The sequence below is a fragment of the Odontesthes bonariensis genome, chromosome 24 (genome assembly GCF_027942865.1).
Source record: "Odontesthes bonariensis isolate fOdoBon6 chromosome 24, fOdoBon6.hap1, whole genome shotgun sequence".
NCBI classification, from domain to species: Eukaryota; Metazoa; Chordata; class Actinopteri; order Atheriniformes; family Atherinopsidae; genus Odontesthes; species Odontesthes bonariensis.
This window is the reverse complement of record NC_134529.1, coordinates 18,150,994-18,223,082: the sequence shown is the minus strand read 5'-3', so window position 1 is coordinate 18,223,082 and position 72,089 is coordinate 18,150,994. Positions and strand designations below refer to the sequence as shown.

Genomic DNA, 72,089 nt, shown 5'->3' with positions numbered 1-72,089 from the left:
TCTTCTTTCTTTTCCCCTCCTTTTTTTGCTGATTTTCAAAAGATCGCTTCAGATTTGTGAAGCAAGGGATTAGAAACCCATCTACTCTCCAACCAACAATGGAACTAAGGCACAGAAGTTGTGCTGATAAGTTTATGTGCTTGAGCTTTGACCATCTGCTCAAAAGTCTACGACAGAGTACGGATCCCGGAAAAGTTTGAGCTTTTCCAAACATTGCAGAATCAAACTTCTGCAATGTCCGATTAATGGTTAGCCACACTGCTTCAGCACCAGTCTCCTTGTATACAACCTCACCCATCCAAACACACTGAGATTCAGACTGACAGAATTAACTGCCTGAGATAATTATGTTCTGAAACTTGTCAAAAGTGCAGGAGGATTGGAGTTTGAATGAAGAAACTAAGTCTCGAATGCTGAGAAACAGGAGATGCTGCAAATGACAGCTGCGGGGGATGAGCCAGGTGTGTTGTTAAAGATAACTTCAGTAGCAAGTGTGTGTGGGTTACCGGGGCATTATTCAAAGTGTTACTGTTTCCATTTCATGTTGCCTGCATCCTGCTGTAGTTTCCATCCAGTCTGCAGAGGCTGTAACAAAAGTTCCGCTGAACTGTTTGTCTTAAATTCATTAATTTACTTTACTTTAATGTCACAGTCATCTGGTAGGTGTAATAAATAGAAAGAAAGTGTCTCAAGCATTTAATGCCTGGGCTGGAAAAATCAAATGACTGTATTTGACAGTTAAAAGAAAAGGATAGTTTAGTTTGCTACCACACACCGACAGGGACCACGCACTACACCAGTATTTCACTAGTATTTCTTATTAGACTGTGTGTACTGCAAAAAAAATAAACGCACTAAAGGACTTGTATTTTCTCAGTTTGGGAGCATATTGTCAAAAACCTGACCCATAGAAGTCTTTCTTGCTTGATACATGACAAATGCTCCTGCTTAACATGCCCAAAATGGTGCTATTCAGTCATAAAAGCAATTAATACCATATTTACCCTGCAGCGTATTAGTGCTTTAGGCTGTTTTTGATCAACCTTGATTCTAGCCTACCTCTGCCACTGTAACAAGTCAAAGCCCATTTAACTTCAGCGAAAGACCCGTTTGAATGTTTCAGCAGACGAAATATCCTTTTAATCCCAAAACGTTACAAGCCAGCTCTGGTGCATCTCTTACCATGGCGTGAAAAAGCTTTGGTTTTGTTAAGGCAATTACAAGACTGAACCTCGTCTTTCTTTAATCACCATGAGAACGGGCCTTTGAAGGGAGTTCCTGAGAACCAGTATCTGTCACCAGGCACCCACAGCATGTAGCTTTGAGTCATCCATTTTACAACATTTTATACGCAACCTGCCTCTCTTTGTCCTAAGGACGATGGTGTTTGAATTTCATAGACAGCCGGGACTCCGCTTGGAGCATAAATGTTTATTAAGCAGACAACCCTGAACACACAACAGCCAGTACAGAGGGGGGAAGAGATTAGTTTTCACTTCTGCTGAAACACGAACGGATGCGCTTTTGCCGCTGGCAACAGATTTAAATGAGTGTTTGTGTTGTTCTTGTCTGTGCTTGTAAGAATGATAATAAGTGTTATTTAAAACATGAATAATAGAAAAATGTTTCAGTCTGTGTGTACCCTTATGGCACCTTTAAACTTACAAAGGAAGAAAATTTATTGCATATAACTGGGAGCAGATTCTACAAATCTATTCTTTATTCACCCTCAGATGACCCATTTGGCAACACTTCACTGTTCATAAGTTCTTTGCTAATAATTCAAAATTGAGTGCTTGGTAGATCTACATTTAAGAACTGACTGGAAAATACTATATTCTAGTGTGATTAGTATTTGTGATTAGTTCTTCATAGTCTATAAATCAATCAAACTGCCACATTCTTCACGAGTAATTCCTGATTCAATTTTAATTAAATACTGAGATGCGTTAATGTAATCTCAAGTGAAATAAAGTGTCATATTCAGCAGTTATTCGGCAGTTTCTCACTTCATAAATACTTAATCACTTACAGTTTCAGTATCAAATAAATGAAAGAGAATGTTCTTCATTACGTTTGAAACGATTTCCTTGACTCAATCAAAGGATGTTTTTTAAATAACCGTTTTCATCTAATACATATCAAAATTTACCCTCAGGTCACTTTCTGCAACATTTGTGAGACGTATGCCTCATAAAATGTTATAAACATGTATGTCAGGATGCTGGAAAAAATTACAACTTGAATAAAGAGTTCAAGAGTTCAAATGGAGTTAATATCTGTTTCATACTTAAAAATAAATGATATGGCAAACAAACAACTTTAATAAAGTGTGTGAATATTTACATGTTAACAAGATGTTTTACCCTCACATCTTATTGTGAAACAAAGGGAGGCGCATAAGATTTATACACAGGGGCCTGGACTAGAATCAGGACTCGTGGCTTTGCAAGACTACTTCCGGTTCAGCTCTGGACTTTGAGTTATCATAAAGCTAATTTAGTTCTCACCAAGTTGTTTCACCATGGTGACTTACTCTGGAAACCTGACCTGCTCTGGGGCTGCTTAGGTTTAGAGATAAAAGATCAACACAAGTAAGAGCACCGCCTCCAGACCAATCACTTCCCTTAGTAAATGAAAAAATTAAATGGACGTTGGTGCGTTAACAGTCACAGTGTCTCTGTCTAAGGAATTAAAGCTCGATTACGCTGTTAGACTTTGACTCACAAGCATCTTTGTTAGAGATGTGTCAGCCAAAGGGAATATTTATTAAGCCTAAAACAGGGATTGATTACTCCAAAAACTTGTGCTTGCTGACTTTTACAGATTTGAATCTAACATGTCTTTATTAATCGAAATTCTAACTGAAATATTCTGTGTCTTTTTCCCATTCATTATGTGAGCGTGCAGTGTATCAAATTCACAAAATGGCATCAGTTGATGTCTGTATGTTCATATTCATGTCCGCGTGCATCTTTTAAAGTGTTTCAAAAATCAATTCAAATCATTGGTAATTAAAAACCCTTTTGCTCTGCATTTTACAGCCTGGAAAATGTACTTTCAGTAATAAATCTGACAGAATAAGAATGAAACTTTCTCATATAAACGATACATCTGTATTACATTCATTTAGAAAAATACAAATCATTGCTAATCATTTAGGTCTACTCCTGCTTTAATGATGTAGCGGTGATAGTGATTGGTCAACTGATGCCAACACCACCCGTTGTACATGGACTTATGAATATCCAGAGTCACAAAACCTGGGTTGATATGGAGTTGATAACCTGCATCGAAGTACTGCTCAGCGAGATCTCCTCAAGATACCCTGGAAATGTTGAACGTGCTCCACAGTATAGGCCCCAGGAGAGATGGACAGAGAAATGCTATCAACTTGTCAAATCAACTTGTTAATCTGAGAATAATACCATTTAATGCACACTTAGTGGTTACTGTGCTACTTCCATGGAGGCATCCCTAGGATAACTGCTGTTAGCAGAAAAGCTCAGTCATTCAGCTCGACTTAACTCACAAGTTGTTGTTGGTTATCATCAAGACTGAAGAAGAAATCTGAACCCAAAATATCTCAATTTCTTCATCTGGTGACCCCGGATAAAATCTGAGAGGACTTACACATGTTAAAGACACCACAGCCTTTTGACTCAAGTGAACAATGTTCTGTAAAAACTTCAGTTTAAAGGAAAAGAAATAGAAAAAAATAAACTTACCTGGGCTCCAGTGAACCAATATGGTAACTTCTCAAGTCTCCCTCTACACATCCCGGTTTGTGACAAACTTAGTTCATGGAAGTGCAGATGGACAACAGTTGGATGTTGGACATTGAAACCGGAAAAAGAATGAAGATGGAGCAATAGATTAAAAACAATATTGGGTGTACAAAAAAAAGAGGGGTTATTATGGTGTTATCTGTTAGATTCACTCCAGATCATTTTGCTGATGGATCTTCTGAAAACAATTATGTAATTAAGTATATATTAGGTCTCAATTATGCATATTGTTCAACATAATGAAATGTATTTGTGTGAAAAAATGCACAAGGCTAACCTTAGCCTAACAGCACGACACTAATAACACAAGACGCGTGGTAAGTTAAAAGAGGTTGGTCTACCTGGTGGCGCTTTCTGTTCAAGACATTGTCAAAAGACAAATGAATGACTAAAAACATGCTCCTGGTATGTTACACATCAGCTTCTCAATATTTGTTGAGATACAACGAGGAGTTTTTCATTTGAAAACTTATGGATTTGTTTGACTGTCAAGCTGTTTGCTGATATGCGTGTCCCGCTTCCTGGCATACAATGCAGTTTCACTCAAAATTCACAGCAAAAGTTACAGTTTTTCACCAACAACAGAGTTTCACACGCCTATCACAGATAGCAGATGGCAGGATTCCCTTAGGATTGAATGGACTTCCAGTTGACTCGCAGACAAACACACATGGATGTGGACATAAGATGTAACAGTATTTGAAGTCACAAGATGGTTGCTTGCACATTATGCTCATCTTACTATCCATATGGCCATAAAGTCAACACTTGAAGGACAAGATGATCCACCATTCTTTGATCCCGAAAAAGAAAAGGGATACCTTGCCTCACTAAAACAGAGGGGTAGGGCAAAGTGGTTCGGGCATAGGGGAGGAATTAGGATTGGGCCTTAAATTCTCTCCAGCACAAATAATTTCAAATCAACAATGTTATCTCTGCAAAATGGAGGCGTAGGGCCAAGATGGTATATTCAAGATGGGGCTTGGGCAGGAGCGTAAGACTTTTATTCGTTATGGATAACTCACCACCAGTGTAGTGGATTGGATTGCTTTTGGTTGGATGAGCTGCCATTGTGCACAGGCTGTAAAATCACTTGTTATCCAACTTATCCAGAATTTAGAATGAGAATGTCTGCCCAATAATACATCAGCAGCACCCTCAAAAAGCCTCATGTATTACCGTGTTAGTTTGTGCAAGTATAAAAAGAAGTTAGAGTTTGAGCTGTAGTTTTCAGCTGAAAGATTTGGCACATCTGAACAACGCAATAATGATGTTTCTTCTGTTTCCAGTTATGAGGCTAAGCTTATGCATCTACTGTCTTCCTGTAGCCTTATGAAGATAATGCACGTTTCTCCAAATTTTGAAATAAACCAAATCAGGCTTCGCAAATCATTCATTCCAACATTTTGTGTCATACAAGTAGAATTAATTTGTTATTCGTGGTGATAACTGTGCTCTTTACTTTATCTTGCAGCATCTTACAAAAGAAAGGTTCTCCTCCTGCAGCTGCTGCCTCCACCACTTTTAAAAAGCTGGATGTAACCTGTATTTCTCCATATCTGACTCCGCTTCCCTTGCTTGTGTTTGCGTTTATAAATAAATCTCTACGGGGATATCTGGCTCTCCCTTGGCAGCTTCAAAATCCATAAAATTGGTTTCATCTCGCCCGCTTTCTTTCACTTGCTCACAGACAAACTGTCAAGTGCAGCAGCAAAATAAAAGCCAGACATGAAATCCCATTTGAAAGGACCTTCCTGGAAATACACTACCTCTATTTATCGAGAATTACACAGAGCCATGGATGGAACCCAGCAGTGCAGCAGCAGTAGGTTCAGGCTGTGCCTCTTTAAAAAGAGAGATTTTTCTTTGTATGAGTGGTTTGCACTCAGAGCACTGCATTATTCACAGTCTACTTAGTCATAGCCTGAATATCAGCCTGCATAAAGAAGCTGCTGATTTAAGGTAAACAATGGTCTACATACTTCATTGACAAATACACTGTAAATATATACAGCTTAACTCAAGGGCTCTTATTCGTCTCCTCTTGGCTCAAAATGCCAGGTTTGTCATGGATTGTCCAGATGTAACACTGCAGACATAATAATAATCAATCTAAGGCTGTCGTAGAATACGCTCACAAAAATATATTTCTTATGAAATGTAACATGAAATTCTTACAGGATGACACCAGTTTTTGCAGTGGTTGCCTGAGGCTGCAATTGGACATTAAAAGCAGAGGTAATCTTGACATTCAAAACTTTTGTTTTGTGAAATCCATCTTGAGAAGAATGCAGAAATTTCTACAATGGTTGAAACAATCAAATCGAGCCAGTAGGTAGTGGTCACGTCTGCATTAATGACATATTGAAGTACGAGAAGTTTCCCATTGTTGATCATATTTTACCTCGAATAATTGATCAAAATCCTTGTGACTGGGTTGGAGCCAAAGTTGTGGGTAAGCTGGTGCACTTTCAAATGTAAATTTAAACATGTTACCCTTACCAGACATGGACAAAACAGCGTACAGGCGCAGGGAACTTCGTGGTTCCCCATCATTTGCCATGCACAGCAAGGTGCTATGAAAATGGAGTGTTAAACATCTTAACTGGATAGCATTTGTAACGTGAAAATGTGGATGCATTGTGCAAACGCAGAGGAAAAGGGTTGCTTTGCAAAAAATATCTGTGTTCGTGTGAACGGAGCTTTATGCATGGTTTATGGTCAAAGTTGAGGTCATAAAAGGTGTGCTTTGGCGTAGTTTCAGCTGGTCGTGCACCTCTCGATTTTTGTGATTTGGCATGCGCTGCTCAAGGAACAGGTTTGTAAAAACAAGAGGAGCTGCCGTTCAAGCACGTCCGTCTCCACAAACGTCCGTACAACCCGTCAAAACCCAAGAATTCATTGTAAATGTTACAAAGGAATAAGGCGTTACTTAAAAATGGAACAGAGACTCAGGCCTGTGCTGTTGCGACTGTAGGGACTACGTGTTTTTTTGTTTGTTTGTTTTGTTCTTTTCTTTATTTGTAGGGGCCGAGGAGGAGTTGTCCTGCTGGTTCAGGGTCTGTGGTGACTGAGGGGCTGCTGGCCCCCGGATGTGCCCACTGCACCACACCCCAGCAGAGTTGGGGGAGGGATGCGTGTGCGAGTGTGTCTGGATGTGTGTTTATTTATTAGTATAATGATTTATTTATTTTATTTTTATTTATTTTTTCCCTTATCTGATTTATGGGGTGACTGGGTCTGGGACTCGCGGCTTCACCCACCTGTGGGCACGTCGACTCCCGGGGCCCTTGACCAGGGGCACTGGGGCATGCACTGGTACCACTACGCTTGGGTGTCTGGGACGCCTGGCCCTCTCGGGTATTGGGCGGGGCCTCTGCTGGGGGCTTTGGGGGCGCTCGGCCTCGTGGGGCCAGGTTCCAGTGCACCGATCATGTCTGGGTGGCGGGGGCTTGGCGGGGACGGTGGGCTGTTGCCTCTGGTCACCGGGGGGGCCTCTGCCCTATGTTTGTGGGGGCTCTGCCCGGGGGCTTCCTCTGCAGTCTTCTGGGTGGATGCGTGGTTATCCCTGCGGTGGGCTTCCTGGGTTCTGTGCTCCTTGGGGGCCGCTGGTGGCCTGGGTCTGGGGGCCCTGTCGGCCTGCTTCCTGATTGCTGGGAGGGGGCTGTGGATTGTGGCCCTATACACTTATATACTCATAATTAAGCATGGTTATCATGTGGGACCTGTGCCATGTGTATTGCATGTTCATGCACACACACATTCACACACATTCATTAGCCCAGGAGCATCTGTATCCACAGTTGTATTATATATGATTGCTGCTGCTTGTGCTTTTCTGTCTGTTGGTTTGTGTGTTTGTTCTCTGCTTGTCTGCCTACAGGTGCTCCTGGTGGCTCTAAGGCTGGATTCCCCACAAAGGCCGTGGATTGTCTTCAGTTTTGTTTTTACAGGTTTATCAGCTGGTTGTCTGGTTTTTCATTGTTTTATCTGATTGTTTCTTCCCATTTCTGTTCCATTTCTTCTTTTTTGCTCTCCCTCTTTCCCTGTCCCCCGGTCCGGTTCGGCACTATTACATGTCAAGTATTGTAACAAAAATAAATAAATAAATAAGCAGTTGATGGGCATCAAGGGGAGCTTTACATTAATAAAGCTTCCCTTGGCATAGCAAATGTTGTTTGGCATAAACGGTATTCAGATTACTATTCTGCTGCCATAATGCTGGACAGGACAAGGAAAAAAAAGGAAAAAAATGGGACAGAGTTTGAACAAAATTAAATGTCTTACTTCTTGTACGACCTCTTCTGAAACTATTCCATTCGTGTTGGGGTAACATTCTGTGCTGCGTTAACATCAGAGTTTTAGTCTAAATGGGATTACAATTCACAAAATGAATATGGAGCTGCGTTAAATACGATTTGAAACTAATACCCCAGACCATAAACTCACGAGGAAAATGTCAGCCGAGGTAAGAAATTATTTTCCCAATAGACTTCTGAACAATCCAACTTATTTTGCAAACACAGGAGTCTGCTGGTCATTATGTAGAACACACATTTAAGGCAACTCCGCATTGGCCTTACTTTTCAGGCAACTAACTATATCCATTTGTTTAAAAATCTGGAGGTAGGAAAGAGTTAAGACAGAGTTAAACAACACGTTATCTTATTCACATATTGATTAAAATCAATGCTCACATTCTACCGAAAGATCTATGAGTACTTTTTTTTTATATATACATCAGGGAGGTGCAAAGAAAGTAATTTCCTCACATGGGTGTACTATAGAGTTCGCTTCTTCCAATTTCCAATTTCCCAAGTTTTTGATGCACATATTTCGCTCTATACTTTCAACCATTTTTCAGAAATAACTCGACAAACACAGCAAAGTCATCTCGTTAATTATTCAATTATTTGAATAATTACTTTCTCTCAGCTGAGAGAGATGAAAAAAAAAGCAAATATAGTCACAAAAACTGAGTTTAAATATAGAGACTGGAGTTTTTTTCACAATCAAGAAGCTTTTGTGATCTGTAGCTGTAGCCTTGGGGAATGCAATGGAAATGAAGCTGAAACAGCCTTGGTCTTGGCCAGTACTGTCACGTAAGATGAGCACATTCAGAAAACAGAAAGGTCTGCATGTTATAAGATTTCGATTAGATTTTCTTTTTCTGTTTCTTTTTTTTCGGTTAGACTTTTTGTCAAAGATTCTGAATGCTCTCAGCACAGAAAGCATTTCCTTCTCCTCGAGACTAATTTTGTCCGAACAGTCTTGCTTTACAAATCAACATCCCGTGCTCAAAACCTGGCTCACTCAGTGGGTTTCTTACGATTTCCAAAAACCTCTTTCATAACCTCAATTTTTTTTCTTAGATGTGGATCACAAACCACTCCAAAAGATATGTTAATTTGAAATATTTTTCAATTTCACAGCTGTAGAGATGCAATGACCTTAGTGTCAGGGCTTCTCATTCAATTTTCAGTTGTCACTTTTTCTTGGCTTCCTCACTACTGTTATCTTGCTTTGAGGCACCTCATCCCCCCCAAAGCAAACCCCAGAATCTTTTAAGCGGAGTTGGTAATCCTTTGTTAATTATTGTACCTCACCGTAAGTTTTCCATTCGGGAGATTAGGAAAACAATTCATTTCTGCACAAAAAAAAAAGAAAAAAAGGATGCCGTTTCCCATGACCTTTGGCGTGATCCATAGAGCAGACAAGAAATGGTTTTTGGAATATTGAAAACTGACTTATCCACACATAAGAACAACTGGTGGAGTCAGACGCCCAGCAGTACTATTTTACTTTCTTAATATCAAACTATTTCCTTTCTCAGGAGTACTTATTTAACTCTGCAAAACTCACACTTTCCTTTGATAAATGTGTGCCTATTAATTTAACCCGCTTGTGCATTTGCTGTTGAACGCGGCCTCTTAAGTATATACTCAAGAAAAGAAGTGGACCATGCTCTTTTTTTCCCCATTGCATATGAGCATTATTCACTCCTGCTATCTACGTGAACATCCTCACATCTCCTGTTGTGCTGCAGCATGTTCAGTGACAAACCCATCAACTGTGACTCATTCCTTCCTCTCCTGTAATAAAAGCACTTCCCCAGCTGGTGCTGCAGTCACATGTACTCTGGCATAGCAGAGACATGTATAGAAGGATTTGGTCGCACTTGATTTAGTTCCTGCGTGGAATGACTGGCTAGTCACAGCTGTTGGTCTGTGACTCCTAAAGAGGAAGTATGATTTTATATATTAGAGTCATAGAAACCATCATGATTTGTCCTCAAGTATACTGAAGACTCTGTAATAGGTCTGAGTCTGCAGAGTGCTGGGCAAGATAATGACTCTGTCATTGATACAATTGTTAAGTGGTGCTAAGTGGAGTCTTTCCTCAAAATAAATGTGGCAAAAACCCAAAGAATTGCCTATTGATTTTCTGAGGAAGCCCCTTCCTCATGCCCTAACACTGTGTGTGATTAAGTGTGAGACAGTGGTGGCAGTGCGGCAACTGGAGTATCTGGACTAGGTCTTCAATGAGAAGCTTAATTTTAATGCAAACAGATGATATGTAGCATATAAAGAGACAAATCAGTGGTAGATGTTTTTTTTAAAACCTTAATGAAAAAAACCTGAATGATCTGTAATGAAGCCTGTGTTTTCTTCTTCTCCGAAAATACGGACAAAGTGGAAACAACTGTGAAGCTCTGCCACAGGTTTTCTGGGACAACCCATAATAACCTGCAGCATCAGAAGTTAGGATCATCTCAAAGACTATTGTTGTAGACCTTTGTATTTTTTACATGCTGAATTCTAGATTCCTCTCATCAGGGAAGATATTTAGTCTCGTCATAAAAAGCTCTAATGTAGAAATATGGTCCTCTATTGTCCAATGTATTTTCCTTTTATGTAAATGTATATTATTTGCATGTATAAGGCATACAGAGAAATTCTATAGCAACAAGACCACTAGCTTTATATTTTAGTCAAATGTATTGTTTGAAATAGTTAGTGTCATGTCTCTCTTATGTTTTGCATTTTTTGTCATGTTCTGTGTTTTTGTGTAGTTTTTGCCATTTCCCCACTTTTTGCCTCAGTCTTTCTCCTGCCCTGCCATCGGCTTCCCTCCCTTCACCTGTGTTCATTATCATCAGCTGCACTCACTCACCAATCACCCTCCACAGTATTTAGTCTCCCGGTTTGTTCATGCTACTTGTCAGATCCTCACCGTTACTTATGTACCCAAGTCAGGTTGTTCCATTGTTTAAGTAAAGTAGTTATTCATGTCAGTCAGGTTTTTGTCTGTTCTTAAGGTTTTGTTTTGTCAGTTTAGGTTTTTTTATGCTTTTTGTTGAAATTTTTGACTTAATCAAGTTTTCATTTAATATCTGCATTCGGGTCCTTCATCTCCATGTCGACTCCACAAATCCGTGACAGTTAGCTATCATAAACACTTACCTAGCTAAAAGCAAGTGCTAATAAGTTACTACTGGTAACAATATGAAACAAAAACCCTTGTTAGCTAAATCGACAAACAGTTTCCTACATTTAAAAAAAAAATAAATGTTTTGATTGTCCACTAAAAAACTGTTAGCCATTGAATAAGTCTGCTAAAAAGTAATAAAATATGAGGATGTTAGCTAAGTTAGCTAGCTTGGTTTTGAATAACAAGGCAAGTGATAAACGCTAAATAAAGCTGACTAAAAATAGACCTACTGACTAAAAAAAGTTTTTAATGGTCTTTTAGGGAGTAAGTTAAAGCTAGGTCTCACATTTTACTTGAAAAAGAAATAATCTCTTTTGGAACATCACACAACTTTTAGAATAACTGGTAATGGGTCAGTAAACAGATCAGGTATAAAAGAGTATTCCTTTGTAATAGATAAGGGGAAATGTTCACCAATCTGTAAAAGAATATGTGAGCAGATGTTAAATTGATAAATTTAAGAATAACATTTTGAAAAGACTTTGGTTGTTCAATCTTTTACAGTCGAGTTGTCAAAAGAAAGTCAAGGGCCAAGGCTGAAAATTCTGTATTAAATGGTTATGATGTCCTCAGAAGGCAGAGCATTAAATAAAGTCACAATTCTGTGGTGACATTCACTTCATGGGCACGGCCAAATTTTTTAAAATCATTGACAGTTAACACAATTCATCATTTCAACTACAAATGTATGTTACAACTCTGTTATAGAAGTAATAAGTAATAGTAATAATACACTAAATTCAAATTGAATGGAGATGTGTCCTAATATTTGATAGATTTAAAGATTCAGAAAAGGAGCTGCCTTCTGGCACTGAGCTTTTTTTTTTTTTTTTTTTTTAAATGTGCCGAGCAACCTGGAAGCTGTCCAGCACTCTAAAACATTGAAATTTTAAAATTATTTTATTATCATGACGGTTGCATCCTCCGGGCTAAAGAGAAGAGGAGCTGCCTAGCTTGTTATCACCCTAATTTAAGAGCCAGAAGACTATGATTTAATAGGGGTGCATTAGTGCACATGGCATGAGTAACTTTTACATCTGTGAAGGCATGAATACTAAACATATGGAGGAGCAACCTATACTGCTATCAAACCTTTTCAAGGAAGGCCTCGCTTATTTCAGTATGGTGTGGTATGAAATAGGTCCCAGATTGTCTGCAGTCCACACCAGACATCAAGTTGAAATATTTGTGTTATGAGACAATGGTATAATGAAAGAGGCTTCAAACTGTTGAGGAGCAGAACTCAAGCAGGAATGGGGGGGAGAAGACACTTTCAAAATGACAGAAATTGGTCTCCTTAGAGGTGATGCAACACACTAGCAATCACTGGAAATGTGTTGTTGGCATTAAATGATCCTGCACTTATCATCATAAACAACAACATATTCAAGCTTGTTGTTTATGAATATAGCAGAAGTACGACTAACAATCGTGACACGAATCATGTTCAGTGCTGAGGTTGTGCCGAGTTTGTCTGCTTTTAGGTTCCATAGAAAGTATGGAGAGGACACAAAGGAAGGTTTACTTCTTGCTGTCTGTGTGAAGCAAAGATATTGGTGCAGATACAAGTCTCTGTTTCTTTCTGGCAAAAACCACCTACACACCATGACTCATTTTTTCTTTAAGAGCAAGTGAAACATCTCAATTCCTCAGGCAATTCTTTCAGGTTGTGGAGGGGTTTCAGATAACTACACATCTTTAACGTATATAAGGGGAAAAAAATATAATTAAAAAAATGGTCAGCCTTCCTTTCAGGTTTATTTGTCATTACATTTGAACATGTCCGTATTTGCACTATGTACATGTTGCCTTCACACGAAATAGGAGAAAAAGATCCCCAAACACAAACATGATAAAAAAATAAAATAAAAAATTGCCTTCTATAATCCAGCGTACAAGCACAACACAAAGAGATCGCTATCACCCTGGCATTGAGACTTGCTTCAGCAAACGTCTTTGTTGCACGGATGTGAAGCTCATCACAATGAAAAGAAAATAACAGCTGCATCAAAATTCACATACTGTTGTAACACATTGCACAATACCAGGTTGCCAAAGAGGCCGGATTAAAAACACATCATTTGAATGACACGTCACATAAAACAATGCATGTTCGTCGTTATCTGCAATATAACTTTCTCCATGGGGTGAAGAGCTGTTCACTATACTTACAGTGATGGTCATGACATGTGCATTCATTGGAACCAGTAGATCATGAGTTGCTGTTGATACGAGTGCTAGAATGGGGTCATAGCTTATAAGTGCTAAGATGCCCAGAATAGAATCAGCTCTTCAGATGCCTAAAATCAGTCCGCATTCAACGCAAAATGGCCTCTCTCTGACTGGCTTCAATCCTACGGCGACTGCGTGGTTACTCATACAGGATGCCAAAAATAACATTCAAAGTAAAGCTTGCAGTGTAAGCTGCAGTTTAGTTCAAGCAAAGCAAGCTAGAAACTTCCACGTATGAAGAATGTGGGAAGAATATTCTTTCTTCATCAGCACAACAGAGACAACTTTCACAGAGGCAGGGATGTGTAAATGACCTGTTTACTTGCAGGGCTTGACAGCAACCAGCGACACCACAAGTGGCTTATTAGAGAAATTAATGTGGCTCTGCTATTTTGCGGTTTCCCTCCAGAGAATACGCATCCCCTCAGAAATACCTCAGCCATTGCGGGGGACCTAATTTTGCACCAAAACTGTCAGTAATGACGAATGCAGGACCGGTGCGGGGAAGCGTGCAGTGTCACCTCACAAGGCTTCATCACTTGAACTATCTGCCTGGCCTATAATCTGCAATACAGCAACGGAAACTAAAATGCCAGTGGTTTACAAGCCCTTCTTATGAAATTCTTTGAAGTCACAAGTGTCTGTAAGAATGAATGAGGAAAAGATTGAGATCTCCCGGTCCTTTATCACTTTTTTGACTAAAATAAGGGATAACACACTGTGCAAAATATGAGTCCCTTCACAGCCTGATCAGTATTCATTTTAGATGATCAGAAATCAGTTCTGAATCCAAGAAATCATGAGTCACAGTTTAGCTAGACTCATGCACAGAATAACTGCTTCAAAGTCAAAATTCAAAGCTGTTGCCACCTTTTGTTATTTGTGCAGCTTTTAATTACATTGTCTAACTGATTTATAACCTCCTCATCCATTGTGAATGGCCAACGCTTCCTTTCCCACCAAGGTACAGGGTGACAAATTATGTTATGCTTAATCTGGAGGCACCGGAGATCCTTTTCCCTTCATTTTGTGACCGTTTCACCAACTCACGTCTGTGCTTTTACATTCTTTTAAGTGAGTTTAGCGAATATTTATTTAGACAACACAAGAAGACATACAAAAAAAACCCAAACACATTTACGTGTTCGTAGGCAAACCATATCTGCGTGAACAGATTGAGCGAGTTCTCGAGCATTCATCAGCCATGTTTCTGATGGACACCTTCTCTATGAAAAAACACAGGACTAAGGCTCCATTGAGATTTGTATAATTCATGCCAGTGCAATAGTCTTAAATAAAATAAAACAACTTCTATTCTTGATGATATTTAAATATTTTTCCACCTTACAGGGTTGTCTTTTGTTAAATTCTCATACTCAAAAGTTCTTTATTCGTCTAACCCTGTTTCTCTCGATTTCAAGGCCCTCCATTGACATAATTCAAGAAGCAGTGGATGTGGTAACAAATCCTTTTTTTAAATCCTTGACTGCTAAGGAGTCAGTCCGTGACAGATGAACGCAGATCCTGGCAGCAAACTTCAGTAACAGGCAGCAAGACGCCAACATCTCAAATGACAACAGAGTAGGGTTGCTTTCAATGTGCAAGAGTGACTTTGTGTTGATTTTTAACCTTCCTCAAACTCATTAGTCAATAATCATGCGAGTTTGCATGTTCAGATCAGATTTGTTCTCTTCAAAAACATCCTACAGTCCTATAAGGAAGCAAACATGGTTTAAGTCAATGGAATGCAAACTGGGCTCCAACATTAGATCCATCCATTACTCACATCCGCTGTGTCAAAAAGAAAACGAAAGAAAGAAAAGTTTGTCCCTGTCCTCTCGCCCTACAGCTTGACCTCTCTCCAGTAACTGTGGCTAATCTTGGCTGACAGAGGGCCTGCTGGGAGAGAAAGTGGGGAAACAAAGGATGGTGAAGGGAGAAAACTGTACATCCCCGTAAAACTTTTCTCGAAGTCTGCAGGTGCAATGATGTTCTCCAGAGAGAGTTGTTCCCTTCCCGGCCTCCCTGGAGGTGTGTGGAAGGAGGGTGCTTCTGCTATATGTGTCCTGGTTTCGAGAGGTAGGCAATGAGAGCCACCACCACTCCTACATACACACCAGTGCCTATAGTGATGGAGAGGGCAGCAAGGAACAAAGCCCGTCGGGAGGCGATGTTGGCCATTGGGAAGTCCCCTTTGTTCACGGCCTTGGTGGTCTGTAAAAGAGAAAGTGAAGGAAAACAGAGCGTCAGAAGCCAAATATGGTTTTGAGCGATTCAAAGAGAAGGAGGAAACAATTTAAAAAAAGAAATGACTAATTGCTATTCATTATATCTGTGGCACTGTAGGAAAAAACAAAAGCAAATGGAATTGAAGGATGGGCTTACTGAACCGAGGAGAGCGCATCATGCGTGGCGGGACAAAAAAAATGTCAATTAGTGTAAAAATGTCAAGGACAGGAGGTTATGGTCATCTCAGCCTCGAGCGTGAATGATAAATGGCATGTGAGAAAAGTGGATTCATCTTCATTTGTCATCAAATAAGAAACATAGATATACATGATAATGCAATTATGTTATACGAACAAGCTTTTAGGCCAGTTATTAGTGCTTTCACCTTGCTTTTCGCATTGAGGGTTTTTTTCTCTTTTTTTCTTAGATTTTTATTTTTTTGCAAGGCAGCAGCCCTGCTTTCCACGACCCAATTAAGGCTGTAGTTCTTTTTGTCATTCCAGTGTTGGCACAAACTGTACAGATCCTCTCTTTAGTGTTGTGTTAACACTTTTGTTAAACAGCAGCAAGTGAAAAGGCCACAGCTCCCAGCACGTGTATGACACATCATTAAAAATAAATAAAAAACTGGGTTCATGACAAATAACCATAATCATGATAATCATAATGACGACATGACATTATAGAAAACGAATTATACCCTGTTCCTCTTCTCCAATCTCCCTGCGGTGCCCCCCTCCCCCTGGAGTCTCTTCTGTTCAGTTATGAATCAAGATCACGTTTGACAGACAACTGTCTTTGAACATAGCCTCGAGAATCGGGGGAAAAGGGTATTAAATGATTTAATAATCGTGAAAAATTGTTGAATTGCTTTTTTATCGCTGCAAAGTTCGCAGTCAGTTGTTGTGATGTGATTTGAGAAAAATAACACGAATAAAAAGAGTTTTAAAAATATAAATATACATCCACGAATGACAAACACCTGCTTTCTTTTTTGTTAATGATGTTTTGTTTGCTGGTTTAGGTAGAAAGCAGAACATCAATCATGCAATTGACTTATTGTATACTCCGTCATGCCCAATTTAACAGTCTAACACTGAGGAACATTGCTATTAAGTTGAAGTTTTGTATCTAAATCTGTGTATAATTTGCATTCATTTTCTACTTTTTCTATCACCATCGGAAATACACGCATTTTTCTGGAAGCTCTCAGTTCAGTTTCCACCATTGGCAAATTCAAACGGCAGCATGACTGATGCTGGATTTCTAAGGACAGGGCCTGGTTTTTAGGGTGTGAAAAAAAAAAATTCAGAAAACAATATACTAGCTTATATCATTCATTGGTTTATTTTCAATACTGGCTTTATTATTTTTAAAAATTAATTATGAACTTGCACTGAAAACACTTCATGTCTCTGCCCCACTGTCTAGACAGCCACATCCCCCATGAATAACTGGTAATAATTTCAATAATCATTAATTACAACAATGAACAGGTTAGATTTAGTCTACCTTGGGTACTGCTGATGTGTTTAAATGACAGTCATGGTGGGTAAAATTGTATTGGACTTATGCCAGTCATGAAATCGTAGTTTAGTAATAGTAAAACTTTAGCTTCTTATTTTCAGTCACTCTGTTGAATGAAACTCAGCCCCAAAGCAGAAATGACAGTGCAAAACCCATACGGTGGCATTGTCTGTTTTACTACAATGCCGTCATTTCCTAACCTATTTATTGTTTTTAGCCGATGAGATTCAGCAGTCGAGAGAGTGCAGCATGTTGTCAAAACCCTAATTCATTGTGTCTGTGACACAATGCATGGGTCAGACTACTGTGCTGAATAAATGCCTATACAGTTTTGCAATATATGATGTTGAAGTGTGACCGTCATTATTCTTGCATCCATTTTAACAACAGTGTGTGGCTCGCGTGAGTATGGTGAGGTTGAAGTAAGCGTCATTCCGTCTCTGTGATATTCAAGTCTAATCTTTTCAAATAATATGTTTCTTGTTTAAGGCTGAGGTATCCGGGGATTGCAGCTGTGTGCAGTTCATATCTCACACTGGCAGTGAGCAGAAAACTAAACATCTAAGCCAGTCTCTATACAGCATCCATATGTGATCTGACCTTGAACTTTACTCTAAAGCTCTGAGACTGTGGATTAAAGTCTCTCATATATATATAGCTCCTTTGCAGAATTCTTTCCCTTGCCCATCATAATAGAAATCTGGAAGGATTTCAGACTGAAGCCACAGCTTCCTTTTGTTGAGAGGAGGCAGCCGGTTCAGGTATCTGGCCCTGTACCTTACTAAGGTGTGCTGTGCACGATCTGCATGGCTAACTAAAGTCAAAAGTTTGCCCCACAAAAATAGGAAATTATCACCGGACTCCTCTTCACACTGTGATCCCTTGTAAAATAAAAAAACATAAACCCAATTGACTGATTTAAAAGTATTTTGCTACTCAGCTATGCAGTATATGTTTATATTTAACACAAGGGGATAATAATAAGGGAGGATGAAAAATGTGACCATGCAGTGTTTGTTCATGCTGGCAGATACGGCTAATTATAATGTTAAAAAAATATGTGACCTCTAGTGGTCATGATGGCAACTGCATGCGAGCAATAAAAATGGCGTTCATGACAGTACGGTTGCAGTAAGGTTTTTATTTTATTTTTGTAAGCACAAACTGTATTTGTTTTCTAACCAATCAAATAGCCAACCAGATTGTTTTATTATAACATGTTGTGCTCATGTGTAACCAAGGCAACCAGCAAGATGGCACCCACGAAAATGACAGTCACATTGTAAAAAGAATGTATTTTAGACCCTATCCATAATCTTTTTCTATCTCTTACCATGTAATGTTACTGTCTAAACCTAACCATGAAGTAACAAAAGCGTTTGGACGAAAGGACTTTGTGGCTTCTTCAAAAAAAGACTTGAGAATTACATTTGTTCAGCTGTAGAAGCGCTCATATGAGTCATATTTTGCTCCTACCACTTGTAGGGTGGCACAGGATAACCTTATGAGTCGTAATTAAGGGTATGAACAAATGACCATTTCAGTTGGAGGATTTGTTGGGAAAAGGACTCTCACAATAAATGTAATATAAAAGACCAGCCCAGTGAGCAGGAAGACAATCTTCTTCATGCTTTCTCTGTTTCTCTAAATTCCCTCGCTCTCATCCTCTTCCTTTCCCACATTAATCTCTGTCGTTGAGTCCCTTTATTCTTTTAGTCAAATCAGAATTTGTCCTTACCTCTGAAAACTGTCCCTCTCTCAATGCCAACTGTCACAGTTGGTCAGGATGGAGGACACGGATGCGAATTTCAAAAGCAAAACTGGGTTTATTTAAGCAAAAAACAAGGTTCAAACTAAAAGCGCGGCTGAGCCGGATTCAAAAACATAACTGTGAACAAAACAAACAAAGAACTGGGCATGGCATGGCATGGTATGGTATGAATAAATACTTAGCTTAGACGAACTACGAAAATCATGGGAAGCAACGAAGGCAAGGTAAGCAAACAAAGATCCGACAAACTAAGAGGGGAGACTGGAAACTAAATAGGGACTGGGAGTGATTGGGGACAAGGTGCAGCTGGTGGGGAATGACAGACAGGTGAGGGGAATGAACTAATTAACAGAGTGAGGGGAAAACCAATTACAGGACTAAAAACTCAAAATCAAAACATGAACTGAACACAAAAACGTAGCTTAAAACATGAAACTAAAAACAAAAGTCCATGGGTATGACACCAACAAGTTGTCATTTACATGACCATTGTGTCAAAGCACCTAGCCAATCTGATGCTGTTATGCAGCATTTGTTTTTATCATAGCGTGTTTAGGAACTGGTGACCAAGTCTGCATAAGAGGGCAGGAGGGGTGGAAGTAAGTCGCAGCACCATCATCCATCTAGGTTGATTGTCAGACATTTTTTTCCCACTTACAATTTTGCAAAGTGTCAGACTCATGGGCTTTTTTTTTTCCCATTTCATTATCATTTTCTTGTTTTGTAGAATATAGAAGTTTTAAGGTTTGTGTAACAGAACTGCAGGCTGAAAGGTTAGAACTGGATCACACTTAACACACTGCTTAACCTTGAACACATTAACCTTGAACATGGTAAAACAATGCATTAGAGTACCGACAACAGTGTCATGCCTGGTGTAGGGAGTGAGACCAGGTCTCTGCTGTTGGCTAAAAGATGTTCTACTGAGAGTGATTGTGTTTTCAGTAAGCAGTAACCTGAATGAGCTGAATGTATTTACAGCACCGTCAACCTGGGTTCATTTCAGTTAAAGTTTGTGCTCTATATTATCCACTTTCAACAACAGTTAATCTCACAGTAATTCTTTCCTTTGTGCACCAAGTATTTTAGTGTTTCATTCGTTTAAAGAATTAAAAAAAATTTCTTTTTATAGAGCCCTAGAAAGTCCACAACAAAAACAGTCAGATTAGAGCCACACCAATGCTTTTAAAAGTCAGGAAGCAAAGGTAGACAAAGGACAGGGATTCGACAATAATTATTATTGAAACAGCAGCATAACTTTTAAGGCTTTATTGAATATAATTATTTGGGGAGAGTGAATCCAAACCGAGTCAAAGCAAATTCAGTGGACATGGTTGAAGGAAACTTTAATTTCCTCACTCAAAGCATTTGAATTATTACAATGTGTCTGCTAAATCAAAAGAACGTTGAGCTCTCCCTGTGTAGGAGTTTGAAAGACAAACTGAAACAGTGCTGTAATGTGGACAAAATAGATGAAGGCTTTGTGTGACATACAGTAAATGACAATGTGAATGTGAGGATACCTTTGAGAGAAAGCATTTATGGCTTCACTATCTCCTCTACCTTGACAAAGTGATTGAAATAGGGTGTTATGGAAAATAAGATAAAACATCAGGCTCAGCTAGCATGGCGACTCATACAGCTTAGTGCTCTCAGAAGTCAACTCAGCCCAGTTAAGTCTTTTTTTTTCTTTTTTTTAACCAAATAACACATAAAGCAGAAGTTCTCTCTCATAACGGTTAAACAATAATGAGCTAATTGTTTTTCATTCATTAAGATGACTTCTTTACTCTGATGTAACTTCAGGGGAGCCGTATTTGCATAATCGTGTATCGAATTGCCGTGGCTCTGAAACTCGGCTTTTCCCATCGCAGATGTGTCAAAGCTGAGAGTAAAATGTATCTGCATACCCCACAGAAAACACACACCCTAATAGTGGCATTAATTCAAAATCAACGCCGCATCCCGATCTGAAGCTCAGAGCCAATTATCTGCAGATAGTCATGGTATTTTAGTCATGGTCCCTTGTATGTGTTTGGGATTTGTCTAACATAAATCCTAAAACTGTGCAACCCTACTTACAATAAAGATATTACACGAGATTAAAGATGTTGTCTTAAGAAAACAGCATACAGTAATGTAAGGCACTGAGTAAAATAATGTCTGTTTCTATGCTGGTGCATTCCCTGATGCCCTGACTCAACTCCTCTCTTGCAGCTCTCTATCTGACTAGCCCTGACCTTCCAGTAGAACAACAACACTATTGATCTGCCAGCCACAGACTCTATTACACTCGCTAACCGGTTTGTTTGTAAATGTCCTTAAAGTGAATTGTGGGGTTGATGTGCTATAATTTCAAAACTTTTCCTCTCAGCTCGTACTCCTGTCCTTGTCAAAACTTATAATGCATCTGCTCATGCTGCCCTACGCAGGCAGAGAGCTGGAAAAAGTGAACATGAGAAAAAAAAAAGTTTAAAGTTTTGAATGTACTTACAGATAAAGGGTTATGAGTCCATCTTATATTTAGTTGTTTTATCCAGAGTTTTAGCCAACAAAGGATTCTGACAGACTTCACATGTGAGCATATGTGCATGTAATTACACAGTCTGTATAGAAAAGGCATCCCATCTAAAACAGAAAGCCAGTCCAAGTGCCTTAACCTCCAATTTATCTAGCAACTTGTGGTTGCAAAGAGACATTAGTTTACAAAGAGGTCTTTTGGAAAATGGCTATACTTGTTACTTAATTCAAGATCTTAATAAAAAACATTTTAATGAGTTAGTTTCTTGTCTTATAAGGCACGACGTCCAATGTCAGTTATGATCCAATTTAGAATACATGAGAAAATAAACCAAGGTAGGGACTGTCATGATCATGCTTGGCTGTGGTGTTTGTTTGGTTTCTGAGACTTAGTGTTTAATATATATTTATTGAACATTTTTCTTTACAGAAGTACAAACTCACAGTTCTCCATCAAATCAAGAAATATGAAATATCGATTATCAAGAACCATGAACAGAAAAAAAAAAAAAAAAGGGAAATAAATAAATAAATAAAAATAATAAAAAAAGGAAAGCAAACTAAGTAAATTAAAAAAAAAAAAAGAAGCCCACCCCTTAAAATAAACAAAACCAGTCCTCACTGTCATACAAATCAAATACTGTACAGAAAATATAAATAGTATATATTGCTAATTATACCAGATCAACCTTATGATTAAAATTTGACTATTCCTGAACCTTTGTTGAGGGTTGATTGAAAAACAGAATAAAGGTGTTCCAAGTCTGGTAGAATTTCTTTTCAGAGCCTCTCATTACACATCTGATTTTCTCCAGTTTCAAAGTGGATAATACATCCCTGATCCAATGCTGCACTGTGGGAGGGCCAGCATCCCTCCACGCCAGAAGAATCAAACGGCGCGCCAGTAGAGTTGAAAAAGCAACAACCTTGTGTCCCCCCACCGGCAATCCTAGCCCCCCAGGAACAACTCCAAAAAGCATCATAATTGGATTTAAAGTAAATTTTACTGCCAGAACACTGGAAAGCGTTTTACAAACTCCACCCCAAAATTCTCGTATTTTAGGACACCTCCAAAACATGTGGATCAAGTTTGCTTCTTCAGATTCACATCTATCACAAGTTGAATCTACTTCTGGATACATCTTGGCCAATTTAGATTTATGGAGGTGCATCCGATGGACAACCTTAAATTGGATAAGGGAGTGTCTGGCACACATGGAGGACGAGTGAATTTTCTTAAGAACTTTAGCCCAGGTTACCTCATTGATTGTGACTTGCAAATCTTGCTCCCAAGCTGCCTTAACCGGAGAGGCCAGAGGTGTATGTAAACCAAGGATCTTCCTCATAATTATTGAAATCGCTCCCTTTTTAGTTGGATTCAGCGATATTAATTCGTCAATTATACTATCAGCTGGTTTCTGAGACTTAGGTGGGGTTGAGGAGGACTTCCAGGAAACCCGGGCGGAGACTCTTTCTGCTCCTGCACTCGCACCTGCTGTCCATCTGCACTCGTCACGACGCCTTCATAAGGATCTGCAGGAGCAACTAGTCTTCGCCAGATTGTTCACACCGCTACAGAGTACTTACCTTGTTCTCTTGTGCTCCCAGTTTCTGTTTGCACATGCTAAAGGATTTAGCTTTCCACTGTGAATTCCGAGACACCTGACTGCTTGCCCCACCGTTGACTCAGTACCTTCTCCACCACAGCCAGCACCCTCCCCTCCACTCTGGAAACCCTCTTGGACTCAGTAAGGAAAAACATTTCTCTTCTCTTGGACACATTACCGTCTGTCCAGCTCACGCTAACCATCTTCCTCTCCTCCCAGAGTTACCTGTTCATCTGGATCCACTCAGCGGCTCATCGCTGCACCTCTTTTTAATAAACCTCGTCTTAATTCTAATCTCTCTGAGTCCAATTTATGAGTCAGCCCAGCTTTCGCCGTGACAGGGACAAGAGCAGAGCTATGTTATGATTGACAACTTGCTATTGTCTTTGTATTGTGTAGTTTTTGATGTGCCTTGCCATCACTCAAACCAGTAGGTGGCTTTCCAATACATGGCTTTCCCTAATTTTTTAAAACCTTTCTATTATTGATGTACTTGCGCGCTTTGAGCTATTGTCTGGTTGCATCAACATAAGAAAATTCATGGACTGCTCTGTTTTTCTGTTAAGTTTCTTCATAGAATTAGGAGAAACTTTAATTCTTCAAAAATCCAGACCCTTGGGAGGCAAAGAAGTCTCTAACCATGATGCTCCCCATACCAGGCTTCACAATCGCAATAAGAAGTGCCTTTCTTTCAACGTTTCCATCATCATTCTTATTAAATATATTCTTTTTGCTAGAGTGGAAACACGACACAAGATTTGAGCATCTTGTAGGTATTCTGGTGCTTTGTTGTTGCAAGATTACATGCGCTCTTGTTATATTCTTTGCAATAGATCAATCCACATTAGCAATGTAAAATAATTCCTTTAGCGTCTGACTGGACGAGCCATTAACGCAGGTGTTTACATACTTTTTGCAGTTTATGTAGAATAAAGATAAAAAAATCAATTGTTTTTGTTTTATTAGTTTACTCTGAGTTTGTCTGTAATTGTGATTAAAATTGAGATCAAACTGCATTTTATGGGTCCTCCCCCATAAAATTTGGTATTTCTTAGATGCAATTTTCTGCATTTTAACCGAATTGTGGGCCCTGTTTCAGCCCAATAAGGAACTGTCCTTTTGTTACTAAATACGGGACGATTCCATTATTTCAAGGGACGGTTGGCAACTCGTTTAGGCAGCCCAGGCAAACACATCACGCTTCCTTTAAAGGATAAGACCGGTTTTTTGACATTGGGCCCTTGATTTCACATTATAACATGATGTTCTACTCACCCCTGCTTGTTGTTGGTCATTTGGAGCTGTTCCGAAGATATTCGCGAGGCGTCTGGCTGCTCTCTTGAGATATTCGGCCATGAAACGGTTTCCTATGGGCAAGCTTATACAGGCACAAACTATGCTGTTTATAATTTATTAATTACTGTACACTAGCACTGATAACGTGGAGGTGCGTCGCTTACTTAAAAAAATCCGGGTTACTAATTTTGAATTTTAGCCGAATGAATAAATAGGCAGCAGGTCTGTGGGCTGTCTGTGGCAGTAGCACGACGATGACGTCAGTAACACCCACTTTACGACAAAAAAATCAAAATTACAGTAACCCGGATTTTTTTAAGTAAGCGACGCACCTCCACGTTATCAGTGCTAGTGTACAGTAATTAATAAATTATAAACAGCATAGTTTGTGCCTGTATAAGCTTGCCCATAGGAAACCGTTTCATGGCCGAATATCTCAAGAGAGCAGCCAGACGCCTCTCGAATATCTTCGGAACAGCTCCAAATGTTCAACAACAAGCAGGGGTGAGTAGAACATCATGTTATAATGTGAAATCAAGGGCCCAATGTCAAAAAACCGGTCTTATCCTTTAAAGTAGGCATTCGGAGACATCTCGAATAGCCTGCACAGTTTAATCCACTCTGTATAATCATCGGTGCATAAATTGAACGCAAAGCCCAGATCACGTTTGCCCCTTTCTAGTCGCCATTAATACTAATACACACAACGAGCAAACAGGAGCGCAACAACAACAGCACGCCCACGCACGGCCACAGTGAATTTAGACTGGCGTTGAGCCGACATCAGAACGCATTTGAACATGTAGTTCAGGGTCGGACTGGGAAAAAAAAAAAAATCGGCCCTGGCAATTTTCCCCGGGACCACAAACCAATGAAGTGAATCAATCCTGTGAAAGAATGAAAACAAGTGAATGAAACCTGCACTCACCCATTATGAAGTTAACTCTGCCAGCCCCATACTCTTGCCCCTGCTCAGCCAACTCCTTGACGTCGGGTATGGTTGGTAACGTTACGGCGGCTAGCATTAGCAACGAGGCTGCTAGGCATGCTAAATCGGTAAGCATTAGGCTAATGAAGAAAGCTAGTCTTTTTAGTTACATTATATTATCATCTTTCTTCTCGGCTATAACCTTTGTTTACGACCACTGGCCCTAACCTGACGCGCTAGCTGTCAAATCACCGGAAGTTTTCACCGGAAGTACTGGCGCACACACAAAAGCTCTCTCCAGACATATCTTTCTTTCATTCCGCCCAGATGAAATTTAATGCCACTCTTCGAAAATCAGAGAAATTTAAGACATTTTAAGACCTTAAAAAACGTATTTTTTATTTAAGACTTTTAGATCGTGTCCCCTCATGCACTGCAGTGTTTGAGGCAATCTCCGGTCAAACGTCAAAGTGAACCCAGGGGGGGCACACCAGCGTGGATGGGGGGGGCAATGCCCGCGAGTGCCCCCCCCCGTGGCGCCAGTGCTGTTCCATACCCACTTCATTCCATTCAGGCATGCCTCGATTCGGAGGAAGGTGCGAAACCAAATCCGAACAGACGAGTGGCAAGGTACACCCTGGACAGGTCGCCAGTCCATGACAGGGCCAACAGAGACATGTGAGACAAACAATCATGCCCATTCAAACTTAGTCCTAGTAATTTAGTATCACCAATTAACCTAAGCCTGTATCTGGACCATGGAAGGAAGCTGAAGAACCCGGAGAGAACCTAAGCATTGAAACCAGGAACCATCTTGCTGTGAGGCGACGGTGCTAACCAGCACAACACTCTTCAGTATTTACAGTTATGTAATATTTTGATAGACTTCAAATTATAAACTGAAAAATTGATTGTCGATGACAAATTAATGGCAAATAAAGGCAGTAAGCAGGCTTGTACTTCACATCATGTGACTTTTCACACAAGTGAATTACCTGAGTCAAAATAATAATGTGTGTGATAATCCTTTCGTCACAGTAAAATACAGTTTTCTCTGTTTAGATAATTACTTTCAAAGGCTCAGCCTATGCAAACATGAATGTCAGTCCAATGAACACTAACTGTATCGCTTTTGAAGGACACAGGTTGGAATAGAGTCAGTGTGCGGATCAGCTGCCAAAACAAAAGTTCAACATTTATTACAGGTGTTCTTCCCTGACTTTCTGCTGGAAAAAAAAATGTTTATTACATCCTACAGATTTAACTGTAGGATTTAACAGCTGATTTCACTCCTCTGTAGTTCCCTTCTGAGACCTCTTTGTGGGGTTTGATGTGCTACTTTTCGCCGGTTTCTTACACCGTGTGCTATTAGTGTTGCCGCGTAGTTCTACACAGGCCTATAACTATACGTTTGTAATTGTCTTAATGTGGTTGCATTACTTGTATGTATGTTATTTATGTCTGTGGATGTGGCAGAAACTGTAAGGTCTGTAGATTCTGCTGAAATGTACACCCATGGGGTATGTGCAGGCACAATTCAGCATTGCACGCTCGACAAGAATGTTGTTGAAAGTCGTGAGAAACAGCTGCTCTCACTTCATGTTCTTCAGTTAAAAATAGCCTTGTTCAGTGAAAACTTCACTGAAAAATTTGAATGCCGCTCATGAATACATTAATTGAAACCAATTCATGCACAACATTGCTGACAGCTAATATTCAAAAAAAGGTGTACAAATTCCTGAAGAAAATTACAAATATAACTAACAATTTTTTAACATTTTGTCATGCTTTTCTACCACACTACAGAAGTACAGCTCAAACAGGTCTGTTAAATGTTTCTCAGAGATGATCATCTGTCGATATCTTCTGCTTTTATCTTCTTGAAAAAAGCCTTATCTTTAGTTTAAAGATCCAGTCTCCTCTCAGCATTTTGAATACCTCCTTTCTTGACATTTAGAGATATAGCCCTGAAAGTGATTTATATACTCTTCCTAATCAAGACTCTCAGCCTGTTTAGAGCATCATGTTTACAGATTGGCCTTGAGTTAATGTGGGTAGCTCAATAAAAAATGGCCTTGCATTAAGAAAGTCAGCTCTAAGTAATTTTTTTTTTATCATCCTGTGGGAAGAGCCTTAATCATCTGTTAGTGAGTAACACAAAAATCTGAGAACGTGTTCATGTGTGCGTGTTCTCAAAGGCATGAAAATGTGTGTCTGTGTGTGTGTTTGGCGAGGCAGGTAATGCTGGACCTTGACAAAAAGATGCTGTGCCATTAATGTGCCATTGACTGCAGCTTTCAAGGCGTGTGCATTGCTTATCTGTATTTATATGTGTGTTTATGTCAACTCACCCCCTGTGAGAAGTAAAAGGCTGCAATCCCCAGTGGCCAGAAACAGCAGAGCATGGAGAAGATGGCCAGGCCAAGGTGGTCTCGTGGAGGGACAACGATGAAGTTATCTTCACTCTCGCTGTCGCTGGAGCAATCCGTCTGCACAGACAAGGTCAAAACATGTACATATTTTATGCTTCATCCATGAATACATTTCTTCAAGTTCGATAAAGCCAATAAAACAAAAAGCCGTGTCAAGCTTACAGTGACATTCATTAATATTTAATAATGTTCTCTAAATTGTAGGAAAGTCATAAAGAAGTCCATGTAGATTAATTTTAAGGCTACAGTCAGCGGTTAGCTTAGCATAAATGATGGAAGCAGGGGTGACAGCTTGCCTACAGGTACCCCTGTCCAACTGTAACGTTATCTGCCTACCAGCTCCTTTGTAGTTCACTGGCATACTATTTCTTGCTTCATTGCGCTATTAGGTGGATATCTTAAGGGTAAAATATCACTGGCTGTCACTCTAGAGGTTCAAACAATTAGAGCTAAAACGTAAAACCCAACTCAGATCTCTGAGAACTCGTGGGGCTCTTCATCAAACCAGGATTGTCTGTGGTGTCTATGAGGGAGTCTCTTTTTGGAAAAAGAACACAGTTTAAATATACAGCACTGTATCAGCTTATATCAGCCAACACCTATTCATGGCAGGGCAGGCTACCACAGCACAAAGGGAAGATCAGATTACGACAAACACAAAGGAAGCTAGTTAGGACGTCATAAATATACTTTTACATAAAAAAAACAAACATCCAGTGTTCGGGCTACGCATCTGTATGTTGAACCTTCAAGACTTAAAACCAGCAAAACGATAATCTGTCTTGTAAGGCTTTAAGTTGTGAATTCGCACAGTTTTCCACAGTTGTTTGGACCAATCAGCAACAAAAGAGTAACTGCTGGCTGTTACAGGTGTATTTTAGATGTGAAAACAGTGTGACAGTAGTGTGTTATGATTTTATGAAGCAACGAGTAGAATCTACCAAATTAGGCTATATAGCCAGATAAAGTGCCTGGTTGCTAGTATTCAAAGTTCCTCTGTAGGTTACTATTGCTCCCCACATAGCTTTTATGAAAAAGAAGGAGGAATCAGACCTCAATTACTGGCTTGTGGACAACTCTTTCACAAATTGACAGAGAATGTTATTTTGACCCCTTATCCTGAATATTTGTGCCTTTTTGCTCCAAACTTCAGTGTCGCAATGCCTGCCAAACACAAATAAATTTGTACTTTTATCTCTGGTTAAGTGCATCTATATAATAAAAATGGATTATCACCGATTTCATTTGTCAGTGATGAAAGTCAAAGTTTTATTTTGTGCCGTGGAACAGTTATGAACAAGTAGAAGTGACTTTCAAGCTGGCTGGGGTGGGGAAAGAATGCATCCCTTGAAAATAAAAAAGGCATTTGTGTAATGCGAAACGAAACATGTCACCACATTCAGGATCATTTGCTACCATAAAATGTCACAGCTCATACTCGTGGATTTTTTTGAGAGGGCTCATTAGTTTTCCATTAGTTTTGATATATGCAAATTCCTACATCTAAACAACAGATGGTATGAAAAAAACTAATCAAACACACCTCCACCCTAAAGCTTTATGAAACTATTTCACGCTCCATGCAATATTCCTCACATTATAATGAAATGCCTTCAGCAAAAGAGAAGGGATGCAAATACACTTGCATTCCGTTTACCTTTCTGATTCTTAGTCCTGATACAGAGCTGAAAATATCCGAATGTGTCACAATCATCTAATGTACACATGCATAAGTACAAAGACAAAGGCGAGATTAAAACCAGAGATTTATTTTTCATGGTTCTGGTACTGAAAAGAAATAGCAGATTTAGGTCACTGTTTTCTATATGAAACATTAAGCTGCATCCTTCCCACGTTTTCCTGTTTAGAGGATGATCCCGCAGGAGGAGAGAACACGGAAAAAAACAAAACAAAGCTATTCTGTCAGAGAAACTGTGTTCAATATCGGGTTAGATATTTCAATCAAGAAGATAAGGCAAAGCTGGCAAACGGTGGGTGAAGTAGGAATGAATTCAATAAGCAACTGAATCCTAAAATGGCAATCTGATAAAGATATGATAGAGGTTTCGCCTACATCCCCACTAAGCAATCTAAAAGCGTCACCACAAAATCTTTATTTTTCAGTTTTTTAATGGGTCAATAACTTCTAATTCTCTTTGCGCACTGCTATGTTGGCAGTAGCCCAGAACTCTACAGAGGACTTATATCTATTTTGTCATTTTAAGGGCTTCTGCAGTATCTAATACATGTGCGGTAAAAAAGGTTAAAGTGAGGAGTAATTAGTTGGCTGCAATCTGCATCTTTGCCGATAGATATCACAAAATCATATGCTGCTTCTTTTAGAGAGAAGCGAGCCCATTTCAAACAGCCGGTTTTAAGGGTGGACTCTCCGTGTAAACACAAAGGCAGAATGGGGGTGGGCTAAATGAATGTGCAGCTTATATACCCCAAAGCCAGCATCAGCGGTAATCACAGAAACAAATTCAGGTGTCTGTATAAGAATAAGGTGGCAGGGCGGAGCTGACTACTATTGCCAACACATTGCTGTCACTCAGCTGAATCCCCAGATTGCTGTGTGTAAGCACAAAGTGATGCGACACCGAGCTGCATCTATTTGGTCTATCTATTTAGCAAACGAACAAAGAGAAACGGATTAGGCCTAACTGGGACACCTTCTCTGTGCTGATAAGGTGCAACTGCAGTGTGAAAAAAAAAAACTGTAAATTAGAAGAAGTTAGGAGCATTAAGCAACAATTTACCCAGACCTAAATCAGGGATGATGTGTTGACAGTCAGTACACCAACTTTTGCAGCACTTAATAATTTGAGTGATTTATTTCGCATCATCAAAAGCAGCTCTTTCTATAAAGAGCCACAAGCACTTTTACATGTTAAAAACAGTTTTTTTCTTGTGAGTTTTCTGTGTGAGTGGCAGTGTAGTATGTCGATGTTTTCATTGTATTAAAAGTGAAATTGCTTTTAATGACAAAGAACATGAAATTGCTTATTATTACATTTGCTTCAAGGAGCGAAACAGTTTTCCGTTAATTTCGATAACACACGCAACCCGCAGCCATATTGTGTGAATGATGATGGCGGTTGACATCAGGTGGTTTGCATGTGTGGAACTAATAGCAAATGGAAATGTTGGATTAAACTTAAAAAAAACTAATCGGAACCAAAGCAATTACATTAAAACACCAGACCTGATTGAGCAAGCAAACCTTTCAGAAAATATCACATTGTGTTGTCAAGCTGTGCTCACAAACCCACTAAAAGCTGTAAAAACAGGCGCCTGTTGTACTGATCAATATTTCTTCATTCTCTCCATAATAAAATGCAGAGGCAGAAAGGTCATAACGCTTGAGCATAATGTACCTTCCATTGTGCATAATGTCATTCTGCCGTTGTGGCCTTAAGCGAGTGCTGTGGTGCACTCTCCACAGAGCCATTTCTGCTCTGTGCCATGCCTCTGAACTCACTGCACAGCCTTTTTGGCTGTTTGGAGACTGAAAACATTCCTTTTCTAGAAATCCCATTGTTTTAGGTTAGCAAGGAGAGAGAAATTCAAGAACCAGAGAAAGTTGGTGAGGTAAGCGCAGAACAAGGTTTGGCTGACTGTACAAAATGCTCGTTAATCATCAGCCTTTTACAGGAAAACAGGCATCTCATGAACTAATTATCAGCCTGCGATGGCATGATTATCTTTTCTTCTCCTCGAATTGTTGACAGCCATGAAATTAAGTCAATCTCTCAGGAATCGGGGCAAAAAATGAAGTTTTACGGGTCACAGCTCTCTACTGGATTCACAGCGAAGCCGAAGTTGACTCGATGCAAACAGCATTCTGTTTCCGCTCCGAACTTTTAATGAGCTTACAGTTGCAGTGTGTGGTGGTGCCTCGTCAACTATTCACCTCCGCTATAGTGGCGGGTCTTAATGACTATGCATGCAGATGCTGCTATGTGTTCTCAGATATGCCCTGTGGGGTAAATTTCAGGAACATTAGACAACTGGCTGACAAAATGGAAAATAGCTAATTGTTGGTTTCGCCATGTGGCACCACCAACTGCAGGGTTTGTGTAATCTGTGAACATAAAAAAACAGGGAATATGCCACTGATCACTTTGCTCGTGTTCTGTACACCACAAAACCACGGTTTTGTCTTTAGTGCTTCATTTTCCCCTGATTTAGTGGCATCTAAATGTTGTGATATGTGTGTCTACATATCATTTGTAGATGAGAAGCATGTGAACATTGTCTTTTAATTAATAATAAATAGTAATTCAGATTGTACGCAAGGTTATGAGGTTTTCTTTCTTTTGTGGAGTGCAAACATGCAAAACTGCATGTCTGTGAATTCACAACGGGTGATTTATAACCACAAGAGCGCATCTAAGAACATCAGCTTAAGTCTACATTTTAGATGCATTTAATTTAAAACTAAAATTGCCCTCAGCATCATTTGATTCTTTATGATTCTCACCTGCATTCTGTCATTTTTGTTTTTCCTTCCATTGTTGACGACACAAAAATAAAACAGTTTCCTTAGATGTTTCTTTGAGGTTTTTGAGGATATATCTTCATATTTTGAGAGCTAACTTCTCTGTAATGTGCCTTATGCATTTTTATCCAATGAGTCTATAAAAAAAAAAAGGCTCCGCAGAATGCGTTTTTGATCTAAGAAATGCAGCAGCTTGCTTGATTGTAAGAGGGGAGAAAAAGGAAATGCAAAAGAAGACCACTTTCAGAATGAAAACTACACAGAATCCAATTAAATTGATTGAAATTAATGTCGTCTTTTCAAGCTTTCTATGACGCAGAAGCCCCATGGTGGAGATTACACTCAAATTAATTGTTGCACTGTGCGATCATACAAAGGTAAAGCATGCAGGGAGACCCGGATGCAGAGAGAAACTTTCCAACCAAAGGGGACGCAATTACTTGGCTGAATGCATAAGCAAACTTAACGAGCAAATTCCATTAAAGATGCAATGCGACGCAAAATTAAATTTTCAACACATTTACAATCATACGAAAGACCATGCATTCATGTAAACTGACAGAAATGATGGATATTATCATGTCTCATGTTATGGTTTCTGGCACTTCTGCCGTATACCCATAAACATGCCATTTGGGTAGAAAACAGACAGAAGTCATTAGGATCTGTTCCCTCTCAATAGTCCCCATTTTGTTTTTATTGCTTTGTCTCTACAATAGATGGTCCAAGTTCACTTAGCATAGAAGTCATATTCAGGTCATCTCAACTGCTGCAATTTGTAGCTCTAGCAAAAGACGACATCCATCCAAACCCTCCACATTCTCTTGCAACAAACACTCGGCCTGCATCCATGCTTCATGGTCATGTTCATTTTCACTGGGTCAACAGCCCCAGAGGTGAACATACTGTAGGCTATCTTTTAGGATTAGTCACTTATCAGACCTTGTGCTCAACACATTTCCAGGGCTCAGCCGACCTGCGGAGTTCGTCCCCTTCAGGTACCAGAGAGAAACACTCAGTCACAGAGTGTGTGATCACAGTAAAAAGAGCTTTGTCATGATGCAGCGACGCAGTCCTCTCAAACGTGTATAACAGTCTTTGGGGGGGCGTGCTACCCGTGGTGAATTAATTAACAAAATATTCATTTTTCTTTCCGCTTCCTCGTCATCTCTTGTTGACAGGTGTGCAATTTAGGTTCGGGTAATGAGGCTACAATGGGGGAACCACTATAAATCACGCTTAGTATTCACGCCGTGCTGTGTAAACAGGTTGAAATGCGAAAGCGAAATTGGGTTGTGGAGCAACGAAATCAGTGATTAACTTTGACAAAAACAACAAGAGCCTGTTGAAACCTGAATGCCTCTTGTATATTTCATGTTTTTGTTTTTTAGAAAAGCACTTTTTAGGATGCTCTTGCAACCTTGGGGCTTCATGAATCACAATGTACCAGCTCCATCAGGGACCTTTGGCGTTTGTCATGCCCTGTCCATTTCCGTCTTTCTTTCCCACCACTTCTCCATTATCAAATAAAGGCACAAAATGCACCACAAATGCCCTCCTAGAAATACAACATAACAAAATGTGACACTTTCATTATCCACCCAAGGCTGAGATCAGGTAGAAGCTACAAAACAGAGAAACATTTGTATCCAATTTATTTATAATGTAACATCTCAGCGAGAGACATTACTGTTGTATTAAAGTAAAGCAGTTATAATTTAGTAGGTGTTTGATAAAGGAGTGCCTTTAGCACCATCTTCACATCCACAGAGATGTCAAAACAGACCTTCAAGGTTGACAGTGACAGACGGAGTGAATATGAGGACTAACATCACCAATGTACTGCAGCTGCCCACCAATTCCTCACATCATAAAAAGCCAGATTTCCATGGTTTTTTTTTGAAGGAGAAAAAAAAACAAGAAAAAACCCCAAGACCATCTAAATCCATCTCAATCCAACAGCCTGATTATTATGAGTCTGTCTCCAAAAGAAAAACTGCTCAGATTTGCAACAATCATCCCTTCAAGGGCTGATATTACTCAAAGCTCTTTGCATTGCAGACACATCTTTCTCATTATTCACTTTTTAATACCCTGAGCTGCTATCCAGGCAAGGATAAAAGAAGCGCTCGTTAGATTTGGCACAGAGATTGTTCGGTGCTGCTTTTTGTTTTTCTCACGCAAGAAACTTTATATCGAGAATATTTTTGTTTCTTATTCTCTAATCAACAATTAAAGCTGCATCATTTGGAATGACCAGCAGTGTAGGTGTTTTTTGACACTGACAAACGTGTCACGAAGCACTCGCTGGAATCCCTGACCTGCTTCCCAGTGGGGAACATTGCCAGCTGTGATTTATGGTTAAAGAACTGCCATCTGCGTTGAAACCATGCTCTCTGCAGCAGTGCATCAGAGGATTTATACCTGCATCATTTTAGAACCCAATATAGTAATATTTGAAATAAAGCTAGTTATGATTAACTCTTAGACAGTGCATCAAATCTCCAATAGTTCACCCTTTTAGAGCAATAGATGATTGTCAGTAATGGGCATATCAATGTACAATGCACAATTATCTTTGACAACTTCCTCTGCTAAATCCAATATTCAGTGTAAGACACAACATTAAAGAAAATGACCAATCCACAAAAAATGACCCCTCACTTACCCTTGAAGCTTCAATAATTAGTGAGTATTCTCGATTATCAGACTTCCTCAATGGTAAGTTTACCTCCTCTGGTACCAGGACACATGTCTTTCTAAATGGTCAATCCGCATGACATATAGTACTCTGTCATTCTCTAGGGCCGGTTGAAATCGGTAAGCATGTCTTTAGTGCGTTTGCAGTTTCTGTAGGGCCTTTGTTGTTAGAGATGCAACTGTCCTCCCAAAGAGCTTCATGAGAAAAAATTCCCATCTATTGAAATGTAAGTTGAATTTACGGCGGAACACAATGATAGATTCTAATATACATTAGGTGAGAGAAGATTTAAATATATATTGAGCAAGATTATGTTGTAACAGTTACAAATATCATTATTAATGATAATCAAAAAATTCAAATATCCTTATTGCTCGTGTTGTCACACACACACTTTCTCACTGAAATCTTAGGGAAGAAATTTAGAGCTATTGTTAGAGAGTACAAGTTGAGCAGTGAGGAAGGCAATCACAGCTGGAGGGATTTTCTACTTTTGTAAGGCCTTCTCAAGCAGATTTTTCCTCTCTCATCCTCTGAATCAGAAAAAAACCCCCATTAAAGAATAATATGTAGTTTTTTTTCTGCTTGAGAAATATGAGCACAGCCTCACCAGAAAATGTGTAACGGGTACATTTGTCCACGTTTCCAGAACATAGCAGTGTGATATTTTCCTAAGCTTTACCATTTGTGACTGAGAATGAAGTGGAAATATAAAAAGAGAGAGGAAAACATATGGAAGGAGCTCAGCTATTCTGCCTGGGAGTCAGCAGACCGACACTTTCAACTACTGTTCCTGCTTTGTAAGAAGTGCCTGAGGATGAATCAGCTGTGTCAAACTCATAGTGGTGACACGTCAATGGCTGACGTCGTGACAAATGAACAGCAGCAAGACGTCTTCACATCCCAACACGTGGAACAACCAATTCATCAAGTAGCCGCGAGCTGTGACTGAAGAAGAAAAACATAGTTATTGTTCAATTTTAAAGCCTTTATTGTGAAAGCGCATAGTTATGCTCTGTGGACCAACATAGCTATCACACACTCACACATGACAATGTTTCAGTTGATTGACTATATGAATAATTCAGCTAAATATGACACCACAGCACAGAAGAAACTAAGCAAAATGCTGATCTGCCGACATAAAGCAAAATAAACTTAATTAATTATATCAATTTAAGTTTGTGTGAATTAATTGATTGAATAATTCCTAATAATTAAAGAAGGGTATGTTTTTTTTGTGCTTTATTTTCTTTGACTTTATCTTGACCACTTATGAAAATTTGAATTATTTGACTCGCCACAACTTGCAGAGCAACAAGGATTCTCAGAAAGCCAGACTTTGGAATAGGTATCTTCAGTTATAAGACCTTAAAAGCCATTGCAGGATTGAAATAACCCCAGAGATCTTTTTTGTCATTTACTGCTGAATGAGCAACGTCTGAATGTGTGAAAGATTTCGCTACGAGGTATGGCACCAGCTCACACGGGGCAGACCTTTCAGCGATGGAACAATTGGTGTGCAGCAAACTCGAGAGCGATTGCATTTTGGATTTATTGAAAGAATAAGCACCGCCATTCCCTCACATTTAGAGTGAATGAGTAACCCTTCCAATCAAATCTGCTCTGATCTAAAATGCTGCAGGGTGGGAGAAGGAGGTCATTGATGTCTATTTTTAAAACTTGCCCCCTCTATTGATTTCACACCCATGCCGATGATTCCAACATGTCAGCGCTTGTGGTGCAAAAATATGACACATCAGAAGGGCGGAGAGGTGGCTGTTTTATTGAAATGCTGCTGGGGGGGAACCACATGTTCAAATTACCATGCAGATATAAAATGTTCAAATAAATGCAAATTTCATGCACTGAGATGGTGCAACAGATGGCAGACAAATAGATACGCTTTGGCTCAAGTGTTATTTTTGTATGCAGGTGAATAAGCATGGAAATTTTAATGGGCCAAATCCATGACTGCAAGATCAAAAACATCCAGGGTCACTGGCAAGACGAGCATTCTGCTTGAGGCTTTAACTTTGTCACCATTTCAAACCCATGTTTTGCTACAATTCTAAAGTCAGTAATTGCATATCCACTCATAAACTGTCACTCTGTGCAGCAGTTTGCACTTTCACTGGTGGAGTTCGCTGTTCCTGAAAGAATTATCTTTGGAAGAGAAGGACATTTGGGCCACTAAAGCACTTTTAAGCATAAACAGCACCAAGCCGCTCAAGTAATTTTTCTTTCTTTTCACTGCACTGAATTACTGACAGAGCCGCCACCAAGAGTACATTCCATGTTGCAAGTGATAAATTAATATGCCATTTGGAAATGTGGCTTGCATTATTAACGCAGTCTTTAGATTTTTACGGGTACGATAGTGTTCCCAAATCAATTTGAAGTGAAACACAACCAAAAATGAAAAACTAAAAGATCAAGTCGATTTAAAAAAAAGTGAAGAATTGAAATGATATAGTTTCTCACTGTAACAAGAACCTTTTCAAGGTTTATAAGATTCAGCATGTTCAACGAAGTGTGTCGACACTGGTCAAACCAGCTTCTGGGCTCTTCGACACTGATGCACAATGATTAATGGCATGCAAAAATATTCAAATAAACCAAAGCCAAGAAAAATCGCCCTGCTTGCTCAATTTTGTTGAATCCTTTTATGAGTCTGCTTTATGTCAGAGTGTCTGTTCAGGCACTGATAGACCTGTATCTGTTGTTTTGAAAGAAAATCTGCTGACATGATGAGACAAAGTGACAAAAACAAGTTTGTCGCAAATCAGAAAAATAATATCACTTTAATAAGAGAAAATATCTTCTTTATAATGAAAACAATAAGCAGGAATATTTAATGTTAGCTCCTCACTGGAGCAAAGAAACTGAGGAAAATGTTTCTGTTAGATAGTCATTTCATATCATAATACTTAAGAATTTCTAGTCGAAAGAACCAGCTACTGGTGGAAGAAAGGGATTCGGAATGGGAACCGGTTAATATTGCTTAACCAATAAAAAGGATCATCAATTCCACTTCACTCCTAAATCTCAGACAACTACTTGCAGAAATGAAGGTTTTACAGTCAGTCAGACCTCAGTCTGCTTGGCACAAGCACAACAATCCCTGCTGGAACTTTAAATTAAAGGTGTCAACTTGATCTAAGTCAGTGCACGTCCCCCCCCCATTTTAAAAAGTACTTTGTACTTTTTAGCATCACCAAAATGCGAAGGGGCAACAGCGCAGAGCACAAACACCAGCTCTCACTCCATGTGATCTGAAAAAATAAGTCACATGCAAATGTATGCAAATTGTTTTACACACATGTCGGCGCGAGTTGCAAATCTGACAGACCGAGAGCACAAATTTACATTTGCTTTTTCTTTGCCGACCCCGGGTGAAAGAAGAAGTGTGCACTTTTCACTTTGAAAAGACATTCGACACTTCCACACAGACCCAAGCATCCACAATGCGATTGACAGCGAACACGCGAGTTGTGCTTCCCGTCTCTGTGTCACAGCAGTTCCGCCCGATGATAACCAAACAGAGAAAACAACCTGGTGCTAAAAGTGAGTGGAGTCGAGTCCAGCTCGTACCATGTATTGGGAAAACAGCATCTGAATACTTACAAGACACAACAAAGACCCACAGGTTAAGTCTCCTCGCTATAACTTAGTATTCAGGATTGCGTTACCACATAATACGCTGCCAATTTTAGGTATAGATCTATGTTTAGTGGCTGCCTCTGACATCATACTCAGTGGGGTAACATGGCACTGAAAGGATCGGATAATTGGCTAAATTACAATAAGAATGAGTTGAGCAAGGGTAATTATCCTTGGATATATGGCGGTGAATGAATCGAATCAATCTCAGGCATTTGAGAAAATGGCGAATGAAGAGCAAGATGAAGGTATGTCCGACTACATTTCGTTTGTGATGAGCTGCTTATTGCACAAAAGCGATGCACAACGGCGCATTCTCCATCGCGTTGTTTGTTTCTTTCCGACAGCGACTACAACAGTAATATCGTCTCTTCCGACCAAGAAGAGTCAGACTTTCCGCAGAACGTCTAATTCACCACGTGCATCCACCCGTCTGCAAACATGTTTAATTTGACTTTAGACCTCTTAATCAGATCGCGAGTAATCCGATCCGATCCAATTTCTTGTAAGATTCAGGTGTCTACATGCACTTAATAACTCGATCTTATTGTAATTTAGCCAATTATCCAATCCTTTCAGTGCCATGTAACCCCACTGACTGATTATATTGTCTGACAGCTGAGTCAATAAAGCAGATCTTTGCCCATGGTTCATAATCTGCTACCTGTTAATGATCAGTCATCGATATCTAAGCGACCAACGTTTTTGAAAAATCACACCAACAAAAATCCTCTCGTGGTACAAAATTTCACTGCTCTAGTCTAGATTTGAAATTGTATGTATTGCATTCAAATTGGTCAGTACAACAGGAATCACTGTAAGCAAAACCTACTGCTCCCAAAAAGTAGTGATTTAACAGAGCTGCTTTCTTAAGTGAAGCTGGCTTATGGTCCATGTGGTCTCACCTGCCAGCGAGCGCTGGGACTAAAGTGGGAGGGATTCATTTGGCAGAGCGCCGGTGTTGAGCTGAGGCTGTAAGAGGAGGCAGGAGACACTATCTTGGTATTCCTTGGTATTCTAGAGCAGAGATCTCAAAGTGTTAAGCTTGTTGACTTCTGAGAGCAAAAGTCTTATTTTTATCTTCTATAGTGCAGAGCAGTGACCCTGCAGTGGGGATGGATCCCTGAAGGATTTACTGAAATAATCCTGAAGGATGCCGTCATGAATCGTGTTTTTATCAGCCACAAACTTTAAGAAAATAAATGAGGAAATATCAAGATGAGACAATTAAACTACATAGACTGTATCTTGTCGTATAAATACAATTAAACAACACAGAGGAATAATAACAGTATATTTATCTAGTATGATATACTCTGCGTGTAACTAATCTAGAGATGAAAATTAAATAAACTTTGAGAAAAAAGAAGAAATGCACATGCAATAAAAGGAATACTGATGTAAAAATATGGAAATAAGCTGAAACATGAACTTATAGTTACTCTTTTATGTTTTTGCCTTCATATTGTAATATTTATCCCTTCATTTGTATTCTGTTTAGAGGCACTTCTATTGCGCCATGAAAGTAACTTCATGAAAAGATAATATGCGAAAGACTGAGAGTGATGTTTACATAAAGACAAGAACAGATAGATTTCTTATAGAACAGAAAAATCGTGTAAAGGGAAACATAAAACAAAAGTAATAAAGGGAACTAATAAAGGCTATTTGTTCTGTGGAGACGTGAAAAGACTTCGTTCTGAAGAGATAATGTGACTGAAGCTCACAAAGAGCTAATAATTTGATGTTTTATTGTTTTGATTGAAAGGTTTGCCTCAATTTTTAACAGCATTTTAAAAAAAACAAATGAATGCCACATTAAATCCCAATGATTTCCACTTTTGAAATAATAAAACAGATGCCTCTCATCAGGCATTTCTTCTCTCTTTGAAGAAATTTCCTTTATGGTTTTACGATTCTCCTCAGAGGCTGAAAGTAATTTACATGTGCACTTTGATAATTGGCGAATTTTGAGCTATATTTCATGGCCTAACATCTTTTAAACCCTCCCTTTTGAAACTAAAATGCAGGCCACTTCATTCCACTGCAGGATTTCCTCTCTTTGTCTTTGTGCGACGAGTGGTGGAAACAACAGCGATATCAGCGAGTTAGAGAAAAAGGCAAAGCAAGAACACTCTGCCTGAAGTTAATGTCTTATTATGAAGTGGAGGCGCCGCAATCTAATTGTTTTACACCATCTCTCGCAGCATATACAACACCTAAGGCCAGGTGTATATGAGAATGTGAATCTAGAAAAAACAGTCACAAGAGGATATCCAATAAGAAAGATGCATAACAATTTTACCTATAAAATGATAATTGTATTATTATTAGTAGTAGTATTGTTATCATTACCACTTTCTAGTATTTTTTAAATTGCAAAGTCTGTCTCCAATGAGTCAGTGACGGATCATCTTGATGCTTAACAGCGATGACTGAGGTACGGCTGCGATGGCCGGCTCACATGTGGTGAATTAGTGCTATAAATAGCCGCAGCAGCATGTTAGCTATTGTGCATGAAAACAGCTGCTCTGCTGATGGAGAACCTCATCAATGTGACACAAGTGGATAAAGCACAGTCCCTCTCACTGGCAGGTTTAATGAGAGGTGAAGTGGGAGCGAGACTCGACCGAATGTTTAAACTGGTCCATGAATGGCTCACTGTTGGAGAAGGAACGAGGCCTGTCCTTGTGCACACGGTTCAATAGTCTGTGAGATTCAAAAAATATAACCACAATTACAAAAAAAGTTGAGATGCTGAAGATATAAATATAAACAGAAGGCAATGATTTGGAAATCAAATTAACTATTATATCAACAGAGGGAACAAAGAAGGCATATCAAATGCTGAAAGTGAGATATTTAGCCATTTCGAGAAAAATGTGAGCTCATCTTGAATATGATGGCAGCAACCCATTTTAAAAAGATGGGTCACAGGTGGCGGTACTAAAGAGAAACTGCTGGAGTTGCATAGTCAGTAACATGATTGGGTATAAAAAAAGAGCCCCTTATGGCTCTTTTCCATTATTACCTACTCAGCTCTGTTCGAATCGACTCGATTCTACTCAGTTTGGTTTGTTTTCCATTACAATTGACTACCACCTCAATGTGGGTGGAGTTGTTATAGAAAGACGGTCCAAAAGTCCTGTGACGTTGTTTGTATGAAACACAAACACGACAACAATCAAAGTGATGGTATACCTGCTGCTTGGTCTATGGCTTTGCAGGTAGCCATTTACCCCGTTGAGGATCACAGATAGTAAATAATAAAATCGGAAACTCGCTGTTGCCGGGTTTTTAAACAAGACGGGGTTCTTGTGAAAGGGGCGTCACCCCCTGTCCAATCAGTGGCCTGTAGACGTCACATTTTCGGGCTCGCTCAGAACTTCGGCCGTGTAGGGGCTAAAAATATATCTGGAACCTAACAGAAAACCCTAAAAACCGAGTTGAGCTGAGTATGTGCTAGAGGAAAAGGGCCATTAGAGAGGCGGAATATCTCAGAGGTAAAGATGGGGAGAGGTTCAGCAAACTACAAAAAATTGTGTCTACAAATTGTGCAGCCTGTTCTGAACAATATTCCTCAATGACAAATTGCAAAAACTTTTAATATTCTATCATCTGCGGTACATTGTATCATCAAAAGATAAAGAGAAACTGCACACATCTCTGTGCGCAAGGTTCGAAAAGCTATGTTGGATGCCAGCGATCTTCAGGCCCCTCAGGAAAGCACTGCATAGATGATTCTGTAATGTTCAGCATATGTTTTATGCTCCCATTCATACAACTTCTTTTTCAGGAAAGGCCCAAAGTTAAACTGTGCACTCGATCCACCAACATAGCTTCACAGTAAAAATATGGGTGCTGGATCGGCCTGATTTAGCAGGCTGGACATTTCAACAACGGAAAACATTTGGCGCATTATGGAACACAAAACACAGAAAAGAAGTCCCAGGACTGTTGAGCAGCTAAAATCCTGTACCAGACAAGAATCTTACAAGATTCAGCTTGTAATCAATTTATTTGTTACCAAGGGGTACTACCTATTCCTCACTATCGGGTTTGGGCGAACAGAACTGTGTCTCAGCCCTCAACTGTTCTCATTCTATACGAATTAATGCACCAACCTGATAATGCTGCCATTCTTGGGCTTATGCTTTCAACACTGGCATATGTCATCTGCCATTGAGAATATGATTTTATTCTCAAAACAAAGCAGAAACACATGAGATGGTGACTGCTCCTCAGAGGGTACAGAATCTTTGTTGTGAGCCATCATGCTGTTATAAAAACCCTCCTACAATACCATATCTTTCCATGGTTTGGCAACCTGCCAGATGAGTCACAGACTAAGATCACCAGGTGTAAAGAGACAGCCCTGAAAATCAAAAGAAGACAGTTAATATCCTAATACTTTTTTTCAACAAAATGTAATTAGAGAGGCTCAAAAATCACCTTAGCTCATGTTTCATTTTGAGCATCAGCTCTTCGCTTAAGGCAGGCAAAATGGGGTCCCTACGAAGCAGACATAACCCCTTTCCCCACCTCTCCATGAAAGCCCTCAACAGCACCTATTCTCAATAGGAGCATGTACTCCTTGCACTTCTTTTGTTGTTTTTGATAAAGTGTCACAGCGTGGGTTAAACCATTTAGATTGGGTCGTGCAAAGGATGGACAAATTTACAGGTATGTGTGGTCGTGATGTCTATTGCAAATTTATGAAAATCGTATCTTACAGCAGGAGTACTGCACATACTGTTATATAGGGGTGGGACGATGTGCTTTGGTCACGATTCGATGTATCACGATTCTAAGGTACCGATTTGATTTGTATCACGATTCTTGATAATTGCGATTCTACAAGTATTGCGATTCGATATAATCAGTAATTGCAATTTTCTTTTCCTTCTTAAAAAACAAGCAACCTGAATCATACACTTCTAGAATGAATGTCGTTCCCATAAACAATGCACATCACACTGTGTCAGTCAGTCCAGCAGCTGACATTTATTTCAACTGAGACAAAAAGAGGTACTTAACATGTACAGCATTTTTTAAAGTTTGCAGTTACAAAATGAATTGAAATCTCCACACGGCACAAATGTTGGCTAGTTTTATCATAACTTAATGTAATGAATTGATTAAGTTTTTCTGGACATGGATATGACGTAATATAATCGATTCCGGGGAGAAAAATCCATTTTTAAAATCATCCCATAAAAAAAAATCGATTGAATCGATTTTTTTCGCCCACCCCTACTGTTATATGAACAATTTTGAAATAAAATAATTACTGTTATGTGACATGCAGATAGTAGTCGCAGGGCCAACACAGAGAACCACAACGACGCATGCTCACACTTACTCCCACCTACTCCCACCATCAATTCAGAGTCACCAATTACCCGAACATGCACGTTTTTGAGCTGCGGGAGGAAGCTGAAATGATTGAAGAGAACCTGCAGATGCACAGGAAGAACATACAAACCCCACACAGAGAGGCCCCGGTAGCCTTCACGCTGTGTGGTAACAGCACAAACCACCACACCACTGTGCAGAGCCATAAAATGAATTCTCTATTCTGCAACCAAAATATGAACTGATATAGTTTTATCACTAGCAAATTTTTTGCTCCTCCATTAAAGAACCCGAAAAATGGGTTGTCCACATCTCCAGAACAAAGCATTGTAAAAATCCATGGTTGTAAGTTGTGAGGTGTTAATGCATCCCCAGGCTGTTATACTTTCTGTTCATGTGACATGACCGGAGTTGTGTTGCATCAAGAGTAAAAAACAGAGCACAACAAAACATAACTGCCTCACTGTTTTTATAACATCTGTACCTAACCATTTCCATTTCTTGTAACCGAAACCATGTTTTTATTCCTCCCGACTCTCACCGTTTGTGGTTGGGAGCCCGGTGGAAAAGTAATAGTAATACCTCCTTAAGAGCATTTATGGCCAAATGATCTCTAGTGAGATGTGTAACGTGGACGCCGTTACGCCGAGATGTGTTTAGCCACAGATCCTGCAACATCATCTGAGCTGAAAACACAGGCCTTTTGAAGTATCCTGACTGTATTTTTACCAGATGGATTAATTTAAGATCCCTGAAACAATTTTCTTTTTTTTTTGTGGTTAGCGTTATCGTTCCTTGTCAACATAAAAATAATTGGTAGACATTATGTTATTATCTTTCATCGTTTAATGACTATTTTTAAGCTAATTTTAAAACGTATGACATACTTTGTAATATCATATTCAGTGATTTTATGCCCTCTTAGGAGTCAAGCGTTCGTTTTGTGGGAATGTTTAAATTCTCCTGGCTATTTTGGATGAGTAGAACTTGATGAGCATAAAAGCATTGCTGTTTAACAAGAAGTAGGTTTTGGAAACCTGGGTTTATTTAAGTCTTGTTCTTAATAAGTAAAGAGTGGATATGTAAGTTTTGGTACAATACCAATCTTGAAGGTTCTTTAAAGGTTTCTTTCTATCCTTTTCACAATGCCCACTAAAGATGTAACTGATGCCCTTTCTTGTAAGTTACAGCGGTAGAGGCAGGCACAGTATGAACTTGACATGTTTGTGTTAGGGAGAGTCTTCACAGTGTAACACATCACTGTACTTTGACACAGTAATGTTTGATTTGCTAAGTGAAAGCGAGCGCTCACAATAACGGAGCCATGCCAACTCTATTTGTAAGATAGTCCAGACTTTTTCAAAACTTTACCAAACAAAAAAACAGAACACCTCATGTCCAACATGATCCACTGAAGAGCGAAGCTTTCGTATAGGACATCACAAGCAATCAAACTGCAGTGCACACAACCCACAGGATATTGCAGCTGTCAATGAACGGCCTATCAGCTACCTGACTCGGCTAAGCTGCCTGCGCAAACCAACTTGAAAGCTCCGCTTGACTGAACATCGAAAGGCCTACTGAATAGGTGGTGTTTTGTTTGGGTAAGCTTATGAATTGTATGCCCTCCGTAACAGTTTATTTGCTTAGTATTAACACGTAAAGGCCAGCAACTGCAGTATTGCAGTTGAGTCCAATTTTCCACACCTACAGCCCAGTATCTCTATGAAAACACACACTTTACAAAGAACTCCTGTGAACTCAGCTGTAATCCAATCCAACACTTACATTTTCACTTTTTATTGATGTTAAAATGTGCTAATTTATCTTTATGATTGAGGTCATAATGTGTGTTGGGGGTTGATTAGATTCACATCTTAAATTGTAACTCATTAATTAACTTAATGTAGACTTATCACCTTTCAGTCATCAATTTCAAGCGGTCACATGATTTCTTTTCACTGACAATTAAATGAGCTGGAAGTGTTGGGGGAACTGGGATGAAATGATCACTATTTGACACTGTATGAGCCTGAGTAGAGCTATAGTTTTATAAAGAGCCATAAAAGGTGGCTTATGCCCCCCCCCCCCCCCCCCTTATCTAATACTCAGAAAGCCTATGTATAATGTTGACTGAGTTGTTCCTCATCCCTGGAGCACGGACAAGAAGCCCATTCAGCAACGCAGTACGCCGGATGAAAGCAAAAATATTTGGAGACAAACTTTCTTCTTGCTGCATACTTTTGAGCTGAATCAGCCAGAAGCCATTACACCTTGCTGATTCCTTTATCAAATCAATGCAGCTCACTGAGGCTCACTGCATACAAATAGAAAGAGACAAGATAGATTAATTCAACACTTCAAAAAAAAATCATTTGAGAAGCAGAGTAAGAAATTCGTTTTTGTTAATGTTCTTATTGATTTGGAAATGCCAAATGGTGCCGTCAGTAAGCAAACTAATTTGCTCATTTGTCATCCATCCATCCATCCATCCATCCATCCTTCTATCCATCTATATTTCTGAATGGGGTCTCATGAATCCCTGTGAGCTCTCTCAGTGTTTCAGGTTATGCTTCAGTGGAGTAGTATGGCCACTAATTAGCTATAATAGCTTCTTTCATTTTAGACCCTTGAGGACTCTGTTCTTTGCACTGTCAACCCAGCTTGAAACCGGTCAGCGGTGCAAAACCGCAGGCCAAGAAGTTCACCAAAGTCAAACACAACTTTGAGCTGACTTTGTGGCTGTGTTACTTTTTAAAGCTCATGCAAACAAGGCTGAAATTCGTTTTTAATAAAAACTCACTTTGGGCGATAAAGTTTGCATGACTGCGGGGTGAATATACAAAAAAAAAGATGTTCTTCCACAGTTTATTTTGTGACATATCGCTATCATACACACTCATCTTAGGCGTCAGTGTTCACAAGCTGACAGTTCCTTGAAACCCACCAACTCACAACACTGTCAGGCTGAACTCACAATTTGAATAAAAACGCGAGGCATCACTTCTCTGCAGCTGTCATCCTCTCCTCAAACGTTCTTCCACCAAGCAGTACATACACGTCACCACCGAGTAACTACGAAGAACTGGACTTATTCATCATTTCATCTCCATTGTGAACCAGCATTTTCAACTGAAGGCTTATATTATGAACTGAAGGTTATATTATTTTACACGCAAATTCTTTGATTATCCTTCTAAAAATAAGAAAGGCCATCTGAACTTAAAAAATAAAGCGTTACGTCTTAACCAATTTTTTTACATTTTGTCGATGATTTCAATTAAATTGGTTTGACTAAAATATTTCCTAAACACAGCTAACCTCCAGTATAGCTCCATACAGTGCAAGAATACATGTCAATATCAAATAGCATGTCAATATGTTCTTTTTCTACGATTCTTACATTGAAACATGAAAGGAGATACAGGAAGACAGCCTTAAGTGTTACGATTTGGAGGTGGCAGAAAGAAAGGACCCAAATGCAGACAGCAAATCGGAGGCTACTACGGAAACTAAAGAGCTTGCAGAACCACAAACTAAACTGTGAAAACAAAAAATAAATTACAGACAAACCTGATGGTGAAAACAGACAAGGGATGAAACGAACTACAGCGACTAACCAAGCGAAGACAGCAACAGCAAGGATCTGACAACAACTAAGACAAACCAAAGAGCATAAATACTGTGGGGAAGGGGTGAGTGAGTGAAATCAGTTGAGTGTGGAACTGAATGAAACACAGTCAACGTGAGAGGATGAAGAAAAGGGAGCACTGCAATAAAGGTTGCAAACTCAAGGAAATGTGGGACAAAATTATCGCCTTCCTTTCAAAAAGGGATGGTCAAGTAAATCTTATGCTCAATGAGATTTAAAGGCAAAGCAAGGCAAGGCAATTTTATTTCTAGAGCACAATTCGTACACAAGGTAATTCAAAGTGCTTTACAGCTACATCAATAAAATAATTAAAAAGAAATAAAAAATTTAAAATTAAAAACCCAAAAAAGGAAGCTCCATGGAGCTCCTTTCATTAGCATTTGGAGAATTCAAAGAGCTCTTACTTTGACTGATACTTCCGGTTAATTCAGTCAGGAGTTTAGCAAAGTCTCTGACAGAAAGACCTAAGAGGAGTCCAAGAAAAGTTGCTGATATTCAAGATGGATTTCAGTCTCGAGAAGGCAATTGATTGCGAGGACTAACATTATATTTACTCTCGCTGCCAGAAGAGGAAGAGAAAATATTAACGCTGCAGATTTAATCTAATTCATTTTATGGCCTTTAAAATTGACAAAACTATATTCTTCCGGTGCTCTGGCTTTCATAAAACTCTGCAAAAAATAGGCAAGATCAGTAACACAATCATTAACGAACAAAATGTCTGTTTCTTCTGCACATAGGCAGAGACTGCACAAAGGTTATATCATGAATACGTCTTGTACGGCATTGTTTCCGAGGCTGAACGCCAGCCAGTCGGTGCATGTCTGCAGAGAGGCTTTCTAGTCTGAAACCTTTCACTGTGTCAGACTGCGGGGAGGAAAGTTAAGAGACATCAGGCATTTTGTGGTCTCAATTGTCTTGTTGGGAGACTACATAATGAGTCCCACTGTGTATTCTCCTCTTTACATCTCAAAACCAGCTTTTGCGGCCTGATGAGACTATTTTTATGCACTTGTTCATTTCTGAACGGGAAATGTGTGAAAAAACACAAGCATTATGGTAATGTGTTCACTTAACCTTTGAACGGGTAAAAGGACCGGTAGGAGTCTGTGCAGAAATTGTGCATGCCTCATCTGTTCTCTTTCGGTGTGCACATTCACAACTGAGCCATTAGGATGGGGGAAATTCTCCCATCGGAAAAATTTGCAGGTTATTTGCTCTTTGGCATCTTCACATCAAAGCTTTTCTGATCTAATTCTCCGTGAATGAGCGCAGCCAAGGCAGTTAAAGTTAGTAAAGAACTGCGGATGTGAATTTTTCTTTAATCATAACGTGGAATGTAATGGGTAATCCTAGAACCTGAATGCACACATCATGTTGCACATCTGCAGCTACATTTCTATCACAGTTATCCAGGCTAATTCTAGCCGACTTTGGTGTGTGGCAGCCAGTCCGTTAGGTGCTACAGGGCACTGATTGACTCTTAGCTCCCAATTCTGCCGGTCCAATCCTCTAAATCCTTTGGAGTGCTTTGTGCTATTGGCTGTGCCAGTTGAGAGTGAAAATACTGTATCTAATGCAGTGGTACTGTAGCACCTCACATCATTGTGTGAGGCAGGCATGGGTGATTTATTATGATCTATAAATGAATTTTAGCAGAGTTGGGAATTGAGGGCAGGGTCAGTGGATCAAATGGGATTTGCGCTTAGTAAAATGTCACTCAGACAAAAGAGTTGAGCCTTTAATGTGATGATATAAGTCTACACACACCCCAGTAATGCAAGCAAGGTTGCCTTCATTTAATATAAATACATGACAAATGCGTAAGCTTGTATTTGCTGGATCATCCGCCTGCTAATGGGCTTTTGATTGAAAATACCACAATCACACATGGACCTGATGGTGGGTTCCATTTGAACACGGAAATTGGAATTTTCAAGTTCCCGAATGGAGAAATCAATTGGAATGCTCCCCTCATAGCTGGAATTACAACTCGGGAAGTTGGAGGAACCCCAGCGCCAAAGTCCAAAATCCCTCATATAAAAAGTGTTGATAGCTGTAGTAATAAACTGTTTCTTTCTCCCATGAAATCAGTCACGCGCATAGCATTTTTCAATCCCTATCAGTTTACACATCGCGATGGTGCTTTATATGTGCAAAACACAGCAAAAATAAATTATTATCAGCTTGTGTAGTTAATGTTAGCTTGGTCAACTCAGGAGTGATGTCATTTCCAGTTCTGAGTTTTGACTTCAGAGGCAAATAGAACGCAGTATGACTGTTCCTACACTAAACCCAATTTATATGCAAATACTTGTATCTGTGTAAGTATTAGTGCCTAAAGTCTGTTTAGGATGATGGCAAATGGATAAAAACTGAAGATTAAGTACTGAAAAATCCAGTTTGACAGTGAGTGGGGTTACATGGCACTGTAAAAATCAGATTAAGGGCTAAATTACAATAATACTGAGTTATTAAATTCATGTAGACACCTTAATCTGACAAGAAATTGGATCGGATCGGGTTACTCGGGATCGGATTAAGCCCCCGAGATAACTCGGTTGAAAGTCACACTAAACTTGCTTGTAGACGGTGAAGCACTTAGTGAATTGGGCTTTTTGTTCTGCGCATGCTCGAGATTTTTTCCCGGGGTTGGGAACCGGAAGTCAAAGGAGACGATATTACTGTTGTTGTCGCCGCCAGAAAGAAACAAACAACGGGATGGAGAATGTGCCGTTGTGCATGGCGTTTGTGCAATAAGCAGCTCATCACAAACAAAATGTAGAGGGACGTAGCTTCATCTTGCTCCTCGTTCGCCATCTTTCTCCAATGCCTGAGTTTGTTATTGTTGTTGTTGGTGGTGAAGAGGTCAACCGAAAGTGGCTCTATTAGCAATAGTTGAAATGGGTACAGCGCCACCTATCGTACCGGGGTATGACATGCTTTGTGCCAATGATTCGATTCATTCACCGTCATATATCCAAGGATAATTACCCTTGCTCAAATAAGGAGCATAATCGAATTAATCTCATCATGTAGACCCACTGAGTGAATATCAAAGTACCTCTATGCAGCTGATCTCACCTGCTTTTCAAAGTCTAATTAGCACAAATTCTTGCTTTCTTACCTCATACTCCACATACTCCTCCTCCTCCACCTCGTAGGAAACTGTTTGGATCTTCACGTGCTCGGCGTCCTCCAGCAGCTTGGTGTGAGGATCCTCCGTGCCGGATGTGTCTGCTCCTGCAGTGCCGGACACCTCCTTTGCCTTTTTTTCTGTGAAGGTGGTCTCACAGCATTCACTTTTGTATTCCTTGGCCTTGATGCTGCCACTGTCCTCCTTGTACAGGATGAAGTTGGGCCTGTAGAATGCCTCCACAGCCAGATGCAGCGAAGTGGCATCAAGAAACTGCTGCGATTTCATCTTCCCATTGGTATTGTAACCTCCTCCGCTCACCACACTGCTGTTATTCACTTTTCCTCCTCCTCCACCCTCACCTCCTCCGCCTCCTCCTCCAGCAAAGTAATTGATAATGTTTTCCTGATACTTGTTATTCGGGAAATCTCCCCCATAACCGTTGACCATGTGCTTGCTGTTTTTGTCCAACAGTGGGTTCTGGAGTTCACTCAGGTTCTCCATTGCAACAGGAATCAAAAGGTGGGAGGAAGGAGCTTCTCAGTGGCAACAAAGAGATGGAAGAGTGGCGGGCGAAGAGGCTCCTCAGTGGCCGACGCTTATCTCAACAAAGGAGTAGATGGCATTAAGCACTTGGAGATCTACAGAGGAAACAGACAGCAACACAGAGAGTAAGAGTCTTTCGCTTCAACAGAAAACTTTCTATTCGACATCTATCAGCAGGTAACGGTATATCCAGCACTTGCTCACGTCAGATCAAAGTTAAGGTGTAGCTCCCTCAGCAGCAACGACTTTTCCAGCTTTCTTTTTGTCAAGAACAGATGTATTCATTAAGTATCATTTCCTTCCTCGCTCTAGACTCATACTTCCCAGGTAGCAACAGTAATACATTGTAGCATTTCTGTCTACTTCAAATGTCTTGGCTCGATATCCTTCTGTATGTCTGGGCTTTCTGTGCAACTAATTAGATTATTATCGACTTATTAGGTGTCATCTGCGTCGCTGTCTGATATGTATTAATTGAGGTGTACTTCACCTATAAAGCTGAAAGGGGTGTAATCATCCACAGAGAGTTATGCTGACAAAAGTATGAGACTCAATTTTCTGCAGTGTCAGTTTAGTATAGAAGCTACAATGGGTTGCAGATAGGCACAGGAATAACTGTCAGTGCTTAACCCATCCAACCATTCATGCATCCATTATTTCATGCCGCATATTCAGGAGTGGGCCTTGAAGGCAGCATTTGGAGCAGAGATCCCCAGACCTTGCCTCTCCTCAGCCTCCAGCGTTTGCAGCGGGACCCCGGAGCATTCCCAAGGCTGCTGAGAGATATAATCTCTCCAACAGGTACTTGGTCTGCAAAACACCTGCCTGTGGAGAAGTCTGGAAGGCATCCTGGCCTGATGCCTGATGCACGATGCACCTCACCTGGCTACTTACTATGCAAAGGAGCAGTAAGTCTACTCTTAGCCCCTCCCGAATGACTCAGCTCCTCACTCTGTCCTTAACACTGAGTCCAGCTATCCTTTTAAGGAAGCTCATTTTGGCCGTTTATATTCACAACCTCATTTCTGCAGTCACTACTCAAGACCACAGGTGAAGGGTTGGAACGTAGATCGACCGGTAAATTGACAGTTTTGACTCGGCTCAGTTCTCTCTTCACCATGAGAGGCGGGTTCAGTGTCTGCATCACTGCGGATGCTGTAAAAGAAGTTCTCTTTGACGACCAAGCAAATGACACCAACACAGCTTTCTGACTTGACTTTGAATTGAAATGGATTTGAAATTCAACATGGAAAAAAAATTCTCAATTAAATGTATATATCGCAGGGGCGCAACTTCTGACAGATTGTTACAAGCTTATATGAGTATTAGCTCTATAAATACCTGTATTACTGTTGCTATTTACACAGCAAGTGGTTCAGAAGATCAAAACAAAATGTTCTACCTTTCAAGCATCTTTGTTGCTCTGTGATTCATACTGTGTATAATAAGCATCCGAAAGCAAATCATACATTTCTTTTCTCCTATTTCCACATGGCAAAAATAACCCCAAATTTTCTGCTTCTCAGCAGTCCCCCTGAACCTTTCTCTGATTAATCTGGGTACATAGAAATGCCAAAAGCAGGTTATTTCTCCGGGTCCTGACCCCAATCGTGTATGGCTGGCTCAATGCAGCGTATTCAAATGCTTGAAGGTAATGTACTTCCAGTTGAAGACAACAAGATTAGACGTAATGCAAAATGGCATTGTGATGATGGGGAAAAGATAATAGATTGTTGGCTCAGAGGTTAATAACTTGCACACCAATCATCTCATTCAAAGATCCACATGTTTCTTTTCCCCTTGATTACTTCATGTCTAATACCTCGCTGATTCATAAAGAATAAACCCATTGAATTGAATCGTTTTACAAGGGAAATGTTCTCCATACTGCTGTATATCTGACATACAAAGATCAAGATGTGTTAGGCTCTTACCAGAGTAGAAGGTAGCTTTCTTTCTCTGTGGAAAGTTATACAAGATGCTCTGTTCTATGTTGTGGAAGACAGTGCAGCCACAGATGCATATTACTGACTGTAAGTATTTCACATGCAGTCCAGAGGGGATGAACTTCCAGATTTTGGAGTAAAAATCATTGCTCTGGTTTACCTAAGACAGAGATACCTACAAGCTTCTCGAAGGGCTCCAAGTTAGATTTCACTTTAAGCTCAGACTCCAATTGTTTTAGATTTTGATTCTTCTGAGAGGGTTTTCTAAAGTGTTACATTTGAAATTTTACATCTGACACCGTGGTAAAAGTCGGGTTATATCTCTTGGGTTTGCATGCCACTTCTTTTTCTACCATTCCAATTAAAATTGCACAAAAAATGTTACCCTAATCCTAATTGACATGTCAAAAACAAGCTTTCAGCTCCGACCTCGTGCCTTTTGGGAGTGAGTTAATCTTCTACTCGTTTAACAATTCACAGAAACAGAAATTTTGACCAGGGGTGCTTAAACTTTCACTTAAGCAGAGTTCCAAGGGGAACACTGATCAACAAATTACTGATGGTTTGTGCTACCATTGCTTACTCACTCATTCTCTATCTGTTCCAGTCTTAAATGCTGGAATAGCATGTTTAAATGCTAGCCTAAAATGCAATCGCCTCTTCCTTACTAGATTCCCTGCCTCCCCTCCTTTACTGAATCCTTATGTTTTCTTTTTTTCGTCCCATTTCCTTCAACATTTTTCTTTGCTCTTTTATGTTTTTTGCCCCACGAAGAAAATGCAAATCCCACACTCCCAGATTTCCTAAAGCTTTGTAAGCACTGGACAAACCAACAATGTTTTCAAGGTTCCTCCCTGATGGACCTCCTGTGTCTGAATGTGCTGACAATGTTGTTCCACACCAGTGCTCCTTCTCGTCCATGTATAGCTCCGGGGGTCACACTCTCGTGCAGTTCTTGAATTTGTTGAATAAAAGTACCATATGATAAAGGATGAGTAGGTGCTGAGGTTGCTATCTGCTTTAGATCCTGCTGCTGTTCTTGAGGGGCAGGATGTCCTCCAACCCTTTCAGGTTTAAGCCCTTAGGTGGAATCCACCTCACTAAAAAGTAAAAGAAATATTGCACCCCTGCCAGCTGCAAATGTGATAGTTTGTTACTGATAATACGCTGCTCCTTCCCTGATGTGGGTTATTTATTTTCTAGTATTTGTACAGTTTTCTAATAACTGGTTCCTGGGGTGTGAAAGACAAATGTTGCATGTGTGTCATGTAACATTTGTCTTTCACATTTGTCTCCCTGTTTTTTTCCCTCTTTTTTCCAAATGTCAAAGGGTAGATACTTAAATGAAAAGGATCACACGATGGCATTTTAGCATCAATAAATCAACACTACATTAGGTGAAACTGTAATTACCATAATCACAGGCCTGTAACTCTGCAAGGACAAATAACAACTGCTGGCTTCACTGTTTAGAACTGATAGAAGGTAATAGCAGCTCACACTGCCTCAAGGACGCACAATGGGTTGTTGGTCTTCCAGTAAAGACCAAAAGATTTTCAAAAACAGCAGAGAGTGGAGTTACAAATTTAAAATTTTGTTTTGGGAATACAAGCTTGGCAAATCTTTCCCTTGGTCTGAGTCATTCTGGTGTCATTTGGCATGTCATGCGCCCATTAATGAGGTATGGCCTCTGTCAGGCCCTTCTGCCACAAAGGCTTGATTGGTAGAGTGCAGCATTGATGGTTGTGCTTCGGTTTGGCTTCTCCGCCTCCACATAGGAGCCTTACACTCAGTCTTGCTTTGCTGGTCTGCTGGTGGTTCATCCATTTTAGAACAGATTTCTGTCTTGCAAGTCTGCAGGCAATGCCCTTGACCTCACAAATTGGTTTTCGCTTTGACAGACCTTAGATATGTAAGTGTTTGCATTCTTAATTATAGCCAGTGAATTCCGTTAGGCATAGAAAAGAACTTCAGTTTTTGACATAATGGTTTTATGCCTTACAGTGAAAAATTCGTCCTTGTAAATAAGGTGCTGTCCTTCTACAAAATTCACACATGCCAAACAGAGGCAGATCAGTCTCCGATTGCTGTGTCCTCACACAGATCAAGTCGGAATCAGCTGTGCCAACAGCGTTGTTGGTTAGAGTGGCAAGTTGCGGGATGCCGGTGTTGGTGTGTGTAAGCACACACAAGGCAGGCCTGTTTTGCCTTCATGTCTACCTCCCTTACCGGCTCAGAGGCCTATCAGCGCCGCATCAACTTCAACCCGTTTGTTCCATCTGTGGACTTTCACACATGACGCAATGCACAGTGTAGGCGCATCAGTGCCATCGGTGACATGTTGTAGGAGCATCTCTAGGACCACTGATGGCCATAGAATGCACCACAGCTCACTTAAGCTCAAAACAAATATATGTACAGATTGGACGTTGCAGTCTTGCTTTGTAAATCTAAATATATTTGATGCATTTACATGAAACTTTACGACCCATTTTTGCTTTGTCATTGTTGACAGTTGTGTGCAGACAGAAGAGAAAAAATGTCACAAGTTTTTTTCAGGGTCTTTACTTTCCTGTCTAAAACTCCTGCTTGCAAAAAAGCTACAAGCCGACAGAGAATTCTCTGTAATGCCATTTCTTACAGACACAGTGAGAAATCTTTATGGTGGTGTCATGCTTCCAAATTTGACGCTGCTTTGTTGTTGGTGCAGAGGGCCACCTTTATTAGCAAATGGTAACTGAAGTGTGAATGAGCTATTTCAGTGCAAGCTGAGCAATGCAGGACACCTCGGAATCAGCATGGATGAATATCACTGAAATGAATTGTCGTAGTTTTGCTTGCATGCTTGTGTGAGTGTGCATGTTTATTTGAAGGCGTTTGCGTGATGTGCATGTGTGGCTTTGAGTAAACATATATGTGTAAGAGTGGGTGGATGTGTTTGGTAAAGAAAGAGAGCAACAAAGAGATAAGGAGAGAGGTTGAGAGAGAGATCACACTTATATGTGATTCTCTGGCTGAGTGCATTTGGGCAAGTTGGCAGACAGCAGCGGATGGGAGGTATAAAGAGCTGGGAGGTAAGGCTGAAAGCGAATGAGGCAGAGCAATCATTGCTGCAAGGAAAACAATTCGGCACGACAGAGATGGCATGGGCAGAGGCCGGTGTGCTGCAGTGCTGCTGTTTAAGAGCCGTCTAGAGGTGTCTGAGAAGGGGTTCAAAGATTAGAGAACAACCTGTAAGCGTCTGGGTGCGAAAGGGTAAGACTGAGACTGTGGCACTGCTAACATGCCAGCCACACAGATAAATCTGTGCGTTTCAACCCCATTAGACTCAAGTCAGCACAGTTTTTTTTCCCTGTGTCAGCCTGTTGCCTATCAACTTCGGACCTCTGACCCTGAAGCAGAAAGCGGGTATTATCAACAAGGCCTTGAGGCCAGCGTAGCGAGATGCAGCAGAATACCAATGTGTGTTATCTGTCTGACATGTTTACCAGCGTATTTCATCCACGGCTTCTCACAGCTTTTCCTGGATGCCGCATGTGGAGAACTGCTCGCTGCCCTCGACAACAACAACTCCATCTCTCTGTAATTCAATTTTAGAAGCAGCATATGCCATCTACTATGCATAATAAGACAACACCAGGTAGTTACTGATGACCACAAATCAGGATAATGCACTCGAGCTCATTGTTTAAAATACTAATACATCACAGAACACATTTGTCAGCGAATCCACTCCTGTCCTCAGCACATGAAAGTCCACTGACAGATTAAGCGTCAGAAAATGATTAAAGGAGTAATGGGCTTAACGCCGCGATGACTGATCCTTTTATAAACTATTATTATCAAAGGAGACCCTGTAAAATGTCATAATCCACTTGAATTTAATCTGAAGCCTATTCCTGTGTCAGCAGCCACTCCTGATAGTCTGTCCCCTCTGCCTGCATGACTATCTGCAGAGCTGATAAAACACTAAACCCTGAGTGCCCTTCCACAGCGTAGGCGGGACCCCTCTGGAACCCTGTCTGCTCCTGTGTCCAGCTGCCATCTTAACACTTTGCTTACAGTTTTTCCCACCTCTGCCAGATACTTTAAAGTGCTCCTTGATGTGTAAATCCACCATCTCTGTCACTCTTGTTTTTATAATGCGACGGGAGGTTGCTGTCAATAGCAGCCATGTACACTTCTGCTGGAGTGTTTTTGTTTTGTTTGTTTTTGTCTGTGAAAGGCAGGCACGTTCTCTTCATTGTGTATTGATCACAGAGTTTGGAAGCAGATGGCAAGACACTAGAATTTAGATTGTGCTCAGATAGATAGATAAATCAGTTTAGAGAGTGATCAGACTAAACAAATTGTTGCAGGCTCTGAGGTAGAAATCGAAGGCAGAAGGTGGGGACCGATGGCTTTCTGTGTGGCCACTTGTATGACTGATAATATGGGGACTGGGGTGTTTCTGCAATCTGAGGACCTGTTTCCCATTTGGGGACAAAAAGCCAGTCCTCATCATGCAGATCAGTATGTTTTACTGTTAACTGGTTTAAGGTTAGAGTAGATTACTTAGAGTACTTAGAGTTAACTGCTGCATGCCTTTTTTTTTTCTTTTTTTTTTTTGTCCAAGCTTTTAAACCTTTGATGAAACAACTAACACGTCACCTTCAAGAAAGACTTCCTGCGTGCAAAGAAAAGATAAATATACCTTACATGCAAACAGAAGCAACCGTTCACAGTTCATTCTTCTCTGTTTTTAGGATTTTCTTTGATCAATACAGGTGGGGGCAAAAAAAAAAAAACACTCTTTGTCCAAGCAAATGCGGGGGACTAAAAACACCATTATAGCGCAGAGCTTTCAGAAAGACTTGATTACTTTGTGCCAAACGATTTTTTTTAGACATAACAGTAGACAGGGGAATGGGCTTTCTCGCTCCAGCAGTCGCAGGTGGAAACTGTGTGCAGACTTCTTTATCAACAGCATCCTCCATCTCCTCCATCACAGAAGACACAATGCAATGCGACACACATGCCACTTAATTCTAACCACTTACTAACGAACACGCAAAGACACGGTACAGTGTGCGTAAAGGCAGTTTGCTTTCTAGTAATTAGACAAGTATAATGTTTTACGGCTCTCAAAGAAGGGGGGAATGCGCGCTGTTACAGGCGAACTGTGAAGGAAAGAAGAAAAAGGTATCATGGATGAAATACTCCCCTACCTTTGAGTTCTTGTCAGTCCAGATATTGTCGCGAGGATGCAAAGACTCGTTTGTTTTTGCCTGTGCATTATGGCAGCGAGACTGACGGTGTCGTCCACAGGAAAAGACATTTCTTAGACTTTCTCATTTGGGGAAAAAGCCAATCAATCCGGGCAAACAGTTCCCCTTTCCGAAAGAAAACACGCCTCGTAATCTCTGTCTTCTACAAATAAAAAGGACTCTCATCCCTATAAGCCACTGAGTAACTGAATTTCTGTCGCCTTCGCAAACTTAAAACACCCTCTGAAAGGGAGAGACTCAGAGATGAGTGGCGCTGCGAGGAGGTTCAGAGACGCGAATGGAGAGGCGAGGAGTCCAAGTGCGCGTAAGGCGGGAGAAGAGAGAAGAGGCAGCGTCCACCCTGCCGACTGCATTACTTTCAACGAGTGTTTTCATTTCCCTGCTGTTTTTCAGCAGCTTACCGAAAGCCATACATACAGAGCTGTAGACACTCCCTGATTGAAATCAATTATCAACCCGTTGGTGCGGCTTCTGCCTTATTGCGAGTGTGCAAAACTGCAGGGATGAGATAAGACGTTGAGGTCCAAACAATTCTGAGTTCATTAAAGTGATAAGTGAATTCACGCGTGATGGAGTTTGACTCTCAGTCATCTCTCAGTGAAAGCGTTTTAGGGCACATTTCAACGGCAGCCACTGCAATTATAGAGACAGGGTAGTTAGTATGTCGACAGCGATGTCTTTTGTGAGCCTCCTGATTTGATTACTTTAAATGGACACGCTGATCTCAGTGAAAGCACTCAGTGACGCTTTGGTTACTTTACAACAAATACAATTATAGAAGCAGAACTACTGCGAGGTAGACTAAACATCACAACAAGATTTATCATAGATTTCATCAGTGGTTTAAAAGGATTTCAAGGTCAGAGAAGAAGGATCCAGCCTTTTTTCTTTTTAAATCTCCTACTCGTGATTAGGCCTATCCACCTGCAACTTCACATCATGCTGCATTCGCCTCATCTCGGGAAAATCTATTTTTTTTCTTCTTTGTTATGAACAGGAAATTCTTCTCAGCAGCTACATCTTTTCGTAATAATGCTCAAAATGCTCTTCCAGTATGTTGTCAAATGTTTAGTATCCCATCTAGGGACCGTTTATACTTGATATGCTTAAATCTCAAATAAGGCTAGAGTGTCACTCTTGGATGACTCCACCGTCTTAAACCTGCTTTTATGAACAGAGTTGTAAAGAACTGGCTGAGCTATTGCATTTTCACTGTATCTCTGGGAAATTTTGACCCTAAGAATTCACAGACATCTCATTACCACTTCAGGATAGAGAATTAGATACCATCAGAGCTGATGGATTTCTTATTTCCCAAAGAGAGGTTATTGATAGGGTCATGTTAAATAGGAGAGGAGAAGGCATGACTGATAAAACCCCCTCACATACTGAACCTAGGGCCACATGTCTGTGTCAACCTTTCCAAAGGTCTTTGTGTGGATCCTTAGATACATTTTACTCAGATTTCAATGACTTTTTGGTTTCTTGGTCACTTGGAATCAACCCAGATCAAAACACACAAACACAGACATGATGAAACAGATTTTAGAATTAGCCATAAGATACTATTTACTAAAGGGTTCACTCCAGCAGCGATGCCAGTAAGTTCTCGGACCACACTTAACCAGGCCTTACTGCGTATACTTGGATATGGATATTTGAATAGTGGAAAGCAATAAAAAAGGAAAAGCATAATGCACACTTGCACACTCAGACACTTCAAAAGGATTAGCTGCCATATTCACTCATAATCTCATTTGCTATAGTCATTTTCAAGCACTTATTACTAGGTATCTGGCTGGGTAATCTCCCATTGAAAGTCTGGACTGAATGTTGCAGACATTAACGTTCTTACGTTCAGCCTATCTGGAAAATGTCTAAAAAATTTGAAGGGCTGCAGTCCACGTGAGGGGAAAAAGCACGAACCTAAATACTGCAAAATCTTCCCAAAGCCCGAAAAACAGATTTGCTGTACTTCCCAATATAGTTGGTGTCTCCAGGCCATGATGACACACTCAGACACAGACAGACTCACACACTCAAAATGGTACCAGACACTCTGTCCTGCCTGATCCCAATTATTGAATTACAAGTTCATATCCTTCTCATGGCGGAGAGCCATGGTGAAAACTGGCTACACATGTACATATAGGCTAATGTACAGGGGTTTCAAAGGTACGCACCGTATCATAATTTATCCTAAAAACACTATCAATAATTACTGGCCAGAGAGGCCACTGTAGGAGAGCTCAACACCCGACTACTCTCACTAATGACCGGAAAAATTATACAGTTGGTAAAATTGAGAAAAGAAAAGAAAAATCTATTACCTCTAATTAACACTATATAGAAGGGATCCTTGGTATACTCTAAATCTAATTTATTTTCTATTTTGGACTTACTGTAGTTGGAGCTGAACCCAGGTAATTAAGTACAAATCTTCCACGCTCTTCAAATTAGTATTCTTGCAACCCATGCACTCACAAATCAACAATTTTCTGCATATAGCGAGTTCTCTCTTTACTTTTGTACGTGGTCTAGGTGTAGTTATTATTGTAAACCTACTTAGAGACATACCAAACATCTTCCATAAAAAGGAGCATATACACTTGTACCTACTTGATTTTATTGGTCTTGCAGGTACAACTCACAATCATATGCACATTCTGTTTATACATGCATATATGCAAGGATTGTTTTTTTTTTCCCCATGAACTTAAATCAATAAACTTGCAGCAGAACACGAATAGCAATGCGTCAAAAAAAGACACATCAAACCTTTGCCTCAAGGATCTACACAATCTATATCAAATGACATCCTCTGTTCTTACAGAATCAGCTTTGATTTTGAGGAAAACCACCTCAAAATGGGTCAAAATGGAAAGATGGACGTAAACTGCAGCTTAATGAGGTTGTAATTCTAGTTACATTCAGAGAGGTGATGTGTCATCAAAAGAGGCACTCATGACAGGCATGTCATCAATAGCACTCCAGTGACAACACCATATGACTCTTAATAGGCACAAAACTGCCCCCTCTGTTATGCAAAGGTCTTAATTTCACAGTCAAAGCATCGTTCAACAGGGTAATATGAACGTAATGTAAGTGAATGCACCTTGAACAAAATCTATCATGTTAAATCTGTAAATGCACTTCCGACCGTAATCTTGTCATTTTTATCTTTAGAGTACAAGCGCGAGCGTCTGTAGCAGGAGATTTTCTGTGTTGACATTTCCTTCCTTTCATGTACAGTAGCCTATTTGGTGCATTTGACATTTGGACCTGTTCACTATAGAGCAAGCTGAAAAACAGGTCAAGAAACAGCCAGAGAGTGAGCGGATCAAAAATAGTCCAGTTCCTCGGTGAGGCCCACCAAGGATGGACAACAGGGGTGAAAAAAAGAGGGCAAACGCAAAGGGAGGTGGCTGTGACGGGCCGTGTAATAGCCTGAGTGTTCTGAAACATTGATCATACCTCCATGTCAACATTTTCCCCAAACCACCTACTGGTCTCTCCAGGTACTCTGAGTATTTCTCTCTTTTATTTGTACTGTCATCCACTATCTTCTTCTTTTTTTTCTTTTCCCCCCAAAGTCAGTATCGCTGCAATCATTTCTGACAAACAGATTTAGATCCACTACCCAGTTGCTCTCAGGACCTCATCAGAAGCTTATCAATCATTGATACCATTCACAGCTTTTCTTCTTTCGTTCACTCTTCTAATCCCAAGCCCACTCAAAAGCTGTCATATTGTAAAATTTAGAGGCCTCCTCTGCTTTTCAGGGCGTTCCATACCTGCAGGCATGTCTTGCGTTAAGATCAAATTTTTCTTTTGTTATGAGATGACGGCGATTTCATTTGCCACAGAACATTAGGGCTTTAAATTATTATCCCTGAGCTCAGTGGCTCGCAGGTCTGTTCAGAAGCCTGGCGTTCTTGGATAACAGCGCCTGCGTGGAGAAAATTCTTTAAGAGATGAGGTGCAATAGTCTTTTTAAACCCTTGTTCCACCCTCCCACCTTTTTTCTTGCTTTGCCCTCATGGTGTCATTTGTCACCTTTTGCAGACCTTTTCGCAAATGAGTGTAGAAGACAGAGGGCTCATTGAAAGTGTCGTGCTCAGTTCCAACCTCTGCCTCTCCGTCACTCTCAGCAGACACTCACAGAGAGGAAAAGAAAGGAATACCAATGAGCAGCAATGTTTTCAGAGACAAAACCTTTTACACAGCAGAGACTGATGGGGATGCTCACACATTCTGGAGCTCATTGGCGTATTGAATGTTTTCCATGTTTAGTATGTATGCACAGTATACTGTATTCTGTTCTGTGTGTCTTCTAATATCTTTGAATAACAGATTTTTGTGTCAACGTACATAAAATACATCGGTGGTCATTTTGTTAGATCTGTCGAGAATTGATGCCGGCAGTATTGTTAAAGATAGCCATTTGTTTTAGATTACTGACAGTGATGTTTCTTGCAGTAAATATTGAACTTCAGTATATTTGTTATGTAGTTTTGGCATTTCGTCGCAAACCCTCTGAATGCTCACAAGCAATGTGTGGCTGAAGCAGAACAAACTTAAATCGTGCTCACATGTCTACACAGCGCTACAACCGACCAAACCAGGCCTATGATGTAGGTAAGATTACCTGTTGGCTCACGCAGAAGAAACAAAGCCAGGTGAATGTCAGTCATTCAGCGACAGTGGAGCTGACGCTGTGCAACAGATCAATTCCACACATGCAAAAATCATGGAGCACTTCAGTATTGTGTGAATTTAAGGCATTTTAAAATCAATTTTTCACAGATTTGAACCCACATCCCCATCTTACAGTACACTACAGGCTGCATAGAAAACATGCGCGAGGTAACGTTTGGGCACATCTGCAAAACATAGTCGTGTCACAGTCTCTGCACATAAATTGTAAGATGTAATGCCTCCTGCAACATCAACAGTGTCGCACTGACTTTGCCCCGAAACTGAGAGGCCTTAGTTCTATTTATGTTTTGTAAAAATTCATTTTTGGACCATATAAGCACTGAAATGTCTTTTGACACAGTTATTTATCATTTATACTTTTTTACACGAAGGATCTTTTTCTGTGAAAATTCATAATGAACTTTTGTCATCCAGGTCATTGTGATTCTAAGAGCTTGAATAAGGGCAACTGGACTTCTTTTTGGATCTTCAAGATGTTGCACCTCTCACCCAAAAGGCCTCTTCACTACTGATGTTCTATATTTCCTGTATAGTTCGATGTTTCATTGTTCTCTGACATTAAAGGGAAAATAAATAACAAAAACAACATAAATGGCCCGAATAAATGGTCCAGAATGTCCTAATTGGTGTATGACTAATTCAAATCTTACCATGCAGCAATAATCATGTATTTTTTAACTTGAATATAACCATTCTTGAGAGAGGGGGAAGCTTTTTAAAAATGTAAAAGGACTTAACAAACTGTGCCGCTTGGGTTTCAGAGTCGTGGTATGTTGCAAGTTTTTGTTTTTTGCTAAGAAATTCGGATCATTACTGTATTTTAAATACTTGATATTAGTCCCCCCCAGAGCAACTCTTTGTCAAATACGACTATCGTCGTTTCCGTGGCAAAGCAAAGCTAAAGAACCAGCAATAGCAACAACATAGGCAAGCGTTGCCCTCATCTAAGACTGTTTCCTGTTTTTTTTTTTTTTTTTAGAGGCTGCCCCCAAATGGCAGCTTTAAACTATTTCAGATGAACACGTGGTTGCAATGTTCTGCAAAGCACCAAAGCAGAGTGGACCCAGATCCATTCCGGGACCCAAAGACAAAACGAGTGTTTGAGCAGATAATACCTTTAATTTACTCTAACTCAAGGAAAGGGAACAGGGAAACAAAAAGTCTATGGTAAAAAAAATTCCTACAAAAACAGTGATTTGTTCCTTTCTGATTATAAGATACAAACATACAAAGCAGTAGGATATTTATTTGTGACTTTCAAAGGTGCTTCTAGGGAGATCTTTGAAAAAGGATTAGATGTTTGTTTTTTTCCTGTTTCCTGGGCTTAAAGGTAGGGTAGGAGATCCTGGATTTTGAGTCCAGCGAAGCTGCATTTTGAAAATACACCGGTAAAAAGTCCCAACCCTTTTCTTCACTTTCCCCCCGAAGGCACGCCTCTAGAGTACATGAACGCGCACGAGCACGAAGGTGCACGAGCGCTGTTCTGACAGCAAGCATCGATCGTTGCCGTATTTAGTATTTAGTATATGCTAACTATACGTTTAATAATGCTAGGTGCTAGCCAAGCTGGCTCTAGTTTAGCTTCCTGCCAAGCTTCGTTCACGGAGCAGGGTACGCGCACAGGGGGAAGGAGGGGGAAGGAGGAGCAGATTGCAGTTTGATAGACGGCATCAGAATCCAATCATTGTGAACGGTCCGTTCACAATGATTGGATACTGTTTTTCCTAGATTGTACGTTCTAGAGGCCACTAAAACTTTTCATATTTGTGTCAAAACTTTTAATTAATTGGTTGCAATGGGGGTGTGAAGAGTATTTCAAGCAATATGTAAAAAAATGTTCCAGAAAAAGATCCCCTACCCTGCCTTTAAATTGGAAGAAAAAGTCAATGCAGACTGTGGGATAAATAAGGTTTGTTTGACATGTCTATGGGATTTTTTTTACCTTGATCTAATCCAGCCTCATCCTCAACCACTACTTGTGTCATATTGTGCTCATCGTGAACACTATCTCACCCTAAGCTTTAAATGCGGCCCACCCTCCAGTCAGTGGATTTTGTACCAAGTCATTCTTTATGCTATGTAAACATGTTTTGGTTTATTCTTTATTTTTTTAGCACACTGAAGAGAACCCAGAGGAGGCTACACCAGGCTCAATAGCTCTGGCATATTCAGCAGTCATGCAGTGGGCAGGTAGGCTAAGCAAGAAGAGAAGTTTGAGGGGGAAATTTCAGATGTTTAAAAATTGATAAGAATATAAACATGAAGAATTTACCCAGAAACTACAAAAAGTTATATTAAATTTCGCCAGAAAACATTCACGAGCCTGCGGCTAATCTGTTGTATGTTTAATGCTGCGAAGGGTTTGTATGCAGCATACTAAATACCAGCTCAAAGTAAACAAAAAAAGGTGTTTTGTGGGCTCCTTATCTCTATAAGCCTTCTTCTGAAGGATTATTAAGTAAGAAAATCTTATATACTCCACTATAGCTTGGAGCCTATATACTGCTGCAGCATTCTCCAAAGATGCCTTTGAACTGATCAAAATCCCAAAAAAGTGCAACTTGTGAGTTAATAGTATATTGAACTCTACCATAGGGTCTAATAGTCCCAATCTATTCCAAAGTGTACAATATTGATTCAAGGCAACTGACTGCCGCACCAGCATGACTATAAAAGGTTTATGAGAGCACAGACATGTCATCACCAGCCCTTTTCACACATTTCTTTTCAAGACAGGGACTGATGTGCCTTTCGTTGCACTTCCTATCCCGTGGGTAAGTGAAGAGGCAGAATGGGAGGTTGAAGTTGATGCACCACTGAAAAGCCTCTGAGCAGGCAAGCCGACAGTGGAAGACGCCACTCTTACCAACAACACAGTTGCCACTCAGCTGATTATGCACTGCCAGTTAGCTGTGTGTAAAAGGTGTTAGTATAAACTGATGCATTGCTTATGTAGCTTTTTTCTTTGTCTGTGTAAAATACCAGAGGGGAAGAGCAGCAGCATTTGGGAGACAGCCTTTTTTTTTTTAGCAGCAATAGAATGCAACTGCTGATTGTCTTTGGATATAAAAGAATCAAACTGATGATCACTAGACATGTCTGAGTTAACCGAGGACAACTGTCTTGGGGTGATGACCACATAAAATAGCAAATATCCTCTCATTCCTGCCGCTATACATCTTAGGCAGCCGCTAAATCACATTGAGTAAACATCCTGCTTCGGGGTCTGTGTTTCTTTCTTTCTTTTATTTCTCGGGTGCTGCACTCACAGCACTTTAAGTTAGACAGAGTTCAACTTTTGGAACACCACGGTGCTCATCATTATCACTCTCTCAAGACAAGTGTCTAGAATCACAGATTAACAAAGAAAGCTAATGCAAAGCTAATTTGCATTTAACCTTGTAACATTAGAGCATTCGACATGCTCACTGTTGTTACTGCTTTAACAATGTAAAACTGTGAACCCATTACGAGACGTGCTAGCTGCATTAGCTGTATGGGTGGTCATCTTGTCTAATTATAAGTTTGCAGTTTCGATTTAGTTAGCTAAACACGAGCAATGGAGGTACTCTGGAGATTGTGTGAACAGTTTGGTTTGAACTTTTCCTGTAGTTGCTGTTCACACATGTACTTCCCAGCTGGAGTTTTTATGCTGGAGGTGAACTCATGAAATGTGAGAGGTGGGGAGTTGCTGGAGATCATCTCAGGGGCTCAGGTGGCAGGTAATGATGCAGGAGATGCTGCCGTGCTGCCTTTATGGCATGTGGAGAATGGTGGATGAGGCTGCTTGATGACTGTCTTGATATCAACACCATGTGTATCTGAACATATCCATATGATTGACGGGCGAGTGAAAAGCAAAAAACATGTCAGCAGAAAGCATTAAGTAGCGCCTCTTGCCAGTGCACACACTCACTCACTCACTCACTCCCAGTAAATACTCTTGAACATTAGCTGCAATTTGCACAGTCTCACCAGCTGATTATCCAGATATTTTCCCTCAGGTTTTACAAAGACATTTGGATTTTCACATGCCACCCCTTTGGAACATTTCTTGAACATGACCGGACGGTGTGAAAGTGCCCCAACATTCCTTGCGCCCATTTCTACGGAAGCCCTAAACGTTTCCTCTGTTTTCTCGTGATAACGAGATAATTAATTCGAGATCTCGAGAAAACAATGATCGTTTTCTTTAAGGAGATGGCTGGCTCTACTGCAGCTCAATAGGCGTTTACACCTAAGTGATCCTGCTGATATAGTCAACTTCATCAGTGACCAGCTGAGGGGACCAGGCCGTCTCCATGGTTACCAAATGATGCACGAGAGGTGCCGTTATCGTTTTCTCGAGATAACGAGATAAATAACTCGTTATCTCGACAAAACGAAATGCTTGTCACACCAGCAGGATTTGCTTTGTGCATTTTCACAAGCAGAATTGTTACACAAACGCTCCACATTCCATGTTTGATTCATGAGCCACTTTATTCAGTTTTCAATGAAAGGGGGGTAACAATGGGTACACCTTTGCCAGAAATGCATATAAACACATATAAACAGGGGCAGACTGGGGAGAAAAAGTGGCCTCGAAAACCATCGGTTAATTAACTCGTTATTATAACGACATAATTATCTCGTTATCTCGAGAAAACCATCAAAAAAAAGTATACGTACCACGTCCGCTCTGGGCTTCCATACCTTTCATTAGATTAAGGGCATAAAGTAAATATACACAATTACAAGAATTAAACTTTAATTTATTTACTCCTCTCTAGTCACATCAGGCAGAATTTCAATGTCAGTGGCAGAAACAGCTCCCCTGATGTAGCAACACTTCATACTGTCATCAGACTACATCTTCCGTTCTCGTTTTCATTGAGCAGTAAAAATTCCATACTGTGCTTTTAAGAGAATCCATGCTGGGAAAAGACACACTTTCCGCCTGCATGCATACACCACTTCCATCCCTCTGAACTTGGTGCACAAAGAGAAATAACTGAAAGCATTGAGAGTTGTTGTTTTTTTTCCTTCTTATTTTTAAACTGCAGAATTCCTCCTTTTACATGTTTGTTTCGATCCAGGGCTTTTTGTTCAGCAATCTAAATGAAAACCCCTCATTTTAGACGTTACCCTATCTTTGTTTACACGTTCAAGGGATTTTACATTCAGAAGGAGAGAAGATCACAGCAGCTTTTCAAACAAAGCTTTGTATTCTCTCCACCAAACGAAGCAGAGATGGGAAAAAAAAAAGAAGAAGTCTGAAAATAATCAAACTGGAAGTCGAGCCATCTTTGGTGCTGAACATGCGCTGCTCTGAAAGGACTTTGATGGTCTCTCATGAATTTAGTTCTCCTTTGAATAAGAAGAGAGCAGTCATAGCATATTATGGGAGAAAGCGATGAAGCTGTCAAATCAGATGGGTGTCTACAGACATATCTCTCCAATCTCGCTGTGTCTTAAATGTACATTCAAGGCCACAGTTTGATTTAGAGGCACATATTAAAGAATGCTCTTCAACTATGCTTTATGGCTCACCCCAACTGTCAAAACTTTGATTATTTTACACTTGTAAGCACCGGTTTGTCCGTGGACCATCAAGCCTCTAAATTTGAGTTATTTCCCAATTCCTTGGGATGGATATTTTTTTAAATTTGCCCATTGGAGTACAGTCAACAACGGTTCATCCTCCAGGGATGTCCAAAGTCGGTCCTCGAGGGCTGCTGCAGGTTTTAGATGTTTCCCTGCTTCCACACACCTGATTCAGATGAAATGGATCTCTTTTCTGCACAAACCTGCTAATGATGCATTGATCTGAATCAGGTGTGTTGAAGCAGGGAAACATCTAAAACCTGCAGGACAGGGGCCCTCGAGGGCCAGATGTGGACATCCCTGACCCATTCAGTCATTTTTCACCATCACTTGCAAGAGAATCAAGACTTCACGGATGTGTTCAGCCTTTCCGGTGTGTAATTGACTGCATTATTGAGGGTTTCTGGTGGAAGTGAAGTGACTTGGAACTGTGGACATAATGATGTCTTGAAGTTGAACATCAACAACCGAAATGACAGAGAAACTCTAAATGAGATAAAAGCAGGAGAAAGATGGGTCAGGATTGGCCTGCTGATGCAACTATAAGCCTCCAGAATGGCTTGAGGCCTCCTGGCTGACAGCATATGTGTGCATGCGCCTACACGTCTAAGACTGACGAAAGCTGAACGCACACTCCTACACATCTCTCATTGTGTGAAACAGTACTGTATCTATTCTCTATATTTTAGATAGACCAGATACTCTGTAAATAATAACTTCTTTAAGATCATGTCCCTCTGACTGCTTTCAGCTCATCCTCCTCTTTGATTAGGACACACTCTCTGCTACACCACCGTTTGGGTGTCCTATTAAGCATCTCTCTCTAGTTCTTAGATTGTGCCACCTGCCTGCACTTCAACTGTACTTGGCCATATTGGTTCCAGCCACCACCTGATCATCATCTAAAAAAAAAAAAAAAAAAATCCCTGAAGACACCTGTACCATCACGCACTCTGCCCACCAACAAATATTGAACAATTGAGTCAACTAACCAAAATCTCATCAGCAAATTGCTTCGATGTGCACCGTGTCATTACGATGTGTTCATTCAATTATCATAATGGATATAAATTGTATGAACACAGTCAGGATTTCTTAAACCTCTTATGGCCATTTGTTAATGTCTCCTATTATTCAGTTTGGCAAAGTCTCTTTCACTCACAAAACTGAGCTGATCCCAGCACATAGAGGTTTGGAGAATCTGCTTTTCTTGGTAAAAGAATAAACACTAAAACGAAAAATAACTCAAGATGTTCATTCGCAGTTGGCACTTAATCATATAGATGTGGACCTGTCAGAATGATAAGTCTGATTTCAGGGCTCAGCCAAGACTGCTGCATTTCTAACTTGTGCACATCTTGGATACATGATTGGCAACTGTTTAATGAGGACCTGCGTACCTTTAATTATGAAGCCTCACTAATGAACAGTATGTCAGTTTTACCCTATTAGCAGAGAATACAGTTCTGGCTACCTTGAGTAATCAGTAGGAGCAGCATGTCCAAATGCCAGTCAAAGGGCACGTTTGATATTTCATGCAGCTCCCCGTAGAAAATATGAATAATCAATTCAAACGTTCAGATATTATTTTCTCTGGGGTGGTGTCATCTTCTCTATGTGAGTGGCTAGAACATATTCGAACACATGCTGTCAAGGTGCGGTTGTACAAACTGATGCCCTGCCAATTTTCATCACACACTTCAACAGCCTTCCTGACTTCATGCTTTCTCTTATCTTATCTTTTCTTGAAAAGACAGATTTCTTGACAGATGATTATGTTCGCCTTGGCTGGAAAATAGAAAGACTGCAGGTAATGACGGACAGTAACTCTAGTAGTTGGACTTACTTATATCACAAGTGGACTGTCAGGCCTGCTCCTCCTCCACTTCCACGTTCAACGACACCAGCATACTGATCACCGGTTCTGACACTTCAATTCCCAGGATTCCGCTGTTCATGTCATCATTGTCTGCACCTGGGTCCTCATCATTACCCTCAAGTGTTGCAGCTGTCATCCCTCTACTTATACCCAGTGTTCATCCATCTTCCTTGTGTAGCCTTCTTATGCGTCTTAAACCATAAGAATAAAACCCTTTGAAGAACGCTAGCGTATGTGTCTGACATGGACAGCTGTTGTAATGTTACCAACATATGAGTATTAACCTTTCAATTGTTCTTAACAAAGAATTATCTTTGATTGTGAGTACAATCAATTAATCTCTGTTGCCTCTTTCCAGTACTTTAATCTACTTTAAATGTGCAGCTTTAGCATGAATATCAGCTCATAAGCAGATGACACTCAGCTCTATGCTCCCCTTATTCCCACAGATCTCATGGCGTCACTACAGAGCACCAGAACAACCCTCTGAGATCAGCAAACCCATTTAGAGAGACAGAAGCATAAATCACACTCTATAATTATTACTGTATCCATGAGTTACTTAGGATTTTTTTTTTAAAACTATCCATCTTTGCTCAACTGAATCTGACCAAAGGACATTGGTGATGTCACAGGCTATTTTGTCTCAGATCCATCAGTATATAGATACCGCATCACCTTGACCACAGGACTTCTCCATGGCTTGCATTGGAGTCTCAGAAAATAGGGTTGGAGATGGGAAATCTTCTATAGCCATAACCCAATGAGCTTTAGGGAGGAAGAGTATTGTGAAAGGTATTGGTCTGTAAAAGTTGGATGTGAATTGAATCAGTGGAAAGATTGATTGTTCCAGACTACGACATATTGCATCTGGTCCATTTGGTTGGTGCTGTGAAATTGTGGAATCTGTCTAAAAATGTGGGAATGAGGGCAGGTTTGTAAGAACTCTATATGGAATGAAAGTAAAGGGTTCCAGTCTGTGTGATGGCAGCACAAAGATTAAGTTACCCCCACGTTGCCCTGGTAACAATAGCGCTGTGGCCAATGATGTTTCTCATTTTCTTCTAATACTTTTCATTTTGGTTTAAGAAAGGTTGCAAGAAATACTTTGTTTTGTTAGCATCATCTGCAGCAAAAAAAGTGTATACTTAAAAATTGGAAAGCTATGGAGCCACCAAACCAAAATCATTGGATCAACGAACTGTTGTCATATTGCACTCCTGAAAAAATTCTCCATTCAATACGTGGGACATTGGCTAAGTTTGACCGGATATGGACACCCTTCCTGGACATTCTAACCAGATTAGATCTGAGAGA

The 72,089-nt window shown here is 40.1% G+C and overlaps 1 protein-coding gene across 1 annotated transcript; it reads right to left on the bottom strand.

Moving 5' to 3' along the window:
• Nucleotides 1–13,018: 13,018 nt before the first annotated feature.
• syndig1l (synapse differentiation inducing 1-like) lies at nt 13,019–59,033 on the bottom strand. Its single transcript, XM_075459549.1, has 4 exons — nt 58,529–59,033; nt 50,821–51,470; nt 27,741–27,878; nt 13,019–15,725 (listed from the first exon to the last, which is right to left on the bottom strand). Exons 2-4 carry the CDS (start codon nt 51,331–51,333, stop codon nt 15,567–15,569), a joined length of 810 nt encoding a protein of 269 aa, XP_075315664.1. The 5' UTR covers nt 51,334–51,470; nt 58,529–59,033; the 3' UTR covers nt 13,019–15,566.
• Nucleotides 59,034–72,089: the final 13,056 nt, after the last annotated feature.

Excerpts from the sequence above, each read along its gene's own strand:
- syndig1l (XM_075459549.1), bottom strand. The coding sequence starts at position 51,333 with ATGGAGAACCTGAGTGAACTCCAGAACCCACTGTTGGACAAAAACAGC. Across the intron at positions 27,879-50,820 it reads AGGAGTATGTGGAGTATGAG|ACGGATTGCTCCAGCGACAG; the intron begins GTAAGAAAGCAA and ends TTGTCTGTGCAG. Across the intron at positions 15,726-27,740 it reads CCTTTTACTTCTCACAGGGG|ACCACCAAGGCCGTGAACAA; the intron begins GTGAGTTGACAT and ends TCTCTTTTACAG.